Source organism: Oryza brachyantha, chromosome 4 (assembly GCF_000231095.2).
Source record: "Oryza brachyantha chromosome 4, ObraRS2, whole genome shotgun sequence".
Taxonomy (NCBI): Eukaryota; Viridiplantae; Streptophyta; class Magnoliopsida; order Poales; family Poaceae; genus Oryza; species Oryza brachyantha.
The window spans coordinates 16,671,396-16,733,952 of record NC_023166.2 but is presented as its reverse complement, the minus strand read 5'-3'; the positions used below and the strand labels follow the sequence as shown (position 1 = coordinate 16,733,952).

At 42.8% G+C, this 62,557-nt stretch overlaps 8 protein-coding genes and 1 non-coding gene across 10 annotated transcripts in view; 2 read left to right on the top strand and 7 right to left on the bottom strand.

Moving 5' to 3' along the window:
- Positions 1 to 6,413: 6,413 nt before the first annotated feature.
- Positions 6,414 to 8,458, bottom strand: LOC102707113 (xyloglucan galactosyltransferase XLT2). The gene has a single exon (XM_006652608.3). The coding sequence runs from the start codon at positions 8,022 to 8,024 to the stop codon at positions 6,600 to 6,602; it is 1,425 nt and encodes a 474-aa protein (XP_006652671.2). The 5' UTR covers positions 8,025 to 8,458; the 3' UTR covers positions 6,414 to 6,599.
- Positions 8,459 to 12,152: 3,694 nt separating this feature from the next.
- LOC102706836 (cytochrome P450 704C1-like) lies at positions 12,153 to 14,449 on the bottom strand. Its single transcript, XM_006652607.3, has 4 exons — positions 13,583 to 14,449; positions 13,114 to 13,449; positions 12,823 to 13,026; positions 12,153 to 12,736 (listed from the first exon to the last, which is right to left on the bottom strand). The coding sequence occupies exons 1-4, from the start codon at positions 14,384 to 14,386 to the stop codon at positions 12,557 to 12,559; spliced, it is 1,524 nt and encodes a 507-aa protein (XP_006652670.1). The 5' UTR covers positions 14,387 to 14,449; the 3' UTR covers positions 12,153 to 12,556.
- Positions 14,450 to 19,866: 5,417 nt separating this feature from the next.
- Positions 19,867 to 22,660, top strand: LOC102716778 (subtilisin-like protease SBT1.3). The gene has a single exon (XM_040523131.1). It carries the CDS (start codon positions 20,141 to 20,143, stop codon positions 22,469 to 22,471), a length of 2,331 nt encoding a protein of 776 aa, XP_040379065.1. The 5' UTR covers positions 19,867 to 20,140; the 3' UTR covers positions 22,472 to 22,660.
- Positions 22,581 to 27,666, bottom strand: LOC102706557 (copper chaperone for superoxide dismutase, chloroplastic). Its single transcript, XM_040523132.1, has 6 exons — positions 27,270 to 27,666; positions 27,153 to 27,176; positions 25,742 to 25,814; positions 25,503 to 25,637; positions 24,787 to 25,007; positions 22,581 to 22,955 (listed from the first exon to the last, which is right to left on the bottom strand). Exons 1-6 carry the CDS (start codon positions 27,525 to 27,527, stop codon positions 22,719 to 22,721), a joined length of 948 nt encoding a protein of 315 aa, XP_040379066.1. The 5' UTR covers positions 27,528 to 27,666; the 3' UTR covers positions 22,581 to 22,718.
- A 3,306-nt stretch (positions 27,667 to 30,972) lies between these two features.
- Positions 30,973 to 33,578, bottom strand: LOC102706276 (protein HOTHEAD-like). The gene is made up of 4 exons (XM_006652605.3): positions 32,631 to 33,578; positions 32,089 to 32,504; positions 31,443 to 32,008; positions 30,973 to 31,255 (listed from the first exon to the last, which is right to left on the bottom strand). Exons 1-4 carry the CDS (start codon positions 33,361 to 33,363, stop codon positions 31,189 to 31,191), a joined length of 1,782 nt encoding a protein of 593 aa, XP_006652668.1. The 5' UTR covers positions 33,364 to 33,578; the 3' UTR covers positions 30,973 to 31,188.
- A 631-nt stretch (positions 33,579 to 34,209) lies between these two features.
- Positions 34,210 to 41,585, bottom strand: LOC102705810 (SPX domain-containing membrane protein OsI_17046). Of its 2 annotated transcripts, XM_006652604.3 has the most exons (12): positions 41,484 to 41,584; positions 41,240 to 41,365; positions 39,011 to 39,085; positions 38,595 to 38,715; positions 38,137 to 38,448; positions 37,932 to 38,036; positions 37,376 to 37,830; positions 36,807 to 37,108; positions 36,502 to 36,680; positions 35,678 to 35,868; positions 34,865 to 34,998; positions 34,210 to 34,747 (listed from the first exon to the last, which is right to left on the bottom strand). In XM_006652604.3, the coding sequence occupies exons 3-12, from the start codon at positions 39,061 to 39,063 to the stop codon at positions 34,509 to 34,511; spliced, it is 2,091 nt and encodes a 696-aa protein (XP_006652667.1). In that variant the 5' UTR covers positions 39,064 to 39,085; positions 41,240 to 41,365; positions 41,484 to 41,584; the 3' UTR covers positions 34,210 to 34,508. The 2 variants fall into 2 exon arrangements, with proteins under 2 accessions (XP_006652667.1, XP_006652666.1); XM_006652603.3 differs by having other exon boundaries at positions 41,240 to 41,585.
- Positions 41,586 to 43,874: 2,289 nt separating this feature from the next.
- Positions 43,875 to 44,014, top strand: LOC121054334. Its single transcript, XR_005811738.1, has one exon. It is a non-coding gene; the product is annotated as a small nucleolar RNA Z247 (small nucleolar RNA).
- Positions 44,015 to 53,948: 9,934 nt separating this feature from the next.
- LOC121054264 lies at positions 53,949 to 54,689 on the bottom strand. The gene has a single exon (XM_040523560.1). The coding sequence runs from the start codon at positions 54,616 to 54,618 to the stop codon at positions 54,244 to 54,246; it is 375 nt and encodes a 124-aa protein (XP_040379494.1). The 5' UTR covers positions 54,619 to 54,689; the 3' UTR covers positions 53,949 to 54,243.
- A 4,837-nt stretch (positions 54,690 to 59,526) lies between these two features.
- Positions 59,527 to 62,557, bottom strand: part of LOC102716212 (DNA-directed RNA polymerase IV subunit 1-like) — a 12,918-nt gene continuing 9,887 nt past the window's right edge. Inside the window, 7 exon segments of the mRNA XM_015836747.1 lie at positions 59,527 to 59,973; positions 60,084 to 60,267; positions 60,750 to 60,861; positions 60,969 to 61,228; positions 61,789 to 61,926; positions 62,020 to 62,193; positions 62,303 to 62,529. Of these exon segments, the coding sequence (XP_015692233.1) occupies positions 60,085 to 60,267; positions 60,750 to 60,861; positions 60,969 to 61,228; positions 61,789 to 61,926; positions 62,020 to 62,193; positions 62,303 to 62,529 (1,094 nt within the window). The 3' untranslated portion in view covers positions 59,527 to 59,973; position 60,084.

The window sequence follows — 62,557 nt, the reverse complement described above, 5'->3', positions numbered from 1 at the left end:
TCTTCTTGTAACATCCCAGCCCAAGGCTTAATAGGATTTGATAGATATTCATACCAACAAGTTGCAACTTCTTTTCTGGAAGCTTATCTCGAGAGAACTCCAAGGTCTTGGGATGGGTGACCGACCGGGAAGTCATTTCTCGGATGCGCATGAGTGAGGACAAAGTGCGCAGAAAAGACATGAGTGTTGGAATGGGTGACCAACCGGGAAGTCATTTCTCGGGTGCGCATGAGTGAGGACAAAGTGCGCAGAAAAGACATGAGTGTTTGAGTGTTGGGATGGGTGACCGACAAAGTGCGCAGAAAAGATATGAGTGTTGGTAGTGAGGACAAAGTGCGCAGAAAAGACATGAGTGTTGGGATGGGTGACCGACCGGGAAGTCATTTCTCGGGTGCGCATGAGTGAGCACAAAGTAGACATGTGTGTTGGTTGTGTGAGGGAAGTCTTGATGTCCTAGAGCACAGGCCCGACCTAGGGGGGTTCCTAGGGTTGGGGTGTGACACTTCTTGTCTCTCACCACTTACCGTTGTACCACACAGATCAAAGGCTATGCACAGTGCTCCAACGTGGCATGGAGCTTTAGCCCGCCATGTTAGAGGATGCTTTCCAGACATCCATGGACTGTTCCCCCCGGCCCCCGCAGAGGAGCACGCACCTTGCAGAAGGAACGACGGCTTTGTCAGATTTGCATCAAAAAGTAGGAGCGGGAAGAAAAAGGCGCCCGAAATGCTTGCCAGATTTGCGTCTATCGATCTGCCGCCGCCGATGTCGGGCTCGGTCTGCCGCCTGCCGGCTCGGTCCGCCGTCGAGCGCTGGGAGATAGAGAGGAGAGCTTCGGCTGCCGTCGAGAGGATGAGGGACGGAGAGAGATAGAGGAGAGAGCGACGGTAAAGCATGAAATAAAAAAAGAATCTAGTCCCACTTAAAACTCTACCTAAAACTATTTGCACTGTGGGAATAGTTTCCTTTGTGTAGCTTCATCCTATTTAGAAGATGAAGATCCTTGTTTAGGCTCTATACATTGTTCATGCCCGAAGAGAGAGAGGAAGAAAAGAAGCATGGCAAGGGATAAGAGAGGCCTACCGTCACACTGCATGGAGCTCATAGGGGTCATTGCCTCGTCGATGTGGCTCAAAGCAACGTCTACGAGAAACGAGGAGGTGGATTGGCAGCTGCTACTTGATTTTCCGGCCCATTTTAGAGAAGGGAGAGACGCCGGAGTTAGCAGGTCCATCATCTATCCTTGTGACCTCTTTTGAGGTCACTATTGGATGGAGCTTGTGTCGAAGTTGCAACCTCTAGGCTGTCATTGTTCAACTTTTTCAGAAAAAAGTTAAATGACATTTTTGCAATGAAAAATTATTTGAAAATAAAATTTTTATATGAGTGTTCTTGGCTATCTAAAAACAAAGACTAGAAAGTAAACTATGATAAAAGTACTTTAATCAATTATAAATTTAAGATTAAAATTTTAAATTTAACTCGTAAGTATAAGTAGAAACGAAAAATATGACTGGCTTCGCTTGACAGCCACCTGTGCCTCGCCACTAGGCCACCTCTTGGCTACGTTACCGCTGTGCCTCCGATGTGAGTCGAGGAGAAAAGAGAAATTTACTTTTAACCTCATGTATGTATCGTATAATTTTATGTATATGTAAATATAGTTATATAGATGAAAATGAAACTGGGATTGATGTATAAATGAAAGAGACTAGAATGCAAAATATTTGTGGGCTCCACCAAAATCAACATGTATTGTAGAGATAATGAATCGATTCTTATATTGTGTGTACTTAAGATCACGTCAATTAAACAGCTTAAGATCACGTCAATTAAACGGCTTATATTGTGTGTGCCCATATACATGTTCCACGTGGAATAGATATACTAAATACCATTCTCCATTTCTTCAGTAGAAAATATGAGCAATAGAGGTGATATTACAGGCCCCAGGACTATTTCTATTTGTCGGCTGCGTTAAGCCAGGACTATTGCCTAGTGGAGTGGGAACAAAGCGTTGTCTGCCATGTGCGAACAGTGTCCTTCACAAGCCATTTTACACGCTTGGGACTGAAAATGCTGTGTGTCGTAAGGCTACCAAAACAATCACGGACTCGGGGATAATGTGTCTCGGTCATAAAGCTTACGGGAGTACTACAGGCATGTTCGGTAGAAGGAGGTACGAGGGTTGCCAGATCAGTATATAATTAATTAATAATAAATTATAAAAGTATAAAAAAATTAATTTGATTTTAATGTAACTTTTTTATAAATTTTTTTTATAAAAATACACCGTTTAACAACTCGGAATGCATGCGCGTGAAAAACGAGAGAATATAGATAACTTAACTTAGGATGACGAACGGGGCGTAACCTCCTTTTCGTTATAGAGTATCATCTCTGTCTTTTTATCTTGAGTTATGCTTAGAAGGTGAAATTTAAATTATAAAACATAGATCTAAGTTAATATGTGGTTTTTTTTATCATATTTAAGTTTTTGAGCCGTTATTTTTATATAAGTTAAGAACGAGGTGTAAAAGTTTTATCCATAAATTATTTTGTTATCGTCAATAAGTCGTTTCTTTTATACTTCATTTTAACAATCATGTCGTATATCTTATATCCATATCACATAGTAAAAAATAAAGTATTTTAGCGACAAAGGTAGTATAGAGCCAGATCAACAATATAATTTTTCGGTGCTCTTTATTAATACTATTATTCTACAATTAATTTGTGAGTTTTGTCATATGTAGAAATTTTATTCTATTATCAATATTCAATTCGGTAGTATAAATAGAGGTGATGCATTATGTCAGAAAAAAAACCAGTCAATACTCGATATTTACTACTTCATAACTTGTCCCGTCCTCAACTCGGCCTGTTTAATTTCCCTCTCTCCACTAGAAGCCGACTTGGCGCAGTTATCTTACTAACTGTGGTTATCCCGTAATGGTTTCGGGTCATAACAACAATACTACTCTAATAGTACTAGCTTCCTACTATAGCCTCCATTATAAAATAAGATTATTTTTGCCTATTATAGCTTATCCTATAATAAGTTTATTTCTTTGCAATTATTATATTAGAGTTTGTGAAAGTATATGGATAAATATATTAGGAATATATAACCTAAAGGATAATTATATTGGGATTTGATAAATTGATGAGCATTGTAATTTTTGATTTTTTATTACCATATAGTGTAATAAATAAAAGATAAAGCTATTTTGGGACGAAAAGAGTAATGAACGAACTAGCTCTAAAAATGCACGGTTGTTCCCTAGAGACTGACTGCTGTACGACTTGTTACTGAACACTCGTTATACGACACTTGATCGCACTGTATTGCGCGATCTGCAACTGCGAATATGTGAAACGACCACTTGATCTACTCGTGATGAATCTCTGAACACTGGTGCAGCGTGCGATGATGGGGACGCAGAAAGGAGCCAACATGCACCAGACGGCAATGGATTGACGACGAGATATCTCGAGCAAAGGCAGGGAGCTGCTTTCGATGGTGCGTGAGGAGCGAGAGAGAGATCATTGCAGGCTCAGAAAGCTGTGCTAGCCTGCTTGGTAGTGCTAGCGCAGCTCGGGAATGAACTGCCTTTCTGCAGAGTGCAGACGGTTCATTCCTTCCTTGGAGCTGCCTCATCCGAGATTCGCAGCAGCGAAAAAAAAACGACGAGACCCTCTACCTGAGTAACGCAACGCTGCAACTGCTCAATTGTCTGGGTAAAAATCGTTGGTGCATGATGATTTTGCTGCTGTGGTTCAATCTTCGTCCATGCAAAGATGGGAGATTGGAAGGGAAACGATTTTCACGTCTGAATTGAACCAATGAACCTCCAAGTTACTCGATCTCGGACTACAGTGCTTCGAAAGCCCGATCGATAATGCAAAAGTGTTCATCGGTAGGAAAAGGCCTGGTAGGGTCTAGCCAGGATAGATCACTCTTTTCATGTTCTTTGTGTTAAAGTAGAAAAAGAGAGTAGGAACTTTAGGCCCAGCAAGCGGGGCATGATTTAGTTTACTGAAGCCCATTACAGAGTGGGTATTCAAACGGGCCGAAATAATCCTGAAATAGTACGACGTTCAAAACTTTTGAGTACCATGAAGAAGAAATACGGAGTACTAGGAGCCCTGAACTAATGAACTCATAATAGCTTCTGAGTGTTTTATCAGTAAGTGCTCAATTTTGTGTTCAACATACCTTTAAACAAATCCGAGGTATGGAAATTGGATAGTTAGGAAATGAAGACCAGCACTTTCTTAAAAACTGAAGAGTGCTACATTCGTTATAAAATATAAACATTTCTAAGCTATTTAACAAGAATTAAGGTTGATATAAAAAAACTAGAGCCCCCCTTAAAAATGAGGAATGGTTGTATAGCAAGTGAGGATAAGATGAAAGGAGATGAAAGGAATTTTGAATATAAAGTGGTTGATTAGACAAGTAGTACTATAGCGCTAACGATTATATTTTCGTATAAGACTCAAATACTAGAAATGATTACATTTTAAAATGAAGAAATAACTTATTTACAATGGGTAGGGATGAGCATTCAATTATTTCGGTTTGGTTAGTTTGGTCACAGGGGAGTTTTGGTTATCAGTTAGTTAGGAGCAAATTAGTTTAGGAATAGCCAGAACTAAGCAACTCAGCTTCAGTTTCGGTAATGATCAAAATTGACAGATTGAGATTGTAACAGAAAATATTGGAATTGAAAAAAATGATAATACCCTCATCTTTTATGTAATGCCACATCACATATATAACTTCAATCATAGCATTATAGTTGCATAATTTGATGGGCATTGTAGGCTACTAGATTTTATTGTACCGCTGTTCATATTAGTCATTTTTTGGTTATTTCATTAATCGACAGCTATAACTGAATTAACTGAATTATTTTGATTAGTCTCGGCTGATGAGCGAAAATATCGATTACAATCAATTTATTTTTTTTAAACATGACCATGTTCATTTTGTTGCCCAAACTAGGCCCATGGTTAGGGTAGACAGTAAAAACTTAAAATTAGATGTGACAGTTCTAGTACTAGTATTACGGATCTAGATACACCAGACATGATACTCACTTGTTACTATAAATCTGATTATGTTTAATTTTAGGTTGGTTTATTTTAAGATGGATGTAGTATATTTTAACAACTGTGGGAGACCTCGGTAGAAACACCGTAGAACACATCGCCACCTCAGTAGAAACACCGTAGAACACATCGGCAAGATTCCAACAGCAGTCGAGAAGTACAAAAATTATGGTCAAATGACTCCCACTTGGCCACTGCACTCGTCCGCGCTCATCAATTTACCGCTTTGTTTGCATTTGGCGCCAGGCTGCCCCGCAACAAGATGCTGTGCGACTGTGCTTCGTGGAACCAGCAAACGTAGATCTGAATCATCTGATCGAACCAACCGACCCCTTCCAAAGGATCGTAAAACACAGAAAAAACATAACAATGACCGTTTGATTGGATCACAGGAAAAACACATAAAAAGAGATATAAAGACTCTCAGGGCCTCTTCGTTTCAAATGATTTTTACAGAAAAACTAGCGGAATTAAACTGTTTTCTCTGAAATTTCTGTAAAATTCATGTGAAACGAAGAGACTCTTAAAGGATTTTTTCCACGAGGTTTTACCTCTCGTTAATTTTCCTCCAAAACTTGTATAGGAAGAGATATTCCATAGGAATTTCATAAGATTTCATAAGGGTTCATTTTTTTATTCAAAGGACTTTGTAGGAAAAATTTCTATAAAAACGAAATCCTCTGAAATTTCTATGAATTTCATTTGAATCAAAAGGGCCTAAATTTCCTCAAAAGGAAGATTCATTCCTCTGATTCAAAGGAATGAATCATATAGAATGTGGACTTTGTAGAAAAAATTTCTATAAAAATAAAAATCTCTAAAATTCTTATGAATTTTCTTTAAATCAAAAGGGGGCCTAAATACTCCATACATATCAATGGTCAACTTTGGCCATGTTTAATTTCCAAAAATTTTCACCCAAAAACATCACATCGAATTTTTGGACCTTTAAATAGAGTATTAAATATAGATAAGACGAAAAACTAATTGTACAGTTATGTGAGAAATCGTGAGACGAATCTTTTAAGCCTAATCAGTACGTGATTAGCCATAGGTGTTATAGTAACCCACACGCTAATGATAGATTAATTAGGCTTAAAAGATTCGTCTCGCGGTTTTCAGGTCAGCCGTGAAATTCGTCTTTTTCATTCGTGTCCAAAAATCACTTACAATGTCCGATCAAACGTCTGATGTGACACCGTGCAAATCCGTGCAAAGAATCTACTGATGCGTGCAGGCGTGCAGCCCGTCAAGCTGTTTTACAAACTCCAATGTGCACCATGTTACAAGTATTCGAAATGCACAAATTCATACACTCGATTATGTTAATCACCGTATCGTAATTCACACCTACTCTCTGATACAAAGTAATAATACTACAAGTGGTAGTGATTCTTTCTCCTTTTATTTTCTCTTTTAAAAAGGAACAAAAATATGTGTAAAAAAGAATGATCAATTTGATCCATTCCGGTAACTAGATTTTACAGTCTCCAACTCCGGCGCTGCTCGGCCACTCGCCGCAGCATGCCGTCGATCATGACGTCCACGGCGTCCTTCATGCCGTCGCCGAGCCCCTCCTTGCCTGCAGCGGAGTAGACCAGATTCGGTATCATCTCCACCACGCGCTTCCTCATCTGCTGCACCTTCGCTTCTGGAATGGCGCCCAGAACGCCACGAATGCTGACATTGCGGGCGCGCAGCTCGTCGCGGTCGATGAACACCGACCACTCGCCCTCGTGATCGTTGCCCACCGGCACGTACCACCCGTACTGCCGGTACGCGCTCCGCCGCCAGAAAAGCACTGGCACGGCGCCGGCAACCATGCAGTCGAACAGCGACCGCCGCGTGAAGCTGTCCCCGCGCGGCTGCAGGCAGAAGCGCGCGCCGAGGAACAGCTGCATGACGAGCTCGTTTTGCTTGATGCACTTGCCCTCCCCGCAGTCCAGCGCGCCGCACCCTTCCCCGGCCGCCTGGCACTCCTCGAGAAGCAGCGCGCGGAAATCCCCCTTGATGGCTGAGCGCGGGGCCCCGGCGAAGGCGAAGAGCGTGGGGCGCGGGCGGGACAGGGCGTACTGCTGCCACGCGCGCACGCCGGCGGCGGTGCGCGGGTGGAAGCTGGTTGGGTAGGGGATGCCGACGTCCATGGCGTCCCAGGGGTCACGCTCGATGACGAGGCGGGTGGTGTTGGCCAACCCGGGCATGAGGAGAAAGCTTCCGCCCCACCCCCCATCCGGCGAGCGGCGGAAGTCCCAGGTGATGCGGCCGAGCGCGATGAAGTGATCCCAGCCATGGGACCGCTTGTAGTACGGCTGCGCGTGGAGCCAGGACAGCAGCGCCACGCAGTCCCTGTCGCGGTCGGCGTCGGTGGCGTTGGCCGCCCACAGGTGGCGCCCGACGGCCAGTCCCGCGTAGAACGGCACGAAGAACGCCGTAGCGCGCCCCGGATCGGCGGTGCGGCACCGGTGCGAGAGCAGGCGGCGGTGGACGATGTGCTCGAGCGCGAACTGGTCGGAGGAGTACCACGACCCAACCAGCTCGGCCGGCAGCAGGAACTCCGACAGGTTGGCCCCCTTCGCGGGGAACCCGAGCCCGTCGTTGGCGAGGTACGGACACAACGAGTACTGCGGCGCGAGCTTGTCGCACATGGAGAGCAGATCCTCGTTGAAGACGGGCGGGAGGTCGTAGACGTACACTAACCCGCCCGCGCAGCCGGAGTCGTCGCCCCCACGGCCCGGCGACTCCGGCACGTGAGCGACGGCGCTACCGGGGGCGCCTGGGGACGGCGCCCCGCGGAAGGCGAGGAAGACGAGCAGCTGGAGGGCGAAGAAGGCAACGAGGAGGATCACGGCGAGGCGCGGGCGGCGGGCGGCGGGGTTCGCCGGGTCGGGACGATACATCGCGGCCATGGAAGAGAGACTCTTCAAGCTCAGAGCGTGGGGGGGATCGTGCGATGATGGCCTCGGGGGCGATTTGAGGCAAAGCTTGCAGCAGCCGGCGGGACCACGGGGGAGAGAACGTGGGGAGCAGCAAGGCGGGGAAGGCGAGGGGAACAGCGAGTTGGGGAAGAGGGAGATCGTGGTAGGGGACGGAGGAGGAGATTTTTGCCGTAGAAAAATAAGTGCAGATATGGGAACGGAGTGCGTGCGCCCTCGTGTGTTTCGGTCGCGGGGGTGGGTTGCTCTGTTCGGGCGATGCGAATGTGTGCTGATTTGCTTGCTGCAAGTTGCACAGCACGGGACGGGAGGAGATGAGGTGACTTCAGGCAGACTCCAGCAGCGGCAACTGCCGACGGTTAAACTGTGGCTCGTCACAGTTGGAAACTAGACATGCCTAGTTTGCGAACTAGAAAACGGACAAACGGAAGGCTGAGGATGCCGTGCATGTTGTTCTTTTTCTGGTACCACCTTTATCGTTAAAAGACATAACCCTTCGTATTGTTTATCTCATAATAAAAACTTTATAAATCTTTGGCCGGCGCTTTCGCCGACCCAGCGAAAAAAAATAATAATAAAAACTTTAGCTAATTATTAGTGTATCGAAGTTTTAATATTATATTGAAGTTTGAAAATTTATAAACTACTCTAGTTTTTATAACTTTATAGATGTATATATGAGGTAGACTAATAATATTATTTTTCTTAAAGAGAGGACTAACTCTATAGTTGCGCTAACTTCAAGCGGTTTCATAGTCAACTAAACTTCGATACTGGAAAGCAAGGGAATAGATCGTTTGCCATAGTACCGCTCGCTAGAGCTATATATTATGGAGCAATATTGTAGAGGATCTATAAGTAGCTTATAAATTAGTTTGTAGAAAGATGTATTAAGGCTCTTGATTCTAAATAAAGGTAGGAATACTAAAGTAAAGAAAATGCCATATTCCTATAGAATTTCTAAACACAGAAGTACAATAGATGATGTCTCTGGATGATAAAGAAGGAAATGTGCGTATAAACTTCAAAGCAAGTTGCCAAGTTGTTTCTTTTAGGCGGGGAAACTAGAGAGACAAAAAGATAAGTGTTTTGGACTTCTCCAAAAAAACGAAAACATAAATTATGAGCTCAATCTTAATTTCTCTATGGAATGGGAACACGGGAAGTTGATCCATAGGAATTTGAACATCAATCTTTTTAATTCATAGGAAAATTTTCCTAAGGATTTTAATCCCTAAAATTCCTTCAGTTTGAAGAATCCCTTAATTATTTCTCCCTCGCGTAAAAAATGATTTTTCATTTAGAACAAGGTTTGATCAAACACTATAATTCTAACAACTATTTTGTGTTAAGTAAATCTATTATATATATAAAGTAATAGAAAAATGAGGCTCCACATTGCTCCTCGCGAGCTAGAAATTCTGAGATTAATCGAAGAAAAATAGGGAGAAAAAGAAAAGATAATCAAAGGAAAGGAAAAAAACCAATCGGATAGCAATAAAAAACCAATCGGATAAAATAGAAAAGTTAATTGGATAGTAGATTAGTAAATTTGGGAAGAGTCAATCGGACAACAGAGAAACAAATCTATTTTAGTTCTATAGAAAAACGAGACTGCAAGAGATGAGAGGTGGGCAGACTGCATGTCTGACAACAGTTCAAACCGCAATCGAATTAAAAGTTTCCAAATAATTGATGATTTAAAACATATGATACTATGAATAAAAAGCAAGACAATTAAAAAACAAGTCCAGGTAGAAATACAAATTATAAAATATAAAAATTAATATCAAGATAAGTCTCCATGTAGAAATACAATGTACGGAAAATCTAAAATTTGGATTGAAAACTAAAATTAATCACAATTTAGAGATATATTTCTAAATGGACTCTTATCTCAACATTAATCAAGAGAAAAATAAAAGTGATGAAATTGTATTTTAGAACAAAAAAGTGAGAAAATTAAAAGGCAAGTCCGTGTAGAAATACATTTTTCACATTATTTAAAATTTTTCACATGTTAATCGAAGAAAAATAAAATAGCTTTATCTTTATGTTCATATAAAAAATGCAACTAAGTAATGGGATTTAATCCTCAAACCTATACCAACTTAATAGAAGAGTTCATATGGTCCAAATCATGAGTACCAACAACAAAATAAAATATAAGAAAGCCGGTAATAAATATTTATTGATAATGATGCACATTTGTTTTCTTTAGTATCATTAGAGATACCAAGAAGATATCACTAATATTCTAAAGATAAAGACGGAAAATGAAGAGAAACAAATATACGAGAGTGGTTAAATATCATTCATTTATTTTAATAGTAAATGATCTATCACTTTTGCTTTATATGCATATGAATTACTATATTAATCAAAATATCAAACATATAAATTTGATCTATTTAAGCCAGAGTTTAAAAATTATATTATTATTTTTACTATTTTAAAATAAAATGAAAGGCATATATGTTATTTTCTGAGAAAATTTTTATAATAATGCTAGCCGCGCAATCCGCGCGGGCCAGCATGCTAGTTTATAATATATAATAAGTTTATGATACTAATTTTTTCAAGAAGAATATAATTTATCTTGTATTTAAACAAGTATTTAAGAAATTATCAATGGTTGAGATTTTAGAAGTTTGAGTAAATATTATCTTAAATAATAAATATTTTTTATTGTACGAAGTATTATTTTGAGTTATAAACTTCTGAACCAAAAATAGGTACGTTTGGCAGTGATTCGTGTGCCAACCAGCTTGCATAAACGTTGTGTTAGAGTTTTGCAGCAACCGAACAATGATTCTACTAGAATGTAGTCCTACTCCTGCTCATACACGGAATCCATCACTGTGCTTACAGCGTGTCATGTACTATAAAATAATATTGGCAGATTCAAGGCCTAAGCTAATCGCCAAAAAATGAGAGAGGATCCAAGGCCCAGCCTAGTTGGCGATCCTCGGTTCCTAATCCGAATTCGTGTACTAATGTCTAGTACGTAAATAATCCGCTTGGTATGAAATCTTGGTATGCCGTAAACATGGGCTCGGCCGGTCGAATTACCGGAGCTCAAGTTGCCTCATTTCATTTGTCAGTCTAAATCCCAAAACAAGCGTACGCACTTTTGGGCTACTGGTGGATCAAGCCGACGACCGCGAAGGGAAAAAGACAACAAATCAACTAGAGAATTGTGCTAGACAAGTATGGAATACTCCTCAAATCCTAAATTGCACGCGACAATCCATACCCGCGTTCTCCAATCATTTGATGAATTCAACGTTCGAATGACATAGGCGATTTCTTTAAAGCATTGTTTTGAGGTTTGGAATTTTTGAAATATACATTTTTTCTATTCGTATTGTATTGTATTAGTATACATGTGAGAAGAGAATTTGTTAAAATATACACATGACATGTCACGTAAAACGAAGCTAATAGAATATTTCACTTAAAGTGCATGGTGTTTGGATCCCACGAGAACTTTTCTCTTTTTTTTACTCCTTTCCTTGTCCCCACCCTCTCAATCTCCCCGGTCACTCCTGACTGCCCAGGCAGCGGAGCTTGGCGGTGGTGCGTCCCTAGCTTGACGGTGGCCCATACCTACAAAGGAGTTTGGAGGCAGTGTGTCACCTTGGCGGAGCTGGCGGCGGTCGCGTCCTCACAGCAAATCTCGGGGGCGGCGGGTAACTTGCACATGTGGTGGTCGGTGGGCGACCTCGGCGAGAGGTGGGTGGCGAGCGACCTCGCCTTTCTGTCCTCCCTTTCCTCCTTTCTCCGTCACCTTTCTCTCCTCTTTCCCACTTTTAGATAAAGCTGCCCATGGCCTCTACAAACTGTGTGTGCCTCTGTAGGAGCACGGTCATGACGAGTGGCATGCCGGCTCCGATGTGGTGGGTTAGAGCTACAAGTCATGTCGGAGCACTATGCATGCCCTAAGTGGCATAGCAGTATTGCTCCTCATCCAAGCAGGACAGAAATGGTGGTGCATCTCTACCTCGTGATACATGTGTTTTTACATAATTCATATTTTCATATATATATATATTAATGTAAAATGGAAGAAAGAAGATAAACTTTCAATTTTTTTCTTGGGTATGTACCTAACTCTTTGTATTTGTTCGGCTATACGTAACTAAGTTGCTGCAAGACAAGCTAATATGTTTTTGTCGTTCTTAATTTTGTTTCCTCTCTTTTTCTTTACACTGTGCATAATGATAAAAGCAGAGGCTGGATGGAATTTCACTTTTTAATGAAAAACTTTCCGTTATCTAAAAAAAATCGTTTTGCTTCAATATTTTCAGTACACTTCTGTGCATTTCTAATCCTAAATTATGTGTCTTGAAATACGCCGGTGTTAAAGAGGGTCTTTTTATTTGTTATCACAAATATATCTTCAGGTTTGGCGATATTATATCTCCCGATGACCATAAACGATCCTCATCAAACTGGATTAAACAGGCCGGCGATCTTGGGTTTCGATGATTATATGTAAAGTTTTACCGGGCCAATACACGGAGATAGAGCGGGCCATCCATTTTGAGAGTCAGCATAGGCCTATAACCCACGGTGGCGTTGTCATCCCACATCTCAAATCTGAAGAAGTAGAGCAGAACGGCCGAAACGATCTTCATCTGCCTGTACGCGAACTCCTTTCCCAAGCAGATTCGTGGCCCCGCCTGTCCATCGAACAAGATTCAGAGCTCGTGAATGGTGCTGTATATTGTCAGCGACAGTAGTAGTGCACCAAGGAAGCTGAATTCACCTGGAACGCCGTGAACTTGAAGGGGCTCTCGGGGACGAACACGCCGCTGTCGTCGAGCCACCGCTCCGGCCTGAACTCCCCGGCGTCGTCGCCCCACAGGAACTCCATCCTGCCCATGGGGTACGGCTGGTAGTTCACCATGTCCCCTTTCTTCACTGCGTGCCCGTCCGGCAACGTGTCATCCGAGAAGCAGTACTTGACATCCTACGCAGAAGCAGCCACATAAATACGGTACAGTTCCTCTCACAAGAAAACGACAGTAGCGAAGTGTAGCTTGGTAGTGGAGCTCACGATGGGCACGCCCGGGTACAGCCGGAGCGTTTCCGTCAACGCTGCGTGTAGGTACTGCATCTTGCTGATGGCGTCTTCTGTCAGGAATGCAGTGAAGTCTTGGACTCCGACGTCGCGGTCGCTGGTGGTTGCCTCGCGCACTTCTCTGGCGATTTTTTGCTGGACACGCTGGTTCTTGCAGAGCGCGTAGAGGAACCATGACAGAGTCCCCGCCGTCGTGTCGCGGCCGGCGATCACGAAGTTGAGTATGATGTCCCTGATGTACTTGTTGTCGAAGCAGCTGGGATCCCTCTCCCTCTCGAGCAGAAACCTCGATAGTATGTCCTCTTTCTTGGCCTGCCAACCCAACGGTGAACGGCGGCTCACAAAATGTCAGAAATTGGCGCTGCAGATCTGCAGGCCCTTGCATCAAGGGCCTCAGGCTCGAGCAAATTAAGCAAAACCTGCATGCAAGGGAGGTTAAGCTTACGAATTCTTGTTGCTCTCTGCTCATCTGGTCGATCTTCCTGTCGATGACGGCGTACACGAAGTCGTTGATGGTGCTGATCGACTTCTTCATGGATGCCTCCGACGAGATGTTGAGGAACCTCTTGACCTTCCAGAGCAGGTCGAAGAATCGGAACAGCACCTGCTCGCTCGCGTCGTCGAATGCCCTGGCGAACGCCGCGCCTTCCTTGCTGGATCCGGACAGCACGCCCAGGTTGACCCCGAACCCGACCCTGAAGAAAGAGTCCAGCGTTGCCCGCATCAGCAGGTCCTGCATGTCCAACCTCTCCCCGCCCGCCGCCCCACGCTCCAAGATCCCGGCGAGCTCGGCGGCCGTGTCGCCGAACACGGCGCTGCTGTAGTCGCGCAGCACCCGGGTGGAGAACTCGAGGCTCGCGACCTTGCGCTGCTGCCGCCACATGCCGCCGTCCACGTTGAAGATCCCGTCGCCGAGGAGGTCCTCCATGACCTCGTGGGTCATCGGCCCCTTGCCGTAGTTGGCGAAGTTGGTCTTGAGGATGTGCTCGACATTGGCCGGCTCGACGGTGTAGACGTAGTTGCAGGTCGGGGTGAGCATGCGGAAGGTGCGGTACCTGCGGGAGAGATCCGTCTGGTACTCCACGAAGCGGCCGAAGTTGAGCAGCTGGTGGAACACGGTGCCGGCCACGGGCGGGTACTTCCGTTTCTTGCCGAGCAGGACGCGGCGCGCAAGGCAGTAAAGCGCCACGAGGAGCAGCGACAAGGCGACCATCGCCGCCGCCGACGGATGGCTCAGTGGCGGCTCCATGGCTGTGGGTCGTGGGCAGCTAGCAGCACACCGTGTCTTATCCCGGTTGAGACTTGAGCGAGGCGGGCAATTGATCGCGCCCTTTGCCTACCGTTTATAACGTTATATTATTTTTTCTGATTCCTAGTAGTTGATACTGTACGTTGTTGAAAATTAGTAGCAGTATTTGTGTATGGGTCAAGGAGAAATATAGCTTGTGGTACTTGGCCTACGATTTGATTTCTTTTTTCCTGATTTCTTGTCGCTACGCGGAAAACTTGGTCAAGAACGAAAATATTGGGTAGTTGGGGTGTATTTGACTTGGCTAGTTGGGACTTTGGGCTTTATGGCATCTTCCTTGATGCCGAGTTTTCAAGTGCCATTCTTTCGAATAACTTCGCTTCGCTAATTTGTCATTGGACCCTATGAAATTGTGGATTCTATGCCACCCTGCTATCGTTTTGACGCCATATTAGCTATGCACGTGACATCCCGATGACGAAATCTTCGTCTTGCCCCTAGCACGTGTGGAGAAAAAGCGAGCAACAACGGCTCCCAGTTTTTCCCCGTCTTATTCCACCGCCCCCTTGCAGTCTTCTCTTGTATATAAGAATAATACCACGGTAGTTTAAAGTTGTATAAAATTTTTGGTATAATATTTCTTCTTTCCTCCATCTTCTTCAATCACATATCTTTCATATATATTACTTATTTGTTGTTCATAACCTGTTTCAAATAACATATCATTTACTTATAAAATAAGTTAAATATTTTTAGGCATATGGGAAATTTTTTAGTTTAATCTTGTAATATCCTTATAGGTATCGAACAACATCAACGCCAGTACCTTCTTTTCTTTTCCTTTCCTTGTCTGATTCCAAAAAGTTATCATCTTTTTTTTATCTCTTATTTTTCTTCGTCTGTCCGATCAAAAAATCGATCATTATCTTTTCTTTTTTCTATTCCAAAAATTCACGTTCTTTTTTATCCAATTTCTCCTAAAAAAAACCTCCAGTATGATCCAGATTAAAAAAATCCAATCCATCCTTTTTATTGCTATAAACCGGATCTGTCTGATTAATTTTTCACCGAGCGATTGATTGATCAAATTGTCCGATCAAATTTGTTGGCAAGTGTACTTGTAGACCTGTCCGATCAATTTGATCTTTTCTCGTTTTGATGAAATTGTCCGATTGATTTTTTTCAAATTGTCCGATTGATTTATGCTTGCTAGAAAAAAATATTAGCCTCTATTCTATGATTATTTGTTAAAAAATATCTGCACCTATTCTGTGATGATCTGAAATAATTATATTTATATATTTGATATGTCAATTTCTCATGGTTTGGACTGGCCTATTGTTTGTTTTGGGCGTTCAATTTGGAGTGAGCTACCAGAAATAGCAATGCCATTTGATTGCTTGGTGTCACATCACCTAGGTGACATGCTGCTGATGTGGCATCAAAATGGTAGCAGAATGACATAGTATCTAGGATTCTATGAGGTCTAGGGACAAACTAACGAAGTTATTTGGGAGAATGGCATTTGGGAACTCGCCATTGAGGAAGATGGCATAAAGTCCAAAATCCCTGGCTAGTTGCCCCCCGTAGTGTTGTTTAATTGAGTACTTAAGATTCAGGGTATGTTTGCTTCTCTACGCCATCAATTTATCGGTAGTGCTAAAATCTAATATGACATATTTGCAAACAAAAAAATAGTCTATGAATTATGAACTTCGATGAAAACCCCCCGTAGCAATTTAAAAACCAGTGCTATAAAATAAACTTCGATGAAAACCCCCTAAAATTAACTCCAAAAAATTCAAATTTTTGTACATAATCATAAGCAATCTGAAAAAAATATGGTGACATTTTGGCACTACCAATTTAGATGTACTATAGAAAACTGAAAGGCTAAAAAGCACACAAATTGCTATGACTTTACGTCACAAACACGAGTGTATATGCAACAGAGTCGAATACTAGTCACACATATGGAATGAACTTAAGTGTAGAGAATACTCAAATACTCCGACACTGTATATTTCATTTACCTTGAATTTTACAGAGTATGGGGTATGGGCTTTTATAGCCTCGGAGTCTCTGTGTACAATTAACAGAATATCCTGAAGAGGTTTCTAAGGTCAGTCTCTATGCATAGTTTTATGACATAGTTAACATGACTGTAAATTAGTTAACCGAGACAGATGAGTTTTATGGGGATGAAACTCCTCTCTCATCTCATGAAACTCTCTTATTTAATGACCCTGCCAAGTCAGTAATTTTGCTGATGTGACACCCTATTTAATGTGCATGACACTACCATAAAACATGCATTGAGACTGACCTAATAGAACACAAGGGTATTAGCATAATGTCTCTAGCCTTTTGGGACCACTTTGCCACATGTCCTTAGCACTTAAGTGCTGGTCCTCAAACATTTTGTAGGAATATGCTCGAGAGCCGTAGGCGGTATGCTTCATCCCGTCTCGTTCGAGTCTTCCCTTGAGCGGTCCTGTTATTCTGTTATTGAGGCGTGAAGACACTTATGCAACTCCCCTATCTCAGCACATACATCTGAGGCATATTATCGCATATGCTCCTAAGCCATATCATCTCAACATGCTCTCGAGACATATTGGACTATCTTTGAACGAATAGGGTAAGGTGACCCCTTACCAAAGCTACAAATATAGCTTTAAGAGCTTACAGAGAACAATCTCAGAATTGAGCTAAAGTTGTCGCCTATATAAATCACACCATTTAGAAGTACTATAAAAAACTGGAAGGAAATGAAGGACAAAGCAAAGCCCACGGGCTTTGGAGTGGTCCAGTAACAGCTCAACGACCAAAAGAACACTATATCAGGGCATCACTATTGGGCCAATATATGATAGTGCCGCAGTGTGGACCATCTCTGCATTGGGCCTTTCAAATCTCCAACTCAAACGTCGCGCACTCGCGCATACCTACACCTGCCCGGGGTCGCGGTTCGACCGAGGGATCGCTGTTCGACCTACGTGCGGGCGTACGCTCGTGGCGAGTGGGTTCATTGACGGCGTTGAGCAGTGCTCATTGATGGGCAGCATTCTACGGGTGCGTTCTCCGGTGGCGCCTTCAATTCTCGGTCTGGGTCGACGATTCTGTCTGGGTACTGGGATGGGAGGAGCTGAGCTTGGCTGCCTGCAATCGCACAAGCGAAGGACGAGGATGGATCCACGACGCAATTGCAGCTTGCAGGGCCCCCTCCATACCAAGCCGATCCATGAGCGTGAACGTGCGATGCAGTTGGCAGACGTGGGTGTGGCACCGATGCATCATGGCCATTACCATTACAGACACAGGGAAGTCTATTGATAGCAGGAGGTCAGATCTGAGGCGTAGCAACGCGGTAAAAACTGTGTATCCGTACCCGCCGTATCGCAGTGTGTCCTTTTATTATAACGGTCACTAGCTGCCGCAGTAACTTCTGATGTCTCTCTAGTCGCCATCGTCTGCAGGCTGCAGCCGCCTGGACGATGACAAGGCGGGTCGAAGCGCGTCGAACGGTATGAACACCCTCAATTCATTTATAGTACGTTGTTTTTCTTGGTGTTCATGAAATCCTGAAGCGCTAGTACGGTGGCACTAGAACACGCTGAACACCCTCACGTGCCCCTGAGCTGGAGCACGGAGAAGAGGCCATCGGCACCATACGTGGCCGTCCCAAAACCGACGGGCCTCGGTTTACTTGCCGTCCTCTTTCTCGCTCACGCCACGGTAAAACCGCAAGTACACGAGTTCCGAGCCGATCACCACCCGTCAGGAAGGTCGGGAGGGAGAGAGCTCGTCTTCGGATGCCTTTCTTATCGGGGGCGTCTCGGTGGTGTCGTGCGCGGGACGGCGACGCTTTGCGCCCGCGCCCGTGATTTGCTCGACGGATGACAACAAAGCGTTCATAAATCAGAATCAAGTGATGTGTGCGCGTCTGCGCCAGGGTCCATGGTCCATGGGAATTTGTTTGCTTACGGTCATGGGAATACCATGTGATAGATACGGCTTTGCTCCAACAGATACAATCCAAGCGTTCGGCTTACGTGTGTCACGCTTTGTCTGGAAACCAATAGGAGTACATGATGTTGCTGCTTTTTCATACCAAGTGCGCGTTTCAGGCTTAGCCCGGTAACTAATCAATATTGGTTCGAGATGTTGTGCTTTGTAACGTTGCCGAAATATCTGAAGTCGAGCAGCTGAGATCTGTCGGCCTGGCACAGACATGTGCATCGTGGAAAGATCGATGGCCCATCTTAGGAGGTCATTATTAGTAGATGTCTCGTATGTGCGCGTCGCAACTGCAGAGGATTGGCTGCTCTGCATCACTGCTCCAAATCATGGTGAGCTCTGTAACTGAGCATCGATCGGTAGGAAGGTGACCTTAATCAGAGGGGGATGCGGATGCTAGCTCGGCCGTGTCACAGGAATAAGATTAAGAGCACGCTAAAACGTGAAGCCACGGAGGATTAACTTGCAGTCAGATAACCCATCAATCATAGACACTCTGGTCGTGTTCTGTCCCTATGTTCATGTGGCAAACTGGCAGTTTGAACTGTGTGGTACACTGTCCAATCAGAAGTCTACCCAATAATTTGACGGCGCCCCCCTGATAATGAGGCCATGTCTTGTCTTTCTTCACAAACTCATGGAGAGGGGCGCCTCAGGGCTTTCGCAATAACACGCTTCACGGCTTCACCCGTCTCAGATTAACCGTAATCGTCGTACGGTATTCACATTCCATCTAAAACGTACCTGCTGCATTAACATCTTCGCTCGGAGTAGATGGCATCGCTGTCGGGAGCAGTTTTCTTTCAGTACCACTGTAGCGTCACTGCTATTGATAGTAGGCACAATAAAGTTCTAGCACATGAAATGCTTCTGCGAACCGTCCACAGTAAATGACTCAATGTGTTAACCCTATGTGCGGATGTGCCGTTTGGCTGGTAGGAAGTAGCAGTAGGATCCATGGATTAAGGTCCTTTGAATAACAAGAATGAAAAAACGGAGGAATAAAAAAAACATAGGATTCTGACAGGAATATAAGTGTAAAACAGAGTATTGCAAAATACAGAAAAACGTAGGAATGACCGTTTGATTGGACCACGGGAAAAACACAGGAATTTGAGGAGAAATAAAAACTCAAAGGATTTTTTCCATGAGGTTCAACCTCTTGCTAAATTTTCTCCAAAACTTGTATAGGAAGAGGCATTCTATAGGAATTTCATAGGATTTTATAGGGTTCATTTCCTTTGATTCAAAGGGCTTTATAGGAAAAATTCCTATAGGAATGAAATCCTCTAAAATTCCTATGAATTCCCTTTGAATTAAAGGGGCCTAAATGTTTTTCGACCTTGCAGATGGAGTCGAATTATAGTAGACAGTATAGCACACAATAGTCAAGTGTCCCTCCTGAAATATCTCCAGGAAATGGAGGAATGTGACAAACCTAACCATAGGTCTCCAAGCAAACCCACCGCGTCCCTAGAATGAATTCTCACTTCAATGCGGACAGAAGCAACAACCTCATTTTATTACGCTCCTCACACCACTTTCCAGTTTCCACTCCACGAGCAGAGACCACAGTCCACACTCCACACAGCTCACTGGAAGCATGTAAGTGTAAGCTGGAGAGTGGAGTGTACATAAGCAACAGAGCTTGATCTGCCCCCAAATCCAAGCTTTGCTCCACAAAAGCTTCCTTGCATATCTATCTTTCTATCAAATTATTCTTGGCACTTCTCCATGGATTTTAGCAAGGCAAGATGGAGTGTTCAGGCGTTGTCCCTGGTGGCTGTTCTTCTCCAAGCAAGCTTCTCTGCTTGCGCGCCAACTCCCAAGACTTACATCATTCAGATGGCGGCGTCTGAGATGCCGAGCTCGTTCGATTTTTATCATGAGTGGTACGCTTCGACGATGAAGTCAGTGAGCTCTTCGCAGCTAGAAGACGAAGAGGATGATGCTTCCACGAGGATCATCTACAACTACGAGACGGCCTTCAATGGCTTCGCGGCCCGGCTCGACGACGAGGAGGCCGAGCTGATGGCCGAGGCGGATGGCGTGTTGGCCGTGACCCCGGAGACGGTCTTGCAGCTGCACACAACCAGGAGCCCGGACTTCCTCGGCATTGGCCCGGAGGTCAGCAACAGGATATGGTCCGCCAGCCTCGCCGACCACGATGTCATTGTTGGCGTGCTCGACACCGGCATATGGCCGGAGAGCCCCAGCTTCAGCGACAAGGGCCTCGGCCCCGTGCCGGCCAAGTGGAAAGGCCTCTGCCAGACCGGCCGCGGCTTCACCACGGCGAACTGCAACCGCAAGATCGTCGGGGCGCGCATCTTCTACAACGGCTACGAGGCCTCGTCGGGGCCCATCAATGAGACGACCGAGCTCAAGTCCCCGCGCGACCAGGATGGGCACGGCACGCACACCGCCGCCACCGCTGCGGGCTCGCCCGTACAGGACGCCAACCTGTTCGGCTACGCCGGCGGCGTCGCCCGCGGCATGGCGCCCCGCGCCCGCGTCGCGGCCTACAAGGTGTGCTGGGCCGGCGGGTGCTTCAGCTCCGACATCCTGGCGGCCGTCGATCGCGCCGTGTCGGACGGTGTCGACGTGCTCTCCATCTCCCTCGGGGGTGGCGCCTCCCGGTACTACCTCGACAGCTTGTCCATAGCGTCGTTCGGGGCCATGCAGATGGGCGTGTTCGTCTCCTGCTCGGCCGGCAACGCCGGGCCAGACCCGATAAGCCTCACCAACTTGTCGCCGTGGATAACCACGGTGGGCGCGAGCACCATGGACCGTGACTTCCCGGCCACGGTGACGCTTGGCAACGGCGCGAACATCACCGGCGTCTCGCTTTACAAAGGTCTGAGAAATCTTTCGCCTCAGGAGCAGTATCCGGTGGTCTACTTGGGCGGCAACTCAAGCATGCCGGACCCCAGGTCTCTCTGCCTCGAGGGGACGCTGCAGCCGCACGATGTCTCCGGGAAGATAGTGATCTGCGACCGCGGCATCAGTCCTCGGGTTCAGAAGGGTCAGGTTGTCAAGGAAGCCGGCGGCATCGGCATGATACTTGCCAACACCGCAGCAAATGGCGAGGAGCTGGTCGCCGACAGCCACCTCCTGCCAGCCGTGGCCGTCGGGGAGTCCGAAGGCATTGCCGCCAAGAGCTACAGCAAGAGCGCCACGAAACCTACCGCGACGCTCAGCTTCGGAGGAACCAAGCTCGGCATCCGGCCATCGCCGGTGGTCGCCGCGTTCTCGTCACGGGGCCCGAACGTCCTGACTCTGGAGATCCTCAAGCCGGACGTCGTCGCGCCCGGCGTGAACATCCTGGCCGCATGGAGCGGCGACGCCAGCCCGTCGAGCTTGCCCAGCGACAGCCGCCGCGTCGCGTTCAACATCCTGTCGGGGACGTCCATGTCGTGCCCGCACGTCGCCGGCGTGGCTGCCCTGATCAAGGCGAACCACCCGGACTGGAGCCCCGCGCAGATCAAGTCCGCGCTGATGACCACCGCGTACGTGCACGACAACACGTACCGGCCGATGAAGGACGCGGCGACCGGCAAGGCGTCGACGCCGTTCGAGCACGGTGCCGGGCACATACACCCGGTGCGAGCTCTCAACCCTGGCCTAGTCTACGACATTGGACAGGCCGACTACCTGGAGTTCCTCTGCACGCAGCGCATGACACCGATGCAGCTCAGGACCTTCACCAAGAACTCTAACATGACATGCAGGCACACCTTCAGTTCGGCCAGCGACCTCAACTATCCGGCCATCTCCGTCGTCTTCGAGGACCAGCCATCCAAGCCGCTGACGGTGCGCCGCACCGTGACCAACGTTGGCACTCCGTCTTCGACATACCATGTCAAGGTCACAAAGTTCAAAGGCGCGGATGTCGTCGTCGAACCCAACATCCTGCACTTCACAAGCTCAAACCAGAAGCTTACCTATAAGGTTACAATGACAACCAAGGCAGCGCAGAAAGCACCCGAGTTCGGCGCCCTGTCCTGGAGCGACGGCGTCCACGTTGTCAGGAGCCCTGTCATCCTAACATGGCTGCCACCACAGTGAGCCCCCTGTTGTGTAGTTGCATTAGACAAATCAAGGAGCAGCAAGTCTGATATATCAGTTGCAGATCAGGCTATCAGCAGCACAGGAGTTTAACTTACGGAAGAAAAACTCCACACCAAAACAAGCTTTATTCCTCAGTGTATCCCATGCTTATTCCAATTGTTCAGTAGTTTGGTTGTTTCTACATTACTTCGTGTACCACACATTGGAGCAAACAGTAGTATGGAAAACTCACTAGTAACACAAGTTAGCTTGATTCCCAGATGGTGACACCATCACATGTGCACAGCTTCTTGTAGTTCTCGCCAACCCCAGCGCTTCTTGCAATCACGGCTGCTGCAATTCCAGGATCTGATCTATCCTCAGTGGCATACAGTGCAATAGAGCGACCAATCAAGTCAACAACTTTCAATTTCTCTTTTGAAGCTGAAAACTGGGCTTCACCGTTCTCTCCAGCTTCTAGTGTTCCCAGGTCACCAAGAGGCTGTTTCAGAAAAAGTAAGCCCATATCGAAATTATCAGATTAATTTTATAGGAACATACTGAAATGACTTTCTGCTATCAAACTTCCATTACTCAAAACATCACTACTCTTAAAAAACGTATTTTAAAAACTGACATTTCACTGCTTTCATTGGAAGCAAAACAACAATGTTTAATATAGGAAAAACAGGTTTTGATGTTCTTCTCGTTATCACTCTGTTTAAGGATAGAGCACTTCCAAGAAATATAGCACGATTCTGATATTGTTAGCCTGATATCACTATTCACTAGCCATTTACACTTCCACTGAAAACAACAAATACTAATGATCTTCAATTTCCCGTCAATCGTCGTATTTTCCAAAAGTTATCGTTGGTGTAATATCTAATGAGGCGGATGCAAGCAGTAAAAATGGCCCGCCCAACAAGACCCACCAGTGAGGTGAACAAAAATAGTTGTTTTATTCCAATCTGCTACGTTCTGACAAGTGACAATGCATGTGCTGCAGCTCATGCAAAAGAAATCAGATGACCACTGCGTTACTGATGTTTTGCTGTAGCTACCTAGTTTGGTGAAGTTGGTGATTGTATTTAAGACAAGTGAATAAAAGTAGGTAGATCACCGGATATTGTAAAGGAGAGAAATTCCATGTTCGTTCCAAAATATAAGCATTTATAGATTGTTAATCAAAGACTAAGGTGAGATCAAAAGATTTTCTTTTAGTCAGATCAGTGGCCAATTTTTGAACTTTGAATTGATTAGATTCTCTTTCCAAACATTTGGTTGGTTCTTGAGTCATTGGAATGATTGAATCATGGCAACAGACAATCAGTGCATGAATGCTTATATTATGATATAAAATTTGAATCTTAGAAATACTTATATTTGGAAGAAGCACGCAGTAAATCTAGTCTGTAGATATATTGCTGTAGTTCTATACCAACTGTGATCAGATATGAACTTATTGGGATACGCCACGTGCAAACGTGGCTGGAGAAAAAGAATGATATCTACACAGATATGAGCATCTGCTTGTATAAGACATGTCTTCCAAGTTCCAATGATACATGCCATGGACATATTAGTTAGGATAATCTGGCATTTCTGTCTCTGATAGAATGCTTGTCACTTTGTCTAGTAAGGCCTAGTTTAGTTTGCAAAATCTTTTTACAAAAACATCACATCAAACTTTTGAACACATATTTGAACTATTAAACGTAGTCTAATTATAAAACAAATTTGAGATTCCGCCTGGAAACCGTAAGACAAATCATTTTGAGTTTAATTAATCTATCATTAGCACATGATGGTTACTGTAGCACCTATGGCTAATCACGTCCTAATTAGGCTCAAAAGATTCGTCTCGCAATTTTCTCCATACCTGCGTAATTAGTTTTAATGTTCATATATATTTAATGCTTCATTTAGGTGTCTAAAAATTCGATGTGATGTTTTTGGAAAAAAATTTTGGAAACTAAACGGCCTAAATAAGCAGGACCATGGGAACTCATTATATGCAAGGGGAATATGCCTTCAGAATTTTCTGAACTAAAGTATTAAACTAGCATCCCTGCACATGCAAGGGGGTTGGGTTTAAACCTCGCCGATCTAAACAAGTTCTAAAAGAAAAAAAATGTCATAAAACAAGAGTTGCATGGGATGCAATCATAATCAACTGCGAAAGAACACATGACATTAAAGTCGAGTGATTAGTTTCTTAGAAAATGCATGCCTTCCAAATTGCAGCAAAATCAGAATAACCAAGGATATGGTGCTAGCATGCTAGTTACTCTTTTGGAAATTATGGACAGATGTGGATCCTTAAACCTTACCTTATTGGATCTATAATCCGATGGACTATAGACTTTGCCAGTACTTTCTGCACCCCTTGTCAGATCCCCAAACTCATTTATTGACCATCCATGTTTACCAGGTGATAGACCACTAAAAGTGGCTTCAACTCTAGCCAATTCCATATTAACTTGAGCCAGACGAACAACACCAAATATAACAGGTCCTTTGAACTCAGCTACAGCAGCAGATACTAAAAAATCTGCAGAGGATAATTCTCATAATAAAACAGGTATGCAGCACATAAACAAAATACTGATAGCAACCATGAAAAATATAAATAAACAAACCAACAATCAGAAAGACTGTTTTGCACAGTACTTTTCAATAATATAAATACTGACTTTTTGACCAACTGACTTCAGGAGGACCTGGTACCGATTAAATGCATTTTGAAGACATATATAGGTCAGCATCACAGTTGAAGTAAATCAAGCATCTTATCTAGATTTCAGATGCATCACACAAATACAAACAGATGATAGATAGATATATAACGGCCTGAAATGCCTACACTAGTTGAATAGAACCAGTATCACAATTCACTGATTTACACACGACTGCATTCTGAATTTCCTAACTGAACATCACAATCCAGCACCACATAAAAAAGCAAAGATTCCAGCCAATATTAAAGCTCATACAAAATATTTTTCAGATAGAAAATTCTACTAAAACTACAGAAATCAACACGCACCATTTGGGTTCCCTTGCCCAATCAGACGAGCATCTCGACCTGTTTGATGCAAAGCATCTAACATAGTCTTCACTGGGAGAGACCCAAGAACTCTAACAACTTGGTTATTCAGGTCCACCTCAATGTTTTTAATTCCTGTAGCAATAGGCAGTATTCATAAACCAAAGGGAAATAGTTGATGCAGGAAGCAGAAACAAAATGGTATCTCAATACAGCACTAATATAATACGGTAACAAACCTTCAAGAGTTTGAAGCTTGTTTTTCACTGCTGTCACACAACCTTCACATTTCATATCCACCATGAATTCAGTCTTCAGAACATAGAGGCACCAGATTACTAAGTAACTATTTACTTTGATAAATCAAGTAATGTCACAAAAAATACAAGCCAGAAAAAGAAGGGTACAGAATGCATTATTTCTATAGAACTTTTAAGAATCAAGATATATCTATTACACCATAATCTTTGTAGGCAGGATGTGAAGTTAGATCTACAGAAGACAACAGCTCAAAATTACTAAGACAACGGAAACAAGACATTATAAAGGGATGATTTAATGATATAAGCATATTCCCATTAGGAGCATTACAATCTACATGGAATATATATCTGTTCAAAATGAGAAAAAAAAACACTTTGTGGTGCTTTTTCAATCTTGCATGCTGTAGCTTTATAATTATCAAACTACTTATGACCATACTCCACTAAGATGCTAAAACTAGCTTTGAAGGACTTACAATATGCCCTTAAATCATATGTGCCAGGACTATAATGTTACAAAAATAGCATGTCACGTTATCTCAAGCTATGTAGAACTAACCATGGGTTTTCTGAATCATTGATAGCATTTGTATAACTGGTCAAATTTTCTAACAGGCATTCTTTAATGTACCCCCTCGGTTCCAACATAACTTTGTTTTTTCACTCATCCCACACATACCAATATAAAAACAAAAAGACTATAATACCCTCTACTTTATCAAATCTCAATGCAATTGTCCCATACTTTATCTACTTACAATGATTGCAATTTTATTTTGGGAAGGATAGAGTATATAAGTTTAGAAAAGAAATACAGTATCCGCCATACTGTCTACAGGCTCCAGTAACCTCTAGCTCTTCATACCGACATTATCTCTTGAAACAACAGTCTGAAGACCATATGGAAAGCATGATAGTAGATGAATAGCTCAGTTGACCTCTCAGCCTAATCCTTTCATGCATGCAGTTTGTTCAGGCATTTGCAGTCTCTTAATGAAAAAGGAAACCATGACTTGCAGTTCAACATGAATAATTGAGCATACTAGCACTATCCACTATATCACTTTGCTTGGTAACTTAAATGGCATTGGAAGCAACTGAAGGAGCAATATACGCCGCAACCCCAGAAATATGAACTATTCGACCAACAAATCTAACAGCAGCCATATATCACCACAAGTACTCTGACCATTTCATTCGCCAAACTGTTTCAAACCTAGAGTGAGATTCATTCAGCGAAAAATTTCACTTGCCGCGGACTACTCCAATCCAGCATGAAATCCCTAAATAGCTAAACTAAGGTGTTCATCTTCGTACCCTAGCAGCATCGCAGTAAACCACCAAGTCACCAACACAAAATGCCATCACCTAAGTCAGGACCGCTTACCATGAGCTCCGGAAGCGCGCTACCCTGCAACCGCCAAACAGCCAGACGTCAGACGAAAAAGCTCGGCCCTATACAAGCACACACAGGCACCCCCCCGAGTGGGGGACGCGTACGTACCTTATCGGTGGCAGATAGATCGGCCGTGGCGGCGGCGGCGGCCATCGGAGGCACGGCGTTCGGCGTGCGGGTGGAGGCCGAGGCAGCGGCGTACGCGTAGGAGAGGGAGGGGAGCGCGGCGGGCGAGGGGAACCGAAGTCTGGAGGTGTGGGAGGGGGAGGGGCAGGAGGAGGAGGAGGTGGAGAGCGCGACGGCTGCGACGGCGGCTGCTGCGGGCACAGCGGAGGCGGCGGTCAAGGCCCGGAGGAAGCCCACCATTTGTGCCCCCCGCGTGTTTTATGCCCCCAGTCGATTCTCCTGCTACTCCGTTGTGGCGACTGGCGATGGGTAGGAAATTCCACTTGGGATTTGATTTACCGAAAGTGGGTGCGTGCGCGAGCACGGGCGTTCTGAACTTGAACTTGACGAGTGGCTTTTTCGATCTTCGCTTCAGAGCCGCAGGTTAGAGCTCGGTGTTTCTCTCGATCGAGCGGCCTCCAGAAGCATCGGTGGAGATGGGCCTAAAATCCAGTAACGGCCCAGTTGAGAATACTTCCATTGCTCGAGGGAATAAGTCCATTTGAGATCTCTTAACTTATCGTCTAGTCTGTTTTCGTTCTTGTATCGCAAGACCGGATATAACCGGTCCCTGAACTATTAAAACTGGTGCAAAAGAGGTCCCTTGACGGTTTTGAAGGCGGTTTTAACTAACTTGACGCCTACATGACTAGCTTGACTAGGTCTCCATCCCACGTGACATTGATATGGCGCTTTCGTGGCAATTATATATCCGGGGATGGGGATCCGTCGGGGTCGGGGGCGGGGACGAATCTAGCCCCAATTTCGTTTTTGGGGACGGGTCCGAGGAAGGAGCTCGGGGGTCGAGGTCAGGGCCGTTCTTGCCCAACCCGGCCTCGACCCGTCGGGAGGCTAGTAGGAGGGGTGGTGAATGAAGCGTAAGCCAACGTGAGGGAGTACAATAGAGTAGAGGTACTAGTGGAAGGTTTCAATGGTGACCTTGCTATTGGTAGGACTAGGAGTTGGCCATAGAAGGGGCATCGACTCAGTGTGGTAGAGACTCATGTGTTGTCTCATTTGGATGGTGGTAACTGAGATGTGGGTGACAGACCATGATCATAGGGTTACACTGTTGTAGAGGGTTTTAGGAGAAAGCCTAGCCAGATGATTCACTAGGATGGAGACGGCTACTCCTTTGGGCATCATAATCCCCTAGAAAGTTATCGAGGATCAAGGTACCTACCTCCTCCCTCTTTTGTGAGAAACTTGGAGTGAAAAAACAACATCTAGTTCTTGGATGGATAACGATGATGTTCTTGATGTCGTAATCTCCACGAAGATGTCGTTTTAGGACTTTGTGTTGTGGTAACATTGTTGATTTGGCAACAAAAATCCACAATTAGTGGTGGCCAGTTCGGTGATGGACTCTTTCCTTATTAAAATATGTTTGTGTGGCTAGCACATGGGTCTTAGGTGTGTACTCTAGTGCACAACCAACCTCAATAGTGTTTCTGTCATGTTTATTGTAATATTTATTTTACTCAAATTTAATCCCATTTGGATGGTCTCCCTTGGCCATCCAATAAAATCATTTCATAATTCTAGATTAGCTAAAAGTACTACACAAAAGCTTATTACCGTGAGAAAATAACCTGGAATACTTCTCATTAAATAATAGTAAGGAGAGAGAAAGTACAGAGGAGATAAGATATGTTGGTTTGTGGAGTAAGGCAGCTAAAAGTAAAGTTTCTATAAGATAAATTTGAATGCTAATTAAAAGTGAACTCTTCATTGAACAGGAAGAGCAGTACGATATATGCTCTGGTAAACTACGAAGTGATACTCTCTGGCATTATATGTGAACTTTGAAGAGCGTAGTTATTAAAACTACTCTGACATAAGGTTCGGAAAAAAGCCGAAAGGTTAGTTTACCACTTACTACAGTAGCACATTTAACAAATTTACCACTGTTTGTGTTTATGGCATATATGTCCGAAAGCTTACGTGCCATATACATATTGACAAAGTGTTATTCTTAAGAGTGACAAATTTATATAGGGCTAACTCCTGTGTATTTTACTGGTAGTATAATTTAATTAATACTATTGATATATTTTTATCGGATGACTATAATTAAATTATACTAACAGCAATATTAAGTGTGGTAGAAATTTGAAAGGGTAATATCGTCTTTTTTATTATGATCTTTATTGCCAATAAACAAAATTTAAAAATATTGCTAATCAATTAATTAACAAAGTATAAAAATATTATTTTTAATCAATGATTGAGATTAGTTTTAGTAGTATAATACCCTCAGTAAAATACACCAAAAAGTTATTCAATCCATAAATATCCCTTCTTAAAAGACCATCCGTGCATGTGAATTGGTACGAAGATTGCCCATATAGAGAACAGTCAACAAACCAAAAGAATCCAGCAAAAGATAACACATATAAACAGCTGATATCTGACCAGACTAGAGAGGACCTAGCATTGGCATACGTAAGCACAGAGTTGTCCCTTGGCAGCACTAAGCAAGTCAGCACTCAGCAGAGACCCAAAGTACAGGTAGCCCTATAGTTGGCCATAAGGCCCGACGGCCCAGCCCAAGGCATGGCGTCGTGGCCTGGTCCAAGCATGACACGGGCTGGTCGGTGTCAGACTTGGGCCAGCCTGGCCCGATGGTTGGGTTGTGCCTAGGCCGCACCCTCAGCAAGCTGGGCCAACCCAACACGGCTCGGTTCAAAAAAAAATATTTGGGAACCTGATAGACTTAATTTATTTATATAAGCCCTAGCCCAAAAAGAAAAATACGAAAAATGAACTCATTATATATATATATATATATATATATATATATATATATATATATATAAAAGCCCAAAGAAGAGGGGGGAGGAATAGACTTATTTTAACAACCCAGAGAAGTGAGGGACAAGACATAGACTTATTTATTGAGGAAGCATGGTGGGCTGTCGTGCCTTCGGGCTGGCCTGGCACATCTCGAGTGGTATTGGGTCATGCCTAGACCACCGGTGCCACCCGTGAGCCAACACGGCATGGTCCGACAGGTTGATCAGGCCGTGCCGACGCGACACATTTCAGCACGGGCCCGACCATGCCTGGGTCGTGTCGGGCCGGGCGGCTCATTTGGCCAACTATAGGTAGCCCCGTCAAAAGCCGAAAATGACAATACTCACTTCGTACTCCTGATTCTTTAGCCTTAAGCTGAGTCCAGTTTTAGGGCAACTCTCCTTTGGCAGAGGGATGAAAATGAGTGAGCAACAAAACTTCACATGCTCCCTGCCAACAGAGAGGAGCCCTGAAACTGGACTGCTTAGAGATGTTCCACCCTTGATCCCTTCGTCCTACATTTCTAGCTAGAACTTGTTGCTCTTTGCTCTCTGCTGCAGCACTCGATTTATAGGGAACATATCCGGTAGAACGCATATGCTCGCTGGATTTTCAAAGGGTTTTAAACCATGGATATCCTCTTGGCATCCAACATCTCACTTTCCCTTTTTCCCTCTATGGTTCATGTCTCTCTAAAGCTCTCACCCCACTATAGGATTCTCTTTCCTATTCGAGACCCTTATTTTTTTAGTTCTTTGGCTGTTGGCACTTTGCACATCTGATGATCTTTTTTCTCTTCAACCTGGAAGAGATGGCCAACCTGAATATTTGACTATGCAGTAACGTGTAAACAGCATGGTTCAGTTGGACAAAAGATTTCTTATGGAGTGAACACAATTTCATTTGATTTTTAGTAGTACTACATAAGAACACACACTTCCAACAGTATGTTCAGGTTTTCACAGTGAAATTCTAATAAATAACAAGCACGAGTCATCAGAACCACAATATCAACATGACTCAAGTAGTCGACCATTTACGCATTGCAAATACTTAAAATGTTCGGTTATAGATTTCTCCTCCCCAATCCTTCAGCTCCCAATCTCTCGTTTTGGATCTTGACTCCCATGTACCTGTCAAGTTACAGGTATGATCACTCATTTTTATAGGATAGATAGGATTCGATCTAAAGTTGCAATCTTGAGATAGAATCAGTACCGTTAGGACGACCTTGCCAAAGAAATGTACATGTCGACTAATTAAATATACAGATGATACTGTGTGCAAAGATGCGAAAGAAGCAAAAGGGAGGAAAAATACCTGCCGAGCATCATGACGGTGGCCTGCGGATTTGTTCCCGGCGAGGCATTGAACGTGGAGCCGTCGATGACGCGCAGCGCGTCGACGCCGATCACGCGGTACTCGGTGTCGACGACCCTGTTAACCTGGCAGCCGCCGTGGTAGTGCCAGATGGTCATGACGGTGTCCTTGCAGAACTGCTCCAGCGACGTGGAGTCGTTGTCGTGCCGGGGCCGTAGGTTGACGGGGAACCCCGCCGTCATGTTGAGCAGCGCCTCGACGGAGAAGTACGGGTACGTGAAGTTGACGAAGGCCTTGGACTGGATGACGCGCTCGATGACCGCCACGCCGGCCACGCAGCGCCGGAGGTCCTCAGGGTGCGCGAAATAGTTGAACGTCACCGACGGGTTGTCGTCGGGGTTGCGGTTGCGCAGCTCGAGGTGGCCCGTGGACAGCGGGCCGAGGATCTTCTCGAGGATGAAGCCGCCGCGGAACGCCGTGTCGTCGAGCTGGCTCATCGCCTCCGCCGCGCGCGCGATGGCCTCCGGCGTGCGCTGCTTCGGTGGCACCGTGGCCAGCTGCCCCGTCTGCGAGAATACACGAGTACTTGCTCTTCACACGGTCACTTGCAATGGCGTGGGATGAGACTGCAACGCATGGGCAGTACCTGTGGAGAGAACATGCCGAAGTTGCGGTGGTGACTGTCACTGTCACCACCGGAGCCGGAGCGCCGGATGCCCCAGTTGGCGCCGCTGGCGCCCTCGATGTAGCTCCCGACGTCGGTGATGCCGACCACCTGGATGAGCGACACCTCGACCGGGGATGGCGACGGCACGTAGATGGCATTCATGGGGTTGTCGGACATGCCCTGGCCGACCGCGGACTGGTTGAGGACGAGCGTGATGCCGAACGAGCGGAGGTGTTCGGCGGGGCCGACGCCGCTGAGCATCAGCAGCTGCGGGCTGCCCATGGCGCCCGCCGAGAGGATGATCTCGTTGCCACCGCCGTTGTTGAGGTATGCCTTGTGCATCTGCCCCTCGGAGTCATGGAACACCACCCCGCGCGCCACTGGCCGCCTCCCAGCTGTCGCGAGACAGCAGAGTTCGGGTGAATTCTGTCGCGTTTCAGGCGTGTGGCGTGCGTGCGTGTTGCAGCCGTAAAAATCGCATATTTTTTTACTGTGTGCAAGGGTAGCTGGGTAGGTCTCACCTCTGACGTTGAACAGGATCTTGGCCACTCTGGCACGGAGCAGCAAGTCGAGGCCGTCGGCGCGGGCGTACCGGAGCAGGTCGGCGGCCGTGTGGCGCCGCCCCTCGGCATCGAATATCGAGCCGCCGACCTTCGTCCCGGCGAGGTGGTCGAACGTGAAGCCATTCTGCGGCGCGATCCCGGCCTCTAGCAGCCCTCTCTCCAGCGCCGACTGCCAGGGGCCCAGCTCCGGCTGGAACGCCACCACGTCCTCCACCCACCGGTACGCCGCCGTGGTCGCCTCGAGGTCCCACCCGAGGCCGCGCAAGTACTCGTCGCTGGCCCGCGTGTAGAACCCGGCGTTGATGCAGCTGCCGCCGCCTAGCACCCGTGGGCGCGAGTTCACCACGCCGTCCTCGGACACGAACCGCTGCGCCGGCGACGAGGGGGACGTGTCGGACAGCGTGTCCGCGAAGCGGGTCATGTTCCCGATGCGCTCGTCGTCGTACGGCGACCCCCCGCGCTCCAGCAGGAGCACGCGGAAGCGCTGCGACAGCGTCGCCGCGAGCGGGCACCCGGCCGTGCCGCCGCCCACGATGATGTAGTCGTAGTACGACACCGGCGGCGCCTGCACCGCGTCCTTCATGAACGTGTAGTTATCGCCTCCTGCTGTCTGTACACATGTAAGCATTGCAAAGAAGCTTGTGGCTGCAAAGATGGCCAGTGCTCCTGCGGCGTCCATGCCAGACGCCATTGGCGACCGATGTGAGCTGTGACGGGCGTACAACGAGAATTACCTGAGTACGGTTTCTGTGTGAGCAGGTGTGAGATGATGTGATCGTTTATATAGCGGGCACAGCCATGTTGCTGCAGAGTACGAGAGAGGGCGATGGTAGTTCACGTTTGTAACGCTCTCTTTCGCAGCATCAGTTAGTAAGTTGATAGCGCTAGATGACTGAACATTAGCGACTAGACCCGCCTCGCATACTTTGTTTAATCGGAGAGCACATATAATAATCCCCGAAGTAAATGAAGCAAAAAGATCGCTGGAACTGCAGCCAGAAATGTGGTCAACGTCCGCCGGTGGACGCCCGAACGATAGCGTCACTCTCTTTCAGCTTTCGATGCCACAGCAGTTTCAGCACTGAAGACATGCTCGAGCAAATCGCCTCGCAACCAGGTAGGCTCACGCGTGACATATTACACGCTGCGTACACAGCAGCTACAGTACAGGGGCAGCCAAGAGTGAATGATCGTGCATGCCACAAGCGTGAGAAAGAAGGGGTAGGAAGAAGTTAACCGCCACAACCACCACCCACCGTCGCGGCGAGCCCTGGCCGGCGCTCTGCCCTCTGCTTCAGATCTGAGTCATCTGACGACCCTTTTCTGGTGGCTCTGCGACCAAGTCAGGCGTGACTCTGCAGACGCAGATTCAGCGAAAAACGATTGACGCCTGCATATGTTGAGATCCTCGAAACAGGCCGGTTCAGTAGAGTTTGCTGAACACGGTCATGCCCCACGCATTTGGCGCTAGAGTTTATTGGGAGGTCACTATCAAATTCAACAATTCTATCAAACGGACGGCATTCCATAATGCATAAGATGTTGCCCACAATGCATCTATGGTTTCAATCTCAGGAATACAGTACAGAGAAAAAACATACAGATCGAGAACAAAAAAACAGGTCTTAAATGCATAAGGACAATGAGCTTACATCGAGATAACATATGTGTAAATTTAGAACAACATTTTATTGCACTGTTTACTGAAGGCTGGCACAAGAAAAGAATGCCACTGCATGCAGAATTGCAGGTACAGGTACAATACAGCGGTACAGCCCAATGTGGGCATGAATAAAATTTAACTGGCTGTACAGTGTGCAGAGAGAGGCAACTTCCTCAGTAGAGGGTGTTGTATGTGCAGAATGTTGCAACGATGGAGGCTATGCAGATGACAAGAGGTGGCAGCAGGGTGATGTTGAGCAGGAGGTCCGGTCCTAGGTAACCGGCCGCGGTAATCGTCGCGTCTGCAACTACACGGGCCAGCGTCCCGGCCTCTGTCGAGAGGAGCCCGCCATTGTAGGTTCCTCGCGCGAGCCTCGACGACATTACTCGCGAAAGCAACGACAGGTTCACTCCTGCAATGTTGGGCAGAAATGGGACGGTGGTTAAAGCGCATGCTTTTGTTAATTCAGAATCTTGCTTTGTGCTCTCAGATGACTCATGCTGTTGTGGATGAGATTGCGTTTACATACCTTCGAGGACCTCGGCAAACACGAATGTGATGAGAGCCGACAAGACGTACTGCGGGACGGAGTAGTGAGGGGTGTAACGGAAGCTCATGATTATACCAACAAGGACAATGAATTCAGATGCCAGTAAAATTTGCCTGCAAAATACCATGTGCAGAGAAGCCGTTAAAAAACGCTCTTCGAGACTCCTCTTTTCAAATATGCTTATGATTATTTGACAAAATTTGTTTAACTTTAAATTTGAAGTTAATTTTAGGTTTTTTTCATAGTACTTTAGTTTTCATCATTTGTATTTAAATCATAAAGAACACGTATATAAAAGTTTTATTCACAGATAATTTTTTGTTTATAAATACGCAGTTTGCCTTCTGAAAAAGCCAAGTAACGATGGCATATATCTTTTATGAAAATTGGCTGCCCCCTTCCCCAACAAAAAAAAGTTTTCATAAAAACGTTTTGATTGGACATTATCTAGGTCTTCAAAACCCAAGTGCTCCATCTGTTTTTATTATTTGATGTCGTTGATTTTTGGATGTGCGTTTAAACATCCGTTTTATTAAAAATTTTATGCAAATATACAAAATTATAAATCATGCTTAAAGTATATTGGATGATAGAACAAATCACAACAAGTTAATAAATAATTATATATTTTTAAATAAGATAAATGATCAAACATATATTCAATAGTGGCAAATAAAAAAAATCGGAGGTGGTATTTTTTGGAGGGCTAAGTGTTCTGAAAGAGGAGGCAGTGTAATAACTTACTATACTATCGTAGGAGTATTTTCTTTTTGTTATGAGCAGAAAAATTACCTGTCCTCAAACAAATTCGTAACGTAGCTTCCAACAATGGCATTGACGGGAAGAACAGTACACCCAAGAATAGCTAAAAAGATAGCCACGGCACTCGTAGACCAGTTAAAATAGTATGTGGTGACGACACTTGATTCAGATAGCAATATTTCCATAGCGTACTTGAGCATAAAGTATATCAAAAGCTGGACCTGAGATGAGCAACCATGTAACACATTCCAAAAGAAAACATAGAACATTGTGCTTCCAGCTGATAAAAATAAACTTGCGTTCCTACCTTTTTCACTTTTATTTATACTTATAAGTCAAAATTTAAATTTTCAACCTTAAATTCAGAGCTGATTTTAGATTTTGTTATCGTAATTTATTTTTCAGCCTTTGCTTTTAGATTACTAAAAATAGATTACTAAAAATACGTATATAGAAGTTTTATTCACAAATATTTTTTTATATAAATATGCTGTTTTGTTTTCCCCTCAAATAGTCAAATGATTAGGCCATTAGACATGAGAGTTCGATAGCCCAACATGAGAGTTATTATTCCTATAATCGAACTGCAACATGCCTATTATTGTTGCAAACAGTAAGATACTAACACCAAGATACTTTCTTCTTTTTTTGCCGGGTGATAGAAGACAGATCACCCTAATTTCATCAAGATGAATAATTTACAAGACCAAGGTACTTCATTTTATATCCTGCAGTTCGATTATAGGAATAAGAACTCAAGTTGACTAATTTGTGAAGTTCTGTTTCGTACATGGTACATAACATTGATCAGAAAAAAACTAACGAGTAGTTGACAAGGGGGAAAAGGAACAAACCTTCACAGACGGCGTCAACAATTTGTATGCCGAGCTAATTGATGTTGCTGGCCCGTGAGAATTATGAGACTCTTCTTCATTATCATCATTATCCTCAGAATTTTGGTCTTGTATCTCTGCCGTACCTATAAGCAATGGTTGCGCTAGACCTTCCTCCAGATTAGCACTGACTTGACGGCCTATTTTTAATTAGAAATAGCTCCATATCAGCAAAAGAAGAAATCCTGGCACCGACAAAGAATGTATCTTTGCAGGCAACATTTGCACCTCCAGATCAATAGAAATCCTGTGGTTTGAGAACTTACCAGGTCCAGAAGGCTGCGCACTGTCCGAACTCTTATCAAAGTGTCCTGGCTCTTTAAATGATATCCACAGCCACAGCAAGTAAACAAGCCAAGCAATGCACATGACCCACCCAGGCAATGTGCTCTGGTTAAAAGTGAGCGAGTATATCTTAAATTTTGTCTGGAGTAAACCAGCAAGAGCAGGGCCACATGCCATGCCAAGAGCGCTAGCACTGACGAATCCCGCAGAGGCCTGTAGCCTTAGTTTGAGAGGCACACAATCGCTGATATACCGACGGTTCACAGCTCTTGCAGAGCCTAACCTGCATATGCATATTGTATTGTGATCAAAAGGAGCGTTAAAGTATAAACTTCAAGTCAGAAATAGCGATGAAAAACCCAGAAGAAGATAAGGAGGGTTGGTGCTAACTAGTGAGAGCCAGCACTATTTTACCAACATGAGTAAGATAAAATTCATATAAGCTAATCGAGCATAAATGTGTGTGAAGGAGTACTTAGTAACACCCTTCATTACAAAGAGGTACTGAGTAAAAAGAGTGTAAAAGAAAGAGTAAAAGAATTCTGTGTACCCGCATAGTAGCCGCCCAATCAGGAGAACTGTCAGAGAATTCAGGTCATATGCTAATGCATATAGCAGGTTCCCAGAGAATAACATAATGCTACTGAATACAAGAGGTCTGAAGTATGACCTATTTGACCATGCACTGAAATAAACTGAGGAGAACACTTGAGCAACTGCCATTGATCCAATGATTACGCCACAAACTGTCGCTGCAGCTCCAAGGCTTACCGAGTAGTCATCAGCAGTTGGCACAATGATATATGTATTCACCATGTATAGAAAGGTGTTCACTAGGTTGAGTAACAGAGACATGAAATGGTAGCTCTCATCATCGATAAGATCTTCGGACCCACTTTGCATGTCCTCTTGGATGATAAGTGAGTGTTGACCTAAGAATTGCAGAAAACTCGTCGCATGCGTAAGTTTCTGTACTGCATGATTTACTTGGTCTATGATAGGGTCCTGAATATCAGTAAATAGTCACATTACTCTCTTAGACTATACAAAATATGTTTACAAAACTAGTTGGAAATTCAGATAATGTAACAGTCAAGATATAAAACCTTTAAGGTAACTGATGGATGATCATAGATGGACAAAACACTTCCTTCATGATCCTGCAGATAGGCAAGGTTGCGCGATAAAGCTCCTACAACAGCTACAATCCCCTGCATCCGTACAAGTGCACGACAGAAATGCTGGTTATCTGTGATAGACAGGGAAAAAAAATCAAGTGTCCCTATTCATGTACAACGACAGAAAAATTACCACTTGCTTAAAGACTTGTTGAAGCTGAGAATAAGGATGGTTTGCGCGAGTTGTGACATAATAGTCTGTAAACCTATAGCCAAAGCGCTTATCAAATTTCTTTAGTATCTTCCTTATACCGGTAGCATTCATGTCAACAAAGCGGAGAAGCTTTATAAGATCTCGCCCAACTTCTCGATAAGCCTCACGTAGTTGGAAAACATGGGATATATCATGCTGTTCCAGAAGAGCAGCACGCTGTTCTCTCAATTCCTCAATCCTGCTAGCAAGGTGGCCTTGTTGTTGTAGCAGGAAAAGTACAATCCTTTCAATCTGAAGTGAAACAGCACATATGTAAAACAATTTATGCCATTTCAAGGAACATGAATTCTTGCTTAAAGCATCAATAGATGAAACAATAAAGTAGCTCCAATATATAGACATAATTAGCTAAAAAAAAGAAATGTTTGCATATATACCTGTTCATCAAGAATTCTTGAAAACTCTTTGAGTACCTGCTCTCGATCTTTGCCACCAAACTGGGTCTGCTGAACGTATTGCTTTAACAATTTCTTCATTAACTTGTAGTTAATATAGTATCTAGTAGTAGCAAGAAGAAGAAATAATAAGGTTTCTGCAGGAAGTTTGTTAACATGGTAACTGGCTTGTGAAAATGCATATCAAGCATGAAGAATTTTCTTCATTGCCTTAAAAATTCATCATAGATTAACCAAACATTTTAATGGGTACTCGACTTCTTTTTTCGTTTTAGGTAAATGATGATAGAAGGGTACATGAAAAATGTTTACATAAGAAGTGTACAATCAATGGAAAATAGGCAAGGAAGAAAATTCCTTTGTTCATGGAAATAAAGTACCAAAAGCCAAAAGCATACCCTTTCCACTCTTCTACTTGATCTGCCATCAACTTCTTTCCAAAATTAACCATCTTACCGTTTCAGTTTCTGTACCTAAAAATGAATTATATAATAATGATCAGATGAAATGATATAGAAAGATCAACCTAAGTACACATCTGCACTGTACTATTGTTTCAGGAAAAAATAATACTATAACATAAGCATGTTTACAGAAATTTATATATTTGGTTTTTTTAGCTGAATTAATTTATTTGGCTAAATATTGCTACTACCAAATAGATAGTGATGTACGAGTAACATTTAGTCAACATTCAGCACGTGCTCAGACGGTTTAGCATATTTGTGATAAAACAAAACTCTGATCAAGTGTTTCTTGTCCAAGCCATCCATGCCCTTTTGTTTGTTTTTGTCATGGGCTTTTTTATCATCCCTGAAAAATACCTCAAAAATACCTCAAGATACCAAAAATTTTAGTATAAATTTTTGATACCTTAAGGTATCACACTTTTTACATAAAAAATATGATACTTTGAGATATTTTTTTAAGAATGGTAAAAAAACTCTTCTATCAATCATCATACACCGAAGACTTGATTGATTCTAAACAAGCAGGTTCCATTTGTTTGCATCCTCGAATATTTTATCATAAGCTATTCAGCAACACACCAACAAGGAATATAGAAGAAGAAATAAAATTCATAGAAGAAATGGAATTCATAAAAGTACACAATAGAGAAATGGTTCAGTCAGCAGCTGGCAGGGATTGAATGTTTAGTCTGAACACGTGATATTCAGAAGGTGCTAAACTAGAAACGTGCTGAATATCCGTCGTGTGACTTATCAGAGAACATAGGAAAAGGTAGGTTATTATTAACAAAAGACAATTAAACAAAACTTCATGGTCACAAGTAGAGACAGATCAACCGGAGATAATAAAAACATTCAGGCATAGTTAAAAAATGCAAATGGTTACATCAGTACTAAATGATTGCTCATCAGGCGTTAGCGATTGGCTCTAAGTTGATAATCCAGGTTACATAATAAAAAACCAACAGTGACGTGGCACCATAGTTATGGCCTCCTTTGTGAAAGGAGCTGCCTGTTAGGACACGTAATCAATCATATGGGCTCTGGCTAGAGTACTTCAACAACTTCTCTTTGCCATTAAAAGGAATGAGGACTTGTCTTGAAAGTTCTTTCTCTTGATCATTATCTAGCAGATTCCTAACACCTTTTTGTCTTACAAAGTTGTATGGTTGTTTTGAGGTGAAAAGGTAGAAGTTGTTCTCTTCTTTTTTCAGAAGTTACTCTCTTCAGTTTTTTAATGTTTAATTCTTGTATTATTCAAATTGTGTAATTATTATTTATCTTTTTATATTTTATTTTATTATTAAACAAACTTTAAACGTGACATATTTTTATATCTATAAAAAAATATAATGAATAAATGGCCGAAGTATTTTAAAAAACAGTATGTCTAAAAGTCGATAGCGTAAAGAATTGAAAAAAGTACTGAGGAAAGTACGGCTAGCGTGATGGGAAATGGTCAAGAATGAAAATAAGAAAGAATAGGTAGATATCCACCAAACCTAAACAAATTAACCTCGCATCTTCTTATTTCCAGAAAAAAAAAACAAGTATCGTGCTTGATTAACAACCAAAAATAGGTTTGCGAGATAATAGCTTTTGCACTAGCGCGCAACCTGCAGTTAAACACGAGCATCCCAGGCCTATACACAACATGGAGCTATACAATGAAATTTGGAACCCCTAAGAGCTCGCCTTCGTTTGTCGTTTTTTCTCTTTTGTGAAGATTTGTGGACAGTAACATATTTCACATGCTCCGAAGGGAGAACAAATGAACAATGTACAGTAACATGGGCTACACACACGTTATTTTTTAGGCAAGTTATTCCTCGCTTTCGCACCCACCATTTTCAAACTGTTAAAACTATATATGTTTTGCATATAAATATATATATATAAGTTGATTATCTCATATTCAAAAATTCTACTATTGTCTATATTATAAAATAACTATCCAAAAATTAGATAATATTTAATCTTCGTCTATTAAAAAAACAAAAAAAACGAACCGAAAATCATTTAGATTACACCGCTCGAACTGAAGAGTGAAGAACATTGCGATTGCAAAACCAATTTTCAGTAAGCACGCTCTGTAACAAACCGCGGTTTTTACTCCTCGAACTACGGCAAGCAAAAGGAAAGCAAAGAGGGGCTTACCGAAATCAATCTCCTTGTCACCACGGTCAGTTCTGATCTCCGAGTCCTCCCGGGCTACTTAGATGAACATCAGCAAACTCAAACACGCCTGCAGCCGGCGCGCGTACGTATGCACACCAACCAGTACTACAGCCGGATTCTCACACAGATCAAGAAGTTGTCACGCAAGAAAGCAGAAACTGTTAATAGGGGAGGATGGGCTTTGGCGGCATGTACACACGCGCAGAGGGAACGGATCACTCACAGCTATGTACAGCCCGGACAAACGACAGCAGCGGTGGGCTGACGGTGTACGGCTGTTTCTGCTCGTGCGCAGTGCGCTGGCGGTGGCGGAGAGATGGGAGAGGGGGGAAGAGGGTGGCGTATTTATATCGCGCGGGGGGGAAGGGCGGAGGAGGAAGATGAGGACAGGCAGATGGGAAGGGGAAGACGAGGGACAGATCTACGGCGCTGGGGTGCGCCCCCGGTGCTCCCTTCCCACCGAGTTGGTGGCGGAAACGGCGATTTGGCCGCGAGGTGTCGTGCTCGCGTGTCGCGTCCGCGGACGTGGAGGATTCCATCTGCCTGGAGGCCCTGGACCCCCTGCCTTTTTTCAGAGCGTCCCGCGTCGGCGTCGCTGCCCAAAGCACAACGCAACCACCCTCGCGGGAGCTCGTATTTTCGGCGTCCGGGGGGTCATTCTCGTCGCGCTCTCCGTTGTCCATAGCCGCTCAAAATCGCAACCGGTTTTCACACCCCCCCCCCCCCCCCCCCCCCCCCGAGAGTTTTCCACCACGCAGTGCACGGCGCACGCTGCAGCACCGCAGGTCCGCGCAACCCATGCGATAAGTGACAACACGGTGCTGCTGCTGTGGCCCTGTGGCTACAAGCGAGCGTGAGCGCCCGTGCCGTGGCATGTGTGATCTCATATTGGAATTTGACAGGTAGCTCCTGTACGCAAGGCCAAAAGCTCGATCATGATGGGGGGTCAATCCTGCATTTGCTTTGGCTCAGATGCAGCTAAAAACTTGTCCGAGACAATCGTGATCCGACTCATGACGCGCGACGCGTCCATGGGTAGATCCGAGCCATCCTAGGAATTCCGGCCTAGATCCAGCACAAATTCGCCATGCTTAGTTCCTAATGAATAAAGAACAATAACGGTGTCGTACCAAAGAGGCAGCTCCTTGTCGCAAATTCGCAATAATGAAGTTTTTGGCTTGGCATGGATCTGCGACGACAATCAAGTATAAGTTCGACCGTTGCTTCGACACAATTTTGTACCCCACGTGTATGATGGGCCTGCTAATTGTTGTTACATCTCATTCTGTCCGCAAAGGGGATAATAAGGCATTTGGTTGGATGACTCATCCAAATTTCATCATTCATATTGTTATTTAGATGTCCATAAAAATAGATTCTCTAATTATATTTTAGAGCAATGCTCTGGTGCATTTTACTGGCAGTATTATACTATCAGTAGAACTAATCTAGTCCGTTGATTAAAAAGGGTATTTTTGTACTTTGTTAATTATTTGATTTGTATTTGTTAATTATTTGATCGTTTATATTTTTTTCTTCGTCCAATCTGCATCGTGATTGGACGAGATTAGTTTTGCATCGTCCAATCTGCATCGGCCTCTCTTCTGCGTTGCATCGACAGCGTCCTTCTCCTCGTCCTCTTCTGGGGCACGCCGCGGCGACAGACTCCTCCTCAACACGGCGACAGCGTCCTTCTCCTCGTCCTCTTCTGGGGCATGCCACGGCGACAGACTCCTCCTGGCGCGTCGATAGAGTCCTCTTTCTCCGGCGTGGTAATTTAGGATCCCAATGAAAAGTACAATATTACCCACTCAAATTTCTACTACAGGTAGTATAGTTAAATCATAGCCGTCTGATAAAAATAGATCAATGGTGTGGATTAAATTCTACTGTAAGTAATGTTGGATAGATACGATAGTGATACTTAGAGATAGAAACATGCAGATAAGAAGTGGTTAGTTATATCCAGATAATATCTTGATAACATCCCCGATTTTGTAACAAACTCATGTAATCATCTGCCGTGCTTTGCCAGCTATATTAACAAAGCTATGCGGCCTCGAGAGAGGTGAGAACGCTTCGCTATTTCTACATGGTATCAGAGCCTTCTCCTCAAAAATCTAATCTAGCAATGGTATCATCTTCTTCTACTCTGGCCAGCGCGTCGCCCTTCGGCGTGCTGGTGACAGAGAAGCTGGGAAAAGGTAACTATCTTCTATGGAAGGCTCAGGTCCTTCCGGCTATCAGAGGAGCCCAGATGTTTGGCTACCTCGATGGCACTACTCCGGTCCCTGAAAAGGAGATCGACGTACAAGAAGGAGAAAAGGTCGTCAAGAAGGTGAATTCTGCATTCACTCGATGGGTAACTGAAGATCAGCAAGTTCTTGGCTACCTGATGACCTCCCTGACGCGTGACGTCTTGACGCAAGTTGTATCGGCTACAACAGCTGAACAACTGTGGAAGAAACTTGAAGAAATCTTCTCCTCCAAGACCCGTGCTCGATCACTAAACACCAGAATTGTGTTGTCCACAATGAAGAAAGGTAACTTGTCAGTTAATGAGTATATTACTAAGATGAAATCTTTGGGTGATGAGATGGCAGTCGGAGGAAAGCAAATAGATGAAGAAGAGCTTGTTGCTTACATGATCGCCCGATTTAGATTCTGATTTTGAGCCAGTCGTATCAGCACTTGCGGCACAAAAAGAACCAGTCACCGTAGCTGAGCTCTACGGGCAATTACTGGGTTTCGAAGGAAGAAATGATCTGCGCCAAGGATCGTACCAAGTCTCAGCGAATTCTGCTTCTTCTGGACGAGGAGCAAATCAGCGTGGCCGTGGTCGCGTTCAAGGTTATCCTCCAGCAAATAACTTCGGTCGTGGCTGTGGTAATGGACAGCAGTCTCAAGGTGGCAATGGACAAGGCAATGGGCAACAACATCAAGGTCAAGGTGGAGGACATGGAGCTGACAGACCAATTTGCCAACTCTGCGGCAAGATGGGACATACTGTTGGTGTCTGTTGGCACCGATTTGATCATGATTTCGTCCCGCATGAAAAATTTGCTAACACTACATATCATTCCTACAGGTATGATACGAACCGGTATGTTGACACAGGAGCAACGGACCATGTCACTGGAGAATTAGAGAAGCTGAATGTGCGAGAAAAGTATCACGGGGGTGATCAGATCCACACCACCAATGGCTCAGGTATGTGCATTAGTTATACTGGTCATGCACAAATTCACACCCCACATTGAAAATTCAATCTCAGAAATATTCTCTATTCTCCTGATGCTAGAAAGAACTTACTTTCAGTTTGTCGTTTTGCCGCCGACAACAATGCTTACTTTGAAATTCACTCTAAATTCTTTTTATCAAGGATCTAACTACTCGGAAAACTCTACTTCAAGGCAAACATGAGGGTGGCCTCTACATCCTTCCACCTTCAACCTCAAATACCTCAACGAAACAAGCCTTCAGTTCTACAAAACCTTCTTGGGCTAGGTGGCATGATAGACTAGGTCACCCATCTCATAATATTGTTCGGCAAGTCCTTTCTAAAAACAATCTTTTATATTCTAGTGATTCCAATAAAGAGTCGGTGTGTGATGCCTGTCAACAGGCTAAAAGCCATCAACTCCCCTTTCCTGTGTCAACCAGCTTATCTGGTGCTCCTTTAGAACTTATTTTTTCTGATGTTTGGGGTCATACTCCACATTCTGTGGGCAGAAAGAAGTTTTATATAAGCTTTATTGATGATTATAGTAAGTTTACTTGGGTTTATTTGATAAAGCATAAATCTGATGTGTTGCAAAAGTTCCTCGAGTTCCAAGCTCTTGTTGAACGTCTCTTTAACAGGAAAATCATCACTTTGCAAAGTGATTGGGGTGGCGAATATGAGAAATTAAACTCTTATTTCTCTAAGATTGGCATTACTCATCATGTTTCTTGTCCCCATTCCCATCAATAAAACGGCTCTGCTGAACGAAAACACCGCCATATCGTTGAAGTCGGACTATCTCTCCTTGCTCGGGCTAGTATGCCCCTCAAGTTCTGGGATGAAGCTTTCATCATCGCCGCACATCTAATCAATCGCACCCCTTCTAAACTTCTCAAGTTTGTCACACCTCTTGAGAAACTTTTTCATCAGAAACCCGACTACACCACCCTGCGCACGTTTGGTTGTGCCTGCTGGCCCAACCTACGCCCATATAATGCTCGAAAGCTAGAATTTCGGTCTCAACTATGTGCGTTTCTTGGCTATAGCCCCATGCACAAAGGATATAAATGCTTACATATTCCGACAGGGCGTGTTTACATCTCCAGGGATGTTGTTTTTGACGAAAGCATATTCCCGTTCACCAAACTCCACCCCAATGCCGGTGCCCTTCTTCGCTCCGAAATCCTGTTGTTTCCACACTTACTGCCTAGTTCTGATCACGGGGGTGATATGCCAAATGATCAGGAAACTAGTGTGCATACTAACCCTCCTGTTATTACTAATACTCCTCATGAAAATTTGGCAGATTTTGAGATAGATTTGGAGCAAAACACACATGAAATAACCATGCAAAGTGGCGCAGAACACGAGGATGAGCTTCCTGACAACACAGGTGCATCGCCTCCGGGATCACCACCACAGCACTCGGAGTCAGCGCCCATCTCTCCTCATGCAACTAAGCACTTCGTTTAGGACAATGAATGCACTGATGCCTCCACCCAGGAACTTAGCTCAACCAATCAGGAGCGACACACATTCACTGAGGCAGGACAATCAGGATCTCCTGCGGCTCCTGAAATAGCTCGCCCGCATACCAGATCCCGGAGTGGTGTAATTAAACCAAAAGTATATACTGACAGCCATATTCGGTACAATTTTTTGACTGTTTCAGGGGAACCACAGAATATTAATGAAGCCTTGGCCAATGATAGATGGAGAGAAGCCATGGACAGTGAATATCAGGCTTTGATCAGAAACAAAACCTGGCATCCTGTACCTGCGGCAGAAGGAAGAAACATAATCGATTGCAAGTGGGTGTACAAGATCAAAAGGAAAGCTGATGGGTCACTCGATAGGTACAAGGCTCGATTGGTGGCTAAAGGGTTTAAGCAAAGATACGGAATTGATTATGAGGACACGTTTAGTCCTGTAGTCAAAGCGGCGACCATTCGAGTAGTTCTGTCGGTTGCCGTCAGCCGAGGATGGTGCCTCAGACAGCTTGATGTGCAGAATGCGTTTCTTCATGGCATTCTTGAGGAGGAAGTATATATGAAGCAGCCACCAGGATATGAAGACAAATCAAAACTGCATCATGTGCTAAAATTAGACAAAGCACTTTATGGGCTTAAACAAGCCCCAAGAGCCTGGTTTGAAAGGCTAAGCCAGAAGGTACAACAACTTGGATTCATTTCTTCAAAGGCAGCCACATCTCTATTCTTCTATAATAAAGGTTCAGTCACTATGTTTCTACTAGTATATGTAGATGATATAATAGTGGCTAGTTCATCTGAAAAAGCAGTAACAACTTTACTCAAGGACTTAGCAACTGAGTTTGCTTTAAAAGATCTTGGTGATCTACACTACTTCCTTGGAATTGAGGTAACTAAAACTGCAGATGGTATCCTGCTGTCCCAGAATAAGTATACTTCAGATTTGCTCAAGAAAGTAAACATGTCGCATTATAAACCATCTGTTACACCACTATGCACGTCAGACAAACTATCTTTGCAGCAAGGAGAGCAGCTTGGACCGGAGGACTCAACACGATACAGAAGTGTGGTCGGCACATTGTAGTATCTAACACTCACAAGACCAGACATCTCACAAAGTCTGCCAATTCCTGCAAGCGCCCACCACCGCACATTGGACAGCAGTAAAACTGATTCTTAGATATCTACAATACACACTCGGTACTGGTCTGAAAATCAGGAAGGAATCTTCTACCTTGGTAAGTGCCTTTTCAGACGCTGATTGGGCAGGTAACGTCGATGATCGACGATCAACTAGTGGATTTGCAGTATTCCTCGGAAGCAATTTGGTGTCTTGGAGTGCTCGCAAACAAGCCACCGTTTCTAGATCAAGTACTGAAGCTAAGTACAAAATGCTAGCAAATGCCACTGCAGAAATAATTTGGGTCCAAACCTTGTTACAAGAATTAAAGGTTGCTTTGCCCCTGCGGCTTAAATCTGATGTGATAACCTTGGAGCAACTTATTTATCTGCCAATCCGGTGTTTCATGCTAGAACCAAACATATTGAAGTTGACTTCTATTTTGTACGTGAACGAGTTGCGCAAAAGCTTTTGGAGGTCAGATTCATCTCTACTAATGACCAAGTTGCCGATGGATTTACAAAGCCCCTGTGTAGCCGAAAATTAGAAATGTTTAAATACAATCTTAACTTATGTAAGTCATGATTGAGGGGGGATGTTGGATAGATACGATAGTGATACTTAGAGATAGAAACATGCAGATAAGAAGTGGTTAGTTATATCCTGATAATATCTTGATAACATCCATGATCTTGTAACAAACTCGGCTATATTAACAGAGCTATGCGGCCTCGAGAGAGGTGAGAACGCTTCGCTATTTCTACAAGTAAAATACACCGGAGTCGGCCACTATATTTTATATCACTCTAACAAATTATCCATATATATTTTATTAATATTTTGCAACTATCTCCTCTCATATTGTTATTGCTCTCTTCTCTTATGATTTGATGTTGAGATATGGAGAAAGGAGAGAATATTCATATTTGAAGCTTCTTCTTCCAATACGAATGATGTTATATTTTTAAATAATGAGATAAATGACCTGTTGTAACCATTTTTTTCTTATCATTGATAGCTGATATGATAAATGATCTGCTAGGTTTGCTATAAGACAACTACGAGCCTACGATTTGTTACGAGCAACGAGAATTGGAGAGGTAAAGGGAATCTAGCCCCACATGCAACCATCCATGGCGAACCCGTTGCTCGTGTTGGATTTGGACCCCAGCGAGGGGAGGGAAGGTAGCCAGTAGGATTAGGGTCTCGTTCGTTTGCCCCCAAATAAGATAACTCACCTCGGCGGCGTTCGGCGACGGAGCCGGTAAGTTAACTTACCGCGTTCGGCGACATGATTAATTAGTTATTAATTATTAAAAAAGTAAAAATAAATTAATATGATTTTTTAAAACAACTTTTCTATAGAAAATTTTTGCAAAAAATACACCGTTTAGTAGTTCGGGAAGCGTGCGTGTGGAAAACGAGGGAGCTAACTTAACTAGCTGTTGAGGCGAACGCGGCCCTCCTCATTTTTCGCACGTACGCTTTTCGAACTACTAAACAGTGTATTTTTTACAAAATTTTCTATGAGAAAGTTGTTTAAAAAATTATATTAATCTATTTTATTTTTTTAATAATTAATAATTAATTAATCATGTACTAATCTATTATTACGTTTTCCATGCCGGAGTAAGTTAACTTACCATGTCACATACGAACGCGGCCTAGGGGGTGTTTGTTTCTATGAGCTAAAGTTTAGCCTCTAGTCACATCAGATATTTAGACACTTATTATTATAATAGTAAATGTAAACTATTAATAAAACTCATCTATAATCTTGAACTAATTAGACGAATCTAATGAGCCTAATTAATCCATGATTAACTTATGTGATGCTACGGTAAATATTTGCTAATTATAAATTAATTAGGCTAAAAATTTGTCTCGCGAATTAGCTCTTATTTATAAAATTAGTTTTTTATTAGTCTATATTTAATACTTTAAATTAATGTTTAAAAATTCGATGTGACATGGGACATCTAAACAACCCCTTAGGTGGTGTTTAGGTTGCAAAATTTTTTTTGCAAAAACATCACATCAAGTTTTCGAATAAATATTTAAAGTATTAAACGTAGTCTAATTACAAAACAAATTTCAGATTCCGACGGAAAACCGCGATTTTTTATCTACTTTTTTAGAAAATAATTGGAAGCTCAATTTGAGGGTTTTTATAGTGAGATAAATTTCCGTTACCGTATTCACTTCGTATTCGTCCTGTTTTTGTATGCGCGACTCTGTTTTCGTATCCAGAGTTTCTGATTTCAATTCTGATTCGAAAAAAATATAAAAATAAAAATGATGATTTCCGTCCGTTTCTAAGCCGTTTTTATCCCTACCCGCATGCATCACAGTCCATTTTTTAAGGTGTCGATAGAAGCCAACAAAAACATTTGGTTTATTAGCTCATTTAACCTTTGACATTAACGGGATCTCTCTACAATGTATCACGGTCAGTTTTCGAGGTGCTGAGAGAAGCCAACATAAATATTTGTCTAATAGACTCATTTAACCTGACATTAACGGGAATTCAAATTCTCAAATTACAGAACTTCCCAATCGACTTGAAAGAAAATGCGAAAAAGAGATACTGATTCCAAGTTCCCAATCGATGATCCACCCGACTAGACTATGCTGCTCTCCTGCAACTTCGAGCGTTCCAGGTCCACGTGCAGCGCGGGGGCGTATTGGCCGGCCGACTTTGATAATCGGCCAGCATAAAAACATCCTATGATTGTTTAGGTATAGACTATATTTGTTTTTCATCAGTCAATACATAGACTCCCTTAATTATTTAAACCAGTCCGTTTTATCACCCAAACGGTTTGGAAGACGATTTTATCTTAGATGACATGTTGACTTGTCATCCTTGGACGTGGCACATAGGGCATGTTTAGGAAAGTTTCTCCCACCTATAGTTTTTAGAAAAAGCTGCTTCTGCCATAAGCTGGTTTAAACGGTTCATAGCTTCTGAAAATCTGTAGTTATAGATTCTGAAAATAAACTAAGAATCCAGAAGCTGAAGAAACTGGGTTTAGAAGCTTTTCTAGATTTCCAAAAGCTGGCTACCAAGCAGCTGCTTCTCAGAATCTAAAGCTCCCCCAATCAGATCCATAGATAGACTACCCAATAAAAACAAAGAAAATAAATTTAAAATAGGTGGACTAACAATTAATAAAAAAATAAATTTTAAAAAATTATGGGACCAACATGTTATGATCGCCTCCATTTCTCTCCCAATGTTAGCCACCAGACCCTCGTTGTCTATCATATGCCGCCTATGGCGACAGCAATGTCTCACACAAGAACTCAAGCTCCTCGTAACTCGAATCCACACCACTTTATTTCCTCTCCTATGCCGAACAACGCCACACCACCACCCATGAGCTAGAGGGTCATGCTCTACCTCCCCTTCCATGTCCTCTCCTCACCCCCACCTGAGCAAGTTATCAGTTTCAGGATTTGGTTGGACGGTCCTGACGAATCCGGCAACAACAACACAGGATCAGTTGCAGGGCCAATCCTAATTTTTCAGGCTCGGTACGAAACTAAATATGCAGGCACTTATCATACTATATAATAATAATCAATAGAAATATATACTTTATATATACGGATTTTTTTACCATCTTTTAAAAAATAACTTGAGGTACCAAAAATTTTAATGCAAAATTATGTTATCTTAAGGTATAATGTACCTCAAGGTACTAAACTTTTACACTAAAAATATGATACGTCGAGATATTTTTTAAGGATGTACAAAAGTTATTATATATATGAATTATCATTGTTGACATTTAAATTATATTCAGAAATAATATTTATATAACAGTATTATACATGTTAACTAAAAATTTGGGGGGCCTAGAGTGGCCGCATCTCTCGCCCCCCCCCCCTAAGGCTAATTGATTAGTTGAGATGAATAGGAGATATAAATTAATCCAACCAAATTATATCCTATGTTGCTAGGTTTGATTAGGGTTGGACACTAATTAGACAACTAAATTAAGTTTTGCAAGCCCAGGCCCCAGGGAGATATGAGCTCAAGTTATCTCTAGAAAGGCAAAAGTGCATGAGTAAACCGCAATAAATAAAGACAAAGTTTACTATAGAACAATCAAAGTTTATGTAATCCGTTGGTGGATATCATTAAAATTTGACAAGAAGCAAGAAAAATAAATATTCTTTATCTTTGGATTCAGTACACCAGATACAAATGACTGGCTACTCATCTGCCTCAGCCTACACAATGCAATTTGGTGGTGTATCTTCAACAACAGATACCTCTTCATCTTAAAAGCGAAGGCAGAAGGAAAATGCAAACTCTTCAACTAGTTAACAACACATAACAGAATTCTAACTGCTGAAAAATTGAAACTGAGGGGTTGGCCAAACGAGTAGTCTGTCCAATATGCGATATTGAAAAACGAGATTGTCACGTACACAAAATTCTGCTGCTACTAATATATCAACACTACAAGGTGATTGGGAAAAAGTCAAACAATATATTTGCAAACAAAAAATAAATTGTGAATAAATCTTTTATAAATATATTCTTAACAACCTAAAAGCCAATGTTGGAAAGTAAACTTCGGTAATTTTTTTTCCAAAATTAACTTTAAATTTAATATTGAAATTTTAAAATTTGACTTATATCTATAAGCAAAAGAGAAATATTGGTATGTATATCTTGTGTAGTGAATATACTGATATCCTACTATCCTAATGTGTACTATGGGTCGACGCCGGATGCCCCTAAAATAGCCCAATCTCAGTAAACCACCATGGCACCATCAAGATTCAAGAGAACTAGCAAAGTACATTTGGGGCAAGAAATAAACCTTGACAACGTCTGTGTGTTGCCCGCGGCGCAACCGAGCTGCCGAGCCGGCGATTGATCTTGATCGCACGAACGTGGAGACCGACGCCTAGAGATGGCAAAGTGAAGTTTAGTGCGGGTAGAGCAATTACCCGCCCGCCAAATTAAAGACTACGGGTAGAATTTTTTACCTGTACCCGTGGGTAAAATTTGATATTCATACTCATACCTGTCGGATACCGGACGAGTATCGGGTAACCGTCGGGTCTACCATTTCACAGGTCAAAAACATATCAAAATAGTCATTCCAATATATACAACAAACTAAATATACTGTTTATAATATAATATTGCATCACACATGAAAAGTTTAACAAATACAACATATTGCTCATGATACATAGGTCATATCAAAGTTTTTAGCTGAAAGAGGGTACATCACAAATATTATTACATGAATAACCTAATAAGTTTTTAGATAAATTTAATATGTGTGCTACGTTCGGGTACTGACGGATGGAAAAAATACCCGTACTTATACCCACGTCGATTCGGGTCAGGTATGGATAATATCCATGGGTAAAAAATTATACTCGTACCCGTATCCGTCCCCATCAGATCAGGTACCAGGTACCCGTACCCGAATTGACATCCCTGCATACACCGGCGGAGCGCTAGAAGTGGCGGATGTCTCAAAGGAGCGCGGACGGCGGCACTGTCCAACGAGATACGAAGGACCTGTTTGGGGGAGTTCTCCTCGTTGCAGCTTTTTTCAAAAGCTGCTTCTGCTAGAAGCTGCCCTAAACAGTCCACAGCTTTTGAGAATTTGTAATTACAGATTCTGAAAAATAAACTAAGAATTTAGAAGCTGGAAAATGAACTAATTACAGATTCTCCAAACAGGCCCGGACTGTCCTTCGGAAGGTAAGGTCGATTCCTATTCCCAAATCCACGATTTGGCTGGGCTTTAATTGAGCCACCATGTTTCCTTGGCAGTTTGGGCCACACGTACAAACCAAAATGCCTCTGTCATTGGGCTGGAAAGAGCCATCAGGGGTCCAGTAAAATTTTTAGAGTGTCCTATGTGGTATACGGCCGGTCTACCTCGCGGGTGCCCCCGCCGCGCGCGGTCATGGTATACGTATGCTATACACATGTATATACAATATGTACACGTGTGTATATATAAGTACATATACCTATAAAATTTATGAAAAAACTTTATATATATAAAAACTCCCTACAAAGATCTACATAGATAAAAAATATATATACAAAATATTATAAATGTAAACATAATATATACAAATCTTTATGTATAAAAATTTATACATATAAAGTAAAAAATATGAACTTTACCCACGTAAAGTAAAAATAAATAATTGTTTATTAAGTGTTCGCACGCTCTCTCAGCGTGCGCGAAATAGTCTTATCTCTAATATACTACTCCGTTCAAAAAAACAAATTTCTGCGTTTTCTATAGAGCGTTTGATCATCCGTTTTATTTGAAAAATTTATTAGAAAATTGAAAAAAAATAGTCAAAAGCAAAGTACTATTCATGTTTCATCATGTAATAATAATAAAATTATAAATTATAAAAAAATTTCAAATAAAACGAAGAGTCAAAAATTCAATCTAAAAACGTAGGAATTGATTTATTTTGGGACGGAGGGTGTACATTGGCTATACATTGACACGAAAATTTATCCGGTGTCAGGTGACCCCTGGTCACCACCTGTTCGCCACGTTCACTCCGTAGGACGTACGACTAATACCGATGACAGTTCTGGTTTGTCGTCGCTAATAAACTAGTAGTCGTATGCAGCTCCGGCGCTTCTTGCTCTGGAACTTTGGGTTTTGGCTTTTCTTGTGTTATTATCTGACCGAGAGATTTTTGGTCACGCGAAAAACATTTCAGCGCCAACAGAATTGAAGCACTGTACGAACTACGGAACTAGTTAGTCTCTCCGATATGTTGATCTTATTTTGATGCAACTTAAGCACGCAACGAATAAGAATATCACATGAACAAGTCACAAACAGCAAAAACGAAAGGCGAATTAAGCTAGAGCCGGTTCGTTCAACTATACTTTCCTTGTGTTCTATTATATACAGGTCGACAACTTTTCCCTCACACAGAATTCACCAGTATGACAAAGATCGAAAAAGACAAGTGCAAGGGGGAGAGAACTCTTCGAGTTCTTCTTGCTCACCTCCCGCGCTCGCACGTACGAAACCAGGTCTTATTCGGAATACATGAATTTACATGATTTTCGTAAAAAAAACCCTAATTCCTCTAAAATTCTCGTGAATTTTCTTCAAACCGGATAGGCCTAAGTGTTCTTTGTAGGCTGGAGCGCGATGACGAGACCCGGGAACACGTCGTCGGGGTCGTGTATGTGCGGGTTCCTCTCCACGATGAAGGGGTCCCCGCACTTGTCGCTGATGGTGTGCAGCGTCTCGCCTTCCCCGACGACGTACACCTCCTCGCACGGGCGGGCCGCCGCGCCGCCCAGCCGTGGGCCCCGGAACTCCGCCACGGCGCCGCCGCCGCCGTCCACGGCCTCCGCGCGGAGCGCGCCCAGCAGCACGACCGCGACGAGCGCCACCGCGCAGCACCACGACACCCCGTCCGCGGCCGACGCGGCCACCGCGTACAGCTCCGCGCGCCGGAGGCTCATCGTCGTCGTCGTCGTAGCCGCGGCCATATACGCACGCACGCGCGCGCGCGCGGGACGTGCACTCTTCTGGCTCTCGTGTGTATAATAACTTGCGTTTGCAGCGGGAGTTGCTTGGTGTAGGAAGGGGTTTATATAAGGACCCGTTTAGTTTCCAAAAATTTTCGTCAAAAACATTACATTAAATTTTTGACATATAAATAGAGTATTAGATAAACTGAAAAACTAATTGTACAGTTATATGAGAAATCGTGAGACAAATCTTTTGAGCATAATTAATACATAATGAGCCATACGTGCTACAATAACCTATATGCTAATGACGGATTAATTATGCTCAAAAGATTCGTCTCGCGGTTTCCATGCCAGCCGTAAAATTCGTTTTTTCATTCTTATCCGAAAACTCCTTTCGACGTTCAATCAAATCTCTGATGTGACACATAAAAATTTTTATTTCAGCAACTAAACACCCCTAAACTAACAAAAAAAAATCGGAACTGCACGGACGTGGTGGGGTTTGGCTTGGCGGACTTCAGTGGCGGTTTGGTGAAAACGTGGGAGCCCACACGAAAGCACACGGGACGGGAGCCGTAGTGCACTTAATGGCGGTTAGGTTCTAAGTACGGCATGCCAATGGCGACAGAGACCAGCTTTGAGTCCTGAGTCCTGACTACTCCTGGCGATCATTTTCTTGTACGGGATGCGCAATCAAGCACTTCCGGTTCATATATGCCACTGTTACATTTCATCGAGGGCGAGTGAATGGGCCCGGGAACGAAGCAGAATGGGCTTTTTTACCATTCTTAAAATAATTTTAGTATAAATTTTTAGTACCTCAAGATACATACTTAAAAAGGTGATATCTTGAGATACTTTTTTAAAGATAAAAAAAAACACAAGCAAAATATTAGTGGTGATCTGTGCAGCAGGCAAGAGTGGCATGGTTCAGATTTAGATATTGGTATCGGAATGATAAGAGCACCATGTAAGACAATAATTAGCAGATTTATTTTCTTTGCTTCACTCCAAAGTATGAGTGAATACCGCAATATTTGCAGGCCGTGCTACTTAGAATTGGAGCAGGGGACCAAAACACCACCGTACCATTACCGTGGTAGGTTAACCCTCTCCCTTGTGGCAGTTGCATCAGTACACGGTACCAGTGCCGGTCTTGAAAGAAACTATGGTGTAATCTCGTTCCACTTTAAGCAGTCCCATACACAATTACAGATTGTTTGGCTGCTTAGCAGCATAATTATAACCGCTTATTAATAATTAAAAAATAATTTACTGTGAAACTTTATATTTATATATATATATATATATTCTTAGCGATATAATAACATGCTAAAAAACTATGATAAAAACTCTAAAATTAACTTAAAATTTAAGTTTTAAAATTTTAATTTTAACTTATAAACATAAGTATAAATGAAAAGATGATCTTTTTTAAAAAGAAACTGTTAAAAATGAATCCCAACCGTTTGATTTAATAACAATATATGCCATATCAATGTTTGTAAAAAGTTTGCAGTAATTTTCTTTTACGTGTAACATTTTCCTTCCAGTTTACCATGTCGAATTTGCGACGATGGTTTCAGTCAGCTCATCAAACCAACAATGCATGGGAAGAAAACACCCATCGACCAAAACGTCTCCGATATGTCCACGTTCGAGCGAGCGCAACCTCCACAGCAACTGTTCACCTAAGCGATACTGGTTTCCAATGGTTTTCATCCCGGCATCGGAAGCGTCCAATACGTGTGTCACTTCAGCAGTTGGTGACCTGATCGCTACTGGCCCAAGAAGGTATGGCAGAGTATGTGATATGTTACAGTGACTCGGGTGGAAAACTGGCATGGCTGCCCGTTCGTTTTCACGTGGCCACCGGTCAGCGGAGGATGCCTTGAGAGGGATGTGTGAGGTGAAGATGCCCTGACCGGCCCGGTGAAATGGATGAGCAGATATTGCTTCTTACACCGGCCACCGAATAGTCACCTGCATCAGTCCATGGCATGCGGGTATATGGATGTAGAGTACAGTATATCCCAGTTCATTTCTATTTAGCTCCAAACCTAAAATCTGAACAAACTGGAACCTTCTTGTTCAGAGGTTCAGATGTACAAGTTCCAGCAGTCTGCTGACCAAATTCTCAACAAGAAAAAAAATAATAAAGCGACCATGATTTGTATCGTCTCTCATTATTTCTGCGTTGAAACATGTGAGGATGACAGCCTCGTTATATAGGTCGATAGATACGAGTCCGTAATAATAATAATAACAATAACAATAATAAATGATTGGTTGCAACATAAAAGACCTTGAATTGGCAGCAAAGGTCATGGTTTGTTAATCATTAACTCGATGTTCGTTCGAATGCTTATTTTCTCTCTAGCTAAACCAGGTGTACATTCTTACCAAACAAACCTTCCCCAAGGGGACCTCGTGATTTTAAAGCGGAGGAAAAGGTCAGAAAGGCCGTTTTCCTGAACTTGAGCTGATGCAGAATGTTTTGTTCTGACAGTTTCCAGTCCACATGATAATGATGTATCACCAACTTGACTGAGCTCAAAAGAAAACGATCGTAATTTGTTCCATCTGTTTAATTTCTTGTGACGAGGAATTGTATAGAACTGGCGTGAAATGTAAGCGCCAGAAGAAGTCTGCAAGAACATGAATAGACAACAGTGTTGCACAAATGGTTCGAAAATCATATCAGACGATTTAAAGGGACAAACAGCACTGCATAAATGCATTATGGCCAAAGGTACCTAGATGACTTGAAAACCTTTCAAGATGAAAATCCGGTTCCAGCCTGACAAAAACAGTCTGAGCATTGGGAATTTGGGGTTGCCAAAATCTTGATACGAGGAACCAGTTTCTTCCAACAACTGATCAGCAAACAAACTTCCTCGTCTTTTTCCTCTTGCTTAGCCAAAATTTAAACTTTTAACCTTAAATTTAGAGTTAATTTTAAGGTTTTTTTCACTAAATTTTATTATTCAGTCAAGTTTTTTTAGATCGCAAAAAATACATATATAAAAATTTTATTCATAAATTAATTTTCGTTTGTAAACATGCCGTTTTGACCTTTTCCAATCACTCGTATATCAAGGTTGAGCTTGTGTATTTGACTGTTGGATAATGAATGCAAGAGAGATCGCTAGAGCAAATTGGCTGCCAGAGATCTCTGTCTTGCCATTTCTGAAATACACATGCCCATCAGTTTGAGACTCGGCTCCACATGTTCGTTCTCCTGCCCATTTCTACACCTTTAGAGCTCACAAGTTCTATTGCCAGTAAATATTAATCCACTAGGACATTTTACCCCTACCAGCGAACCTGTAAAAAAGATAAAAGTTAGTGTTATATTAAATACTTCTAAAAACTATATTGTTATGGTTTTTTTCACCATCATCGAGAAGTATCTTGATATACCAAAAAATTTAGTATAGAGTTTTGGTACCTCAAAATACTAAACTTTTACCTAAGGTTTTTTTTACTGTCCTTAAAATGTAGCTTAGAGTACCAAAAATTTTAGTGCAAAATTTTGATATCTAAGGTATATTGTAACCGTAGGTACTAAATTTTTTTTTAAAAATATGATAACTCAAGTTACTTTTTCAAAAATGATAAAAAAACTCTTTATATAAAAATATAATATCTCGAGATATTTTTTTAAAAATGATAAAAGAAACTCGTACTGTTATCTTGCTTACAACGGGAGCTCATAGAGGCGGTCGTTGAATATAGTAGAAATACCAGCAAGAGCAACTGAGCAAGTGCACCCTACATTCGAAATGAGAACCCCTGGCCATTTGATATGGGCCTTATCGAACTAGCCAATTTGACAGGGTGCTAAATCTACGATTTTCCGCGAACGACCTCTAATTTTATGATTTTTCATTAAAATAATAATATTTCTCAAAAAAATCGAGAGGTTCAACTCGCAAAGAAAGGGGATCAGCAAAAAAACAACATAAACGCGTGAACAAAAGGTAAATATGGTATAATGAGAGATACAACTATGTTGAAAAAGGTCGGTGGTTCAGTTTTAGTTATCAAGGAAGTAAACATTCTTCTTCATAGACTACGAGCATTTTAGATTGGAGGAATTTCGCGTAAATTTTGGAGTTGAACTACTTTCCGTGAAAACTGTAACCTGCATTATGAAGGAGTCCTACTTGAGTAATGGGGTAACGGCCGTAGATATACGCCCAGGATTGGTTGGGTTTAGTAGAATGGGAGGAACACGTCGGCTATGCTACTCAGCGATGGGAGGCAACGACGTGAGCTCATGTCATCGTGTAGGTTGGGGAGTAATATTGCGAACTCGCGTTGGCCATGGGCCACTTCCGGTCTTCGGTAATGGACAAAATCTCGGTGGGCTGTGGCACATCTCAATCTTATAAGTGTTTTTTAGAAACATTTTGATTTATGTGGCAAGTTTGCTACCATGTCACGACATGCTGTTTTTCTAGTTTACTTCGAATAAAGTTTTAAAATCCTATCATTATGCCATGTTAATATTTTTTTTTATGATGTGGCAAAATACAAGTGAAAATACATGAAATGAATTTCATCGTCGTTTCCAATATACACTCTCCGTCTAAATATATAAGGGACTTTGAGATTTTATCTTATCATCAAATATATGGTATCATCTAATACTAGTAGTCATATCCATCATTTTTCATTTAACTTTTTTTTCCATCATACTCTTAACTACACACGGATCCAAAACATAGTTTATTTAATAAAGAGCATAATGATCATTTCTCTTCATCGTTAATATTTCTAAATAGAACACAATCTCAAATATATTTGGACAGAGGGAGTATATATTATGTCAGTATGTATTACCTATAATATAACAAAAATAATAATAATGTATAAGCTATTTTAAACATCAACTAAATATCTTGTTATTTATATGGCATTCTTCCAAACATAAAAACAAAATAAAACCTCCAAGGGGGAATCCCCTCAGCATAACAAAATTGTTTAGCGACGTTACTCCGACCATTTGAGATTGATGTGGCCAATAGTCACTATATACATTCACCGATTCACGAACAAATCGCATTCGCGAGGGAAAGTAAACAAAAATGCCCCTCCGGAAATGTCACGTTCACTAGCTAAACTAAACAACCAAATTTTGGGGATTTTCATTTCGAATGTGGATCACGAATCCTCGTTTTCATTTACAATAGCACAGATGGCTCAAGGATAACGACAGCGCCTATTGCACTTCGTGCCACTACCTGTCCTCGGAAGCAAAATGAAGGTTACTGTAGCCACATGTGCCATAGCTCAGGTCGGCCAAGTGTACCTCGAGGTGAGAGGTGAGTTGACACACATCCCGGTCTTGATTCGTGTAGAGTCCTGTTAATGAAGCAGCCAAGAAGCAACATTAGCCTATCTTATCGTTATCTGGGCAAATTGAGCACCCTCAATTGCTTCCTATACTTGTTCGTAAAATATTGGAGGCTCACCCTACAACTGGTGTGACCGGATTGCTCTATTTGATAGTATCTTCTCTATATAACTACCAAGTTCAGGGGACACAGAATTTGCAGCACCAAGAACACACTTGTTGTAAGAGAAGTCTGCCGTAGTATCATCATTTCTTAGTACAATGAAGCACCTTGAGTTCGGGTGACCAGGATTCACTCCGATCTACATGTAGCACATAGCATGTGTTTTGATCAGAACATACTAGAATGAAGAAATATTGCAATGCGGGATGCTTTTCACATAACATGCAAAAAAATAGTCTAAAGCAGGAACGCATCAGGTGGTAACTAGTAACACACTTTATTCAGTGCTGACAGCAAGCTCATCACGAACTGTGCAGTCAGCATAGGGGAAAACATTATCTTTCTTCAACTTCAAGTGAACAGCGCTCAGAAATATTACAACAACAGCACCCTAATTCCTTGCATGAAGACAACGCCCTAATTCCTTACATGAACACAACCCCAAACCTACCACATTAATCCTTGTTCACTAGTGGCAGTTGCATGTTAAAATGCATGAAGAAAAAGTTGTTCTTTTGAGCCGTAAGAGAAAAACTATATTATCTGATCAGTGAAAAATTGAATTTATATTAATAGGATGAGGGCTATGCCAAAAAGGAATAATGCATTTATATAACCTACCTTGATTTCTCTTATTCCCGCACCAATCTTGTCAAACCCTCTGGGATGAAATTTCAAGGCCTCTATTAAGCATGATTTATCTTGTTCTGTGACAATATCATTTAATGTGTACCTTCAAGCAAGTAGAAGAGGACATTAAATACAAAGGATAACGATGCTAAAATTTTTAGAAGGTAAAGAACTATTAGTCACAATTCCATGGATAGTGATATAACATACTCTCGTAGCATATTTTGCAAGCAAGTGCGCATGTCAATGATGTTCTCCCAAATACCAACTTTAGCACCAAGAAACTTCTGATTAACAGATATGGAGCCACCATTGATCGTAGTGATGCCTTCAGAATTGAGTGCTGATCTCCACTTGGAAGTTTTTTCAGTCCTTTTTCTGTGGGTATCCATAAGATTCTTTTCAAAAGCCTGAATTTCAGGGTTATGTAGAAAGTTATAGATGTTCTCCTTTTGTTTTGTCTCATGTGACTGCAAAAATGTAAATGTTAGCAGACAAATTTGAATATCTGAACAAGAAGCAAATACTGCAGTTCAATTAATATACAAAAATTAATGTAGGGCAATTTCATCAATCAACAGCTCAGCATGAATAATCTAAATATCGTAGAAATAATACAATATCTTCACTTCATTTTATATCATTCATTAGAAACCCAGAAAACAAATTATTTCAGTGAGTACCTGAAATTTTCTCTAGCTTGCAGCCCATTAGAGGCTCATACACAAGCATTAGGAAAGATATATAGTATTCCCTCCGTTCCACATTATAAGACTTTTTAGTCTTACTTAAATTTATGTATGCTAATAAATCTAGACACATATACATTGATACATGAATAAATCTAGATAAACTCAGAAAGTCTTATAATATAAAACAGAGGGAGTACCTTTCTTCTCTCTAAAAAGCTAAATTGCGCATAATGGATGACTGTACATCAATCCCACAATTTGATTTTTATTTTGGGAGCATATTAAAGCACATCTAAAAAAGTATCGTGCTTGATTCAACAGGAAGTTACAATACACACCTTCCCAGAATATAGAATCTTGAAAGGACCTGATGTCCCAGTACAAGGTTCTTTGCCCCAGGCAATTGCATCTAGAGTGCCAGAGAGCTTGTCCACTGAATCTTTCTTGGCAGCATTTATAAAACTATGTGCAGGCCTCTGCAGAAAAATAAGCCATAGCATCAGAATATGGAGAGGATATTGATAGTAAATAACCTCATAGTAAATAGTCAATAAGCCTAGATTGCTTACAGAAAAGCATGCTTCAGAAAATGGGGAGGAGATTGATAAACTAGTCCTTTGCTGCTTTAAACCTTGACTGCTTAGCCCATGGAACTGCCCACTTACAGATAGGCAGTCTGCCACAACCAGCAAATGCTGTCGACGGATATTCCTTCCAATAGCATCTGTTGTTGATCTTAAAGACTGAAAATCAAAATGTTATAATCTTATAGTAGAAATTATCACGAGCAATTAGGTTTTGACACAGATATTGGAACGGTGAAACCAGAATAAAGAGCAGCAAGTATCATACTTCAACAAAGAATTTCCATGCTGAGTCTATGCCATATGAGCAGAAAACATCATATAATCTCTCTGGCCGGCTCCGTTCCCAATCAATCAACTCCATTATTGGGATGCAAGCGTTTTGTAGGGTAGCCCAGAACTTCCCGCTCTTGCAGTGCTCAGACATATCGACTCTCACAACAAGTTCACTATCCTGTTGACACTGGACCTTAACATTCTTAAATTCCAAAAACCCTACAAATAAAGGAAATCAAGTAGCACA

Coding starts and splice junctions, on each gene's coding strand:
- LOC102707113 (XM_006652608.3), bottom strand. CDS start 8,024: ATGGCCGCGATGTATCGTCCCGACCCGGCGAACCCCGCCGCCCGCCGC.
- LOC102706836 (XM_006652607.3), bottom strand. CDS start 14,386: ATGGAGCCGCCACTGAGCCATCCGTCGGCGGCGGCGATGGTCGCCTTG. Junction 13,450..13,582: donor GCAGAGAGCAACAAGAATTC/GTAAGCTTAACC, acceptor TTGGGTTGGCAG/GCCAAGAAAGAGGACATACT. Junction 13,027..13,113: donor TGTACCCGGGCGTGCCCATC/GTGAGCTCCACT, acceptor GCTTCTGCGTAG/GATGTCAAGTACTGCTTCTC.
- LOC102716778 (XM_040523131.1), top strand. CDS start 20,141: ATGGATTTTAGCAAGGCAAGATGGAGTGTTCAGGCGTTGTCCCTGGTG.
- LOC102706557 (XM_040523132.1), bottom strand. CDS start 27,527: ATGGTGGGCTTCCTCCGGGCCTTGACCGCCGCCTCCGCTGTGCCCGCA. Junction 27,177..27,269: donor ATCTATCTGCCACCGATAAG/GTACGTACGCGT, acceptor TGGCGGTTGCAG/GGTAGCGCGCTTCCGGAGCT. Junction 25,638..25,741: donor CAAGCTTCAAACTCTTGAAG/GTTTGTTACCGT, acceptor CTATTGCTACAG/GAATTAAAAACATTGAGGTG.
- LOC102706276 (XM_006652605.3), bottom strand. CDS start 33,363: ATGGCGTCTGGCATGGACGCCGCAGGAGCACTGGCCATCTTTGCAGCC. Junction 32,505..32,630: donor GATCCTGTTCAACGTCAGAG/GTGAGACCTACC, acceptor GTCTCGCGACAG/CTGGGAGGCGGCCAGTGGCG. Junction 31,256..31,442: donor ACCGTCATGATGCTCGGCAG/GTATTTTTCCTC, acceptor GTAACTTGACAG/GTACATGGGAGTCAAGATCC.
- LOC102705810 (XM_006652603.3), bottom strand. CDS start 39,063: ATGGTTAATTTTGGAAAGAAGTTGATGGCAGATCAAGTAGAAGAGTGG. Junction 35,869..36,501: donor TGTTGACGCCGTCTGTGAAG/GTTTGTTCCTTT, acceptor TGCTCATCTCAG/GTCCAGCTTTTGATATACTT. Junction 34,999..35,677: donor ACGAATTTGTTTGAGGACAG/GTAATTTTTCTG, acceptor GGTATTTTGCAG/GCAAATTTTACTGGCATCTG.
- LOC121054264 (XM_040523560.1), bottom strand. CDS start 54,618: ATGGCCGCGGCTACGACGACGACGACGATGAGCCTCCGGCGCGCGGAG.